Source organism: Nicotiana attenuata, chromosome 7 (genome assembly GCF_001879085.1).
Source record: "Nicotiana attenuata strain UT chromosome 7, NIATTr2, whole genome shotgun sequence".
NCBI lineage: Eukaryota > Viridiplantae > Streptophyta > Magnoliopsida > Solanales > Solanaceae > Nicotiana > Nicotiana attenuata.
This window is the reverse complement of record NC_031995.1, coordinates 80,453,532-80,525,620: the sequence shown is the minus strand read 5'-3', so window position 1 is coordinate 80,525,620 and position 72,089 is coordinate 80,453,532. Positions and strand designations below refer to the sequence as shown.

Genomic DNA, 72,089 nt, shown 5'->3' with positions numbered 1-72,089 from the left:
TGCCATGTGCTAAGAAAAGATCGGGTGCCAAGAGAGGGTATCTTTAGAACGGGTAAAGGCTTGTAGCGTGGTTCTTAAAGAAAAAGGTCTAAGGCTCAAAAGGGCTGACTAGGGATTTTATTATTGGTAGGCTATGGATGTGTTCAAGATAACATTTGGATCAAGGAGAGCCTATAATAATGTCTCAAGTCAAATTACACTTAGGATTTCGCCTAGACAAACATTCAGGGCAAGTTCTAGATCAATGGCTTGGGACTTGGACTTGCAATTCAAATTCTCACCACACAAACTTTAGGGATTGCTAAAGACACGGAGTCGGGGGCCCACAACAACCTTAGATATGATTTGAGCAACACAATGGTCCTGAAAAACCACTTGATGATTATCGGCCTACACAAGAGTCTCAAGGTCACAACTTTCACCATCCTACACACAACGATTTATTTTTGACCATGGGATCAAAGGCAATTGTGTTAGGCCCAAGTGAAGCTTTGCTTGAGTCACCCTTACCACTAACTACTAAAAAGCAAAAATAAAACAGACTCAAACCCTTAAGAAGGTTTTCATGCCATCCATCATCGGGAAGAGCCACCCGGTTCACACAAATTCCATCTTTGGAAAGAACCGTGGCATTAAGAAAACCAGGCTTATTGCAAAAGCTCAAAACAAGAAGCTATGAACATAAAATAAGAAGCTAAGAAAGGAAAAAAAATGCGGAAAGTAAAATGAATATGTACAAGAGGGGATTTAGACGAATATACAATAAGGAAAATAAATATATACATAAGAAGGTAACTTTATATACAGACCCAAAGTAAAAAGTACGAAAAGTGCAATAAAATGCTAAAGTTATATACATACCAAAGATAAAAAAAGGAAAGAAAGCATAAAATATTATCATATGTACAGTCATCCAAATATCCAGATAGGGCTACCCCCTCAAATGAAAGTTGGCATTGTCCTCAATGCCAACTAACCAAAATAAGCACAAAAATAGAGAAAAGAGGAAAAAGAAACTCCCTATGGGTCCTCCGTCTGCATGGGATCCTGAGTCTGTGTCCCTGGGTCCTCTGTCTGCTCGGGAACCTGTGACTGGCTCCCTGTGGCCTGTGGCTCTGCTGGGACCTGTGCATGGACCTTGGCTGAGTCCTGGGCTGACTCCTGGGGCTGGCTGGAAGAATCTCCCTGCGGGTCCTCCAACTGTATGACTGCATCATTTGAATGGGGAATCACCATCCTCCTCTTGGGAGGCCTCTCTAACTCCTACTCTGGCTGGGGCTGGGCTGCTGGTGCTGGGTCATGCAATAACAAATCTAAAGGTAGGTGATCCACCTTCAGCCTATCAACCTCTACCCTGAGCTTCTTCACCGACTCCTTTGAAGCCCGAGTCTTCCTCACTTTCTTTGCCTTCTTTGCAAGCTCCTTGAGTGCCTTCCCATGTGAATCAATAGCCTCTGTGATCAATTTCTGGTTCTCTAGGAGTTTTTTCTGTTTGTCCAGGAGCTCCTTGAGAGTGTCCTCAATGGACTGTGGTACCTGTGGAGGAGGAGGTGCTGACTGGGCTGCCACCGTAGTAGATAGTACATACACCTTACAATAAGCTGTCTGCATCCAGTTGTTGATGCTGGCAAGGGCTTAGCTCAGACGGTGTGCAGTCAATGGGTATGCCGTGCTGGAGGGTATCTCTGGAACTGTAGAAGTAGATGGACCTGGGGCCATGTCTGCTGAGGTGGAAGGAGGCTGAGTAGGAGCCACTACTACTACGGGCTCTTCAGACTGGCCAGTTGAAGTAGTGGATTTGCCCTTGTAGTGCTTGCCCTTAGGGTTGTCATCACCCTGCAGGCTGTACCAGGAGAACGGTGCCTTTGCTTTCACTTTCACATCAAATTTATGCTGCTCTACCTCTAAGTCCTTTAGGTACATGGTCAAGAAGTTGGGGAAGGGATAGTTTCTGTCACCTTCGTTCACCACCCGTGTAATAACCCGAGACATCACATTCCCGACGTTAATCGGGTACCCCGCCCTAATCGATGCTACCAATATAGCCCGGTGAAGAGGGAGTGAGTTGTCGTGGGTAGTGGGGTGTAGTCTGCTGCACACGAATGTCTCCCAACCCTTAACCTCGAAATTCAAAGTTCTCCTCAAGATCTTCACTCCCGCAGTCAACCAATCGGGGGTGGTACCTGGGATTGCCAAGTACTGTGCCAACCAAGGACGAGCTTCCTCACCCAATTCCATCTTCTCAAAATACAATGATTTTTCCTCCTCATTGAAGCCCAAGTAGTCATTTATTACTTTTCCATCAAATAGCACTTTTAAGTTCCGCACCTTGGTCACTTTGGTGCCCTTTTTGATGTGGGCAACATTGGTGTAGAACTCCTTGACTAGGTGCTCGTTTGCATCCTCACAGCTGCTTAAGAAGTACTCCCAGCCCACTCTCTCTCTGAACTGTCTTCTCACATTGGGGTTGTGAGGGAAGAGGTCTCTATCGACAAAACTTCGTTCAAGAATCAATTTCCTCTCAGGCCACCATTCTCTGAACTTATGGTAGACCACCTCACTCAGAAACCGGTCTTGCCATGCCTCCGGATTTCTAGTTCTCTCTACTCCTCCCACCTGAGGCTCACCCCCTTCTACTTCATCTCCTACTTCTGCTACGGGGCTCTCTCCGGAGAGTGAAGCTGTAGGAGAGGTGGAATATTCTTTGCCACTGCCTGCAGCTGAGCCCTTAGACGACTCAAAAGATACATGCACTGATGCTCGGGCAGTAGGAGATCCCTGAGGAGTAGGGTCATCTGTCAGCCTAAACCTGTCCGGGAAGTCATCTATATACTCCGGGACGGAGTCAGAATCAGATGCCTCCCGGGAAGGCTCATACTCACTTCCCGATGAGTGGGAAGCAGCTCTATCAGCGGCCCGGATCGCCTTTCTTGTTGCTTTTATTGCTTCCCGAACTTGGGGGATCAACTTTATCTTTCCACGTCCCCTCTCCCAGGAGGACTCTCCTCGTCCTGGTTGTTTATCACCTTTGCCTCGTCATCTCACCATTGTCTGCAAGCAACATTCAGTTATGCTTTGTTAGTATCAATAGAATCAATGAAATGCAAAGTTGCAGGAAAATTATTGCAGACAGTTACAAATTGCAGAATGCGGACCGCACAAAATGCAGTGCGGCCGCAAAGAGGCTACTACGGACCGCACAAAATCCATTACGGTCTGCACAGAGGTGGGGTTCAGACTACCCACTCTCTGAATCTGTGCACCGCGGACCGCATAAAATGCAATGCGGTCCGCATTGAGGCATCGCGGACCGCAAAAAATCCTTTGCAGCCGCAGTCCTCAAGTTTCACTTTCAAAAGTTATTTCACCGCGGTCCGTACAAAATAGTATTGCGGACCCCACAAAGGCACCGCGGACCGCACAAAATCCACCGCGGTCCGCACTGAGTGCCCAGCAGCAGCATCAACCTAGGGTTCAATGTTTTGTCCATTTTTAGTCCAAATATTTACCTAATAATGATTCCCTAGGTGTTGCTTCAATGTTGTATCTAATTATGCCTAATTAAAACAGGATTAACTAACCTAAACTACTAAATTAAAAGAAAAATGGGAAGAACAGAAGAAAAACTAAGAGAAAAAATAAAAATCAAAAGAAACTAGCAAAATCAAACAACTAAAAAGGAATTAGAGTTACCAGAAATGAGATGCACTGATGATTAATCAAGACTAAGCAGTTGAATTTGTGCAATTTAGAGAGTGAACAGTGGTGAACAGTGATTTTTGGGCTTCTGAGAGTAAAAAGATCGAAAAGCTCAAATGGAGGGCCTCAGGTCCTATTTATAGAAAAAGGTCCTGGGGCCCAGCTCACCTACCCACCGCGGACTGCACAAAATGGCACTGCGGTCCGCATTACTCAGAAACCTGAAGATTCGAGAAGGCAACCAATGCGGACCGCACAAGATGCTCCGCGGCCGCAGGGGTCCGCCGCGGACCGCACAAAATGTGATGCGGCCGCGGTGGCAAACTTCAGAGAGCCAGTTTTCAACATCAATCGTCAGTGCGGTCCGCACTGATTTTGTGCACCCGCACTAAGTCCTTTGCGTCCGCACAAAATGTGGTGCGGTCTGCATTGCAAACTTCAGAGAGTGATCAATTTTTTCTACTTGGTCCTGTACTGCATCAACACAATCCTACAGCATCTCACAACCAGTCAGTCTAAAAATAAATCCTACACTACGAAGAAAATCAAAGAAAAATGAAAAGAAAGACACGTGGGTTGCCTCCCAAGAAGCGCCTGATTTAACGTCGCGGCACGACGCAGGTTACCATCAAATCACTTTAGATGAAGAAGTGCCACCACGTGGCTGTTATCAAATTTTCCCAGGTAGTGCTTGACCCTGTGCCCATTAACTCTGAAAACCTCCCCATTTTTGTTCTTCAAGTCAAGTGCACCAAACGGAGTCACAAACACCACTTCAAAAGGTCCACTCCATTTTGACTTAAGCTTTCCCGGAAACAGACGTAACCGAGAGTTGAACAAGAGAACCAAATCACCCACTTTGAACTCCTTGCCACGAGCATATTTATCATGAAGGTACTTCATCTTGTCCTTGTACAAGGATGAACTGGAGTAGGCATGGAATCGGAATTCATCAAGTTCATTAAGCTGCTCCACACGAAGATTTGCTGCCACATCCCATTCAAGATTCAGCTTCCTCAAGGCCCACATGGCCTTGTGCTCTAACTCAACCAGTAGATGGCAAGCTTTCCCAAACACCAACCGGTACGGTGACATACCAATCAGAGTCTTGTAAGCAGTCCTATACGCCCATAGAGCATCATCCAATTTCTTAGACCAATCGGTCCTATTTGCATTGACCGTTTTGGACAGTATACTCTTGATTTCCCTGTTTGAGACTTCAACTTGGCCACTCGCCTGAGGATGATAAGGAGTAGAAACTTTGTGATTGACACCATACTTTGCAAGCAAAGTGTCAAAAGCTCTATTGCAAAAATGCGACCCCCCATCACTTATGATTGCACGAGGAGTGCCAAACCTTGTAAAAATGCTCTTTTTGAGAAACGCAACCACACTCCTAGCTTCATTGTTGGGCAAAGCCACGGCCTCGACCCATTTTGAAACATAGTCAACCGCCACTAGAATGTAGGTGTTCCCACATGAGCTTACAAATGGGCCCATGAAATCAATACCCCACACATCAAAAATATCCACTTCTAGAATGGTGTTGAGAGGCATCTCATCTTTCTTCGAAATACCACCCGCTCTTTGACATTCGTCACACCTCTTCACAAGATCACTTGCATCTTTATACAAAGTTGGCCAGTAAAACCCACAACTAAGAACCTTCGAAGCTGTCCTCGCCCCGCCATGATGGCCACCATAGGGAGAGGAATGACAAGCCTCTAAGATACTCAACTGCTCCTCCTCAGGGACACACCTCCGGATCACTCCGTCGGTGCAAATCTTGAATAAGTACGGCTCATCCCAATAGAAATCCAAACTATCCCGTTTGAGCTTCTTCCTTTGGTTAGAAGAGAGCTCACACGGGATTATACCAGTCACAAGGTAATTAGCAACATCCGCAAACCATGGCATATCACTCATTGACACAGAAAGTAGCTGCTCATCGGGAAATGCATCATTGATCTCTAGGCCATCACACGGCCTCCCTTCCTCCTCCAAGCGGGACAAGTGGTCCGCCACTTGGTTTTCACTACCTTTCCGGTCCACAATTTCCAAATCAAACTCTTGAAGTAACAAGACCCATCGCATCAGCCTAGCTTTGGAGTCTTTCTTCGTCATCAAATACCTAAGAGCTGCATGATCGGTGTGCACTATGACCTTGGCTCCCATGAGATATGGCCGAAATTTTTCCATTGCGAACACAATAGCCAACAACTCTTTCTCAGTTACCGTGTAGTTCCTTTGAGCCTCATTCATTGTCTTGCTCGCGTAGTACACCGGATGAAACATTTTGTTCACTCTTTGACCCAAAACTGCCCCAACCGCAACATCACTCGCGTCGCACATGAGCTCGAAAGGCAAGCTCCAATTGGGTGCGGTAATGATAGGGGTGGTGGTCAACTTATGCTTGAGAAGTTCACATGCTTGAATACATCCCTTATCGAACACGAACTTGGCATCCTTTTCTAGTAGCTTGCACAAAGGATTCACTACCTTCGAAAAATCCTTGATAAATCTCCGGTAGAACCCCGCATGCCTAAGAAAACTTCTAACCCCCTTGACAGAAGTGGGGGGAGGAAGCCTTGAAATCACCTCTATTTTATCCTTGTCTACCTCTATGCCATGCTTTGAAATTTTATGACCGAGCACTATGCCCTCCTCAACCATGAAGTGGCATTTTTCCCAATTGAGCACAAGATTGGTGTCTTCATAACGGGCCAACACTCTATCCAGATTTTTTAGACATTCATCAAATGAATCACCCACAACACTAAAGTCGTCCATGAACACCTCCAAAATATCTTCCACCATATCAGTAAAAATGGACATCATACACCGTTGGAATGTCGCCGGTGCATTACACAACCTAAAAGTCATCCGAGAAAAGGCAAAGGTGCCATATGGACAAGTAAATGTGGTCTTCTCCTGATCTTCCGGAGCAATTACTTTGGTTGTACCAAAAATATCCATCCAAGAAACAATAGAAGGTACGCCCAGCAAGACGATCAAGCATCTGGTCAAGGAAAGGCAATGAGAAATGATCCTTGCGGGTCACCTTGTTCAGCTTGCGGTAGTCCATGCACACCCTCCATCCGGTAACTGTCCGGGTTGGAATTAGTTCATTCTGAGCATTGGTCACCACGGTCATACCACCCTTCTTCAGTACACACTGCACCGGCGAAGTCCACGAGCTATCAGAAATGGGGTACACAACCCCGGCATCTAACCACTTGATCACCTCATTTTTTACAACTTCTTGCATTGCCTCGTTCAACCTCCTTTGATGTTCCAATGAGGGTTTTGCATCATCTTCAAGAATAATCTTGTGCATACAGAATGCGGGGCTTATTCCCCGAATATCAGCTAAAGTCCATACAATTGCCTTCTTCCGCTTTTTGAGCACCGCCAATGTGGCATCTACCTGCATGTTAGTAAGACAAGAGGAAAGAATAACTGGCAAAGTTGAACTAGGGCCTAAGAATTCATACCTGAGGTGTGGAGGTAATGGCTTCAACTTCAACACCGGAGGCTCCTCAATTGAAGGCTTTGTTGGAGGAGTCTTTCTATTTTCAAGATCCAACGAGAGTTTCCTAGGCTCATAAGAATAAGATCCCATTCCATGTAAAGCATTCACGCACTCCACTTGGCCTGCATCATCATTGACATCAACATTCAACAATACGCCTCCAGAGGGTCCTCCACATTGATCATTGCACTAGTATCATCAATTATCACAGCCGTGACAAGATCCACAAATGAGCACACTTCGGTACAATTGGGCTGCTTCATTGACTTGCACACATGAAAGACCACGTTTTCATCACCCGCCCAGAAAGTGAGTTCCCCTGCTTCCACATCAACTAAGGCCTTCCCCGTAGCAAGGAAAGGTCTCCCCAATATCATCGGAACTTCATAATCTACCTCACAATCCAAGATCACAAAATCAGCTGGCAAGATAAATTTGTCCTCCCGGATGAGAACATCATCTATTATACCCAAAGGCCTCTTCATCGATCTATCTGCCATTTGCAACCTCAAGGAAGTCGGCCTCGGCTGTCCAATCCCCAAAGTCTTGAAAACTGAGTAGGGCATCAAGTTGATACTCGCCCCCAAATCACACAGAGCTTTAGCAAAGTCTGCACTTCCAATAGTGCAAGGAATGGTGAAAGCACCGGGATCCTCCAACTTCGGAGCAATTCAATGCACTATTGCACTAACTTGGTGGGTAGTCTTAATAGTTTCACAGTCCATGGATCTTTTCTTCATCACCAAATATTTCATGAATTTAGCATAGCTAGGCATTTGCTCCAAAGCCTCCACTAAAGGCACATTAATGGATAAGCTCTTCATCATGTCAATGAACTTTTTAAACTGATTCTCATATTTATTGCTTTGCTAGCCTCTGAGGATAAGGTGGAGGTGGCCTAGGCAAGGGTGCCTTGGCTTTTGGCACAACTGGCACCGGCATGTCTATTACGTGTTCCCTAGACGGGTTCACGTCATTCTGCGTTTCCACCTCGGCATCTTGGATATCAATCCTCACTTCTTCATTCACATATTCATCAATCACATTTTTAACCACCAAAGGAACTTCATCTTCTTGCAACTCAATTTCATCACTCAAAATTTGCTTTTATTTGGAGGCATTCACATCACCGCCTCATCCACTCCTTGTAGTTACCGCCATAACATGATTGTTTCCACCCTTTGGGTTAACTACCGTATCACTCGGTAGAGCCCCCTAAGAGCGAGTATTCAAAGACTGTGAGATTTGGCCTAGCTGAACCTCCCAATTTCTGATTCAAGTGTTGTGAGATGCCAACTGCGCATTGGAGTCAGCATTCTTCTTCATCATATGTTAGAACATCATTTCAATTCTCCCCATATCATTGTTGGAAGAACTAGCACCCTGGAATGGAAAAGGCGGTGGATTGCTCGGTTCTTGATACATTGGGGGCATTTGAAAGCCTTGCCCCTGATTTCCCTGGTTGTTGTTCCATCCACCCTGGTTGTTGTTTCCACCCCAATTGTTGTTGTTGCCCCAGTTTCCTTGATTTTTCCGATTGTTGTTTTGATTGCCCCAATTTGGATTTTGATTATTGTTTCCCCAATTGTTTTTCCCTTGTTGTTGATTATTCCAATCATTGTTGCCTTGTTGTTGGTTACCCCAATCGCCTTGGGATCTCCATTGTTGCTGTTGGTTAGAAGAATTGCCCCTTTGGCCTTGATAATTATTCACGTACTGTACCTCATCATTCTACCCATCATAACCATCATCTTGGAATCCACCACAATCATTGTCAAATTGATCCGAACTCCCTTGGTTCTGTTGACCTCTTTGTCTTCTATTGTTCACTAGCATGTTGACACCCTCCATGGCATTCACTTGGCGAGGATTTTGAACTTGTTGCAACTGTGCCTTTGCTAATTGGTTCATTGTTGTTGTAAGTTCTACTATAGCCTGCCCATGGTCATGTAGTTCTTTGTGCAAGTGAGTGACCGTGGGGTCACCCTGTGGCACATTGGCTCTACTTTGCCAAGCGGAGGACGTGTCAGCCATCTCGTCAAGAATGGCACAAGCTTCATCATAAGGCAGCTTAATGAAATTACCCCCAGCCAGTTGATTCACTATGAATTGATTTGTTGTGTTGATGCCTCGGTAGAAGGTCTGTTGAATCATCGCCTCAGTCATATCATTGTTGGGGCATTCCTTCACCATGGTTCTATATCTCTCCCAAATCTCGTGTAATGGTTCGGTGGGCTCCTGCTTGAAAGCTAAGATCTCATCCCGCAATGCTGCCATGTGTCCCGGAGAGAAAAGCTTGGCAATGAACTTATCCGCCAACTCATCCCAAGTAGTGATGGAATGGTTGGGAAGTCGCTCAAGCCAATCCAATGCCTTCCCTCTAAGTGAAAATGGGAAGAGTCTCAACCGAAGTGCATCCTCGGACACATTGGTTTGCTTGCTCCCCCAACAGGTATCCACGAACCCCTTGAGATGTTCGTAAGCATTCTGAGTGGGAGCACTCGTGAAATACCCTCGCTGCTCCAACAATGTCAGCATCACATTAGTGATTTGGAAATTGCCCGCCCGGATCCGGGGCAGGATAATTGCACTAGCATAGCCTTGGTTGGGAAGTACTCGAGAAGCCACTCTTGGAGGTGGCGGAGGAGGGTCTAGAATATTTTCATTTGCATTGGCCTGGCGGCCTCTACGTTGTCCTTAAGGTACAAGAGGCACCTCATCATCTCCGATATCATCTACCTCCTCCCCCGCAACCACATTTCCAAGAGGGTCATTGTTGTTTGCCCATTTTGTACCTGGACTTGTGACACACACCAATTAGTAACGCAGAAGGAAAGAAGAACAATACACAAAACTATTTAGATAGATAGCCAAGACCGTTAGCTCCCCGGCAACGGCGCCAAAAAGTGATCGAAGCCAACCCTGTACTACTATAAAGTAGCAAGAGAGGTCGAAGCAGCTTTTACCCGAGAAGGTCGGGATCGATTTCCACAGGGAGCTAGAGATTGGAATTGAGTTTCTATCTAAATTAGAGTTGCGTAATTGTTCCTAATTGCACTTCTGAACATTTTTGGTATTTATATTACTTATAAATTTATACTACTAAGATGCTAAATTAAGCTAAGTTAAGCTAAGAGAAGACTATTCAAGATTGTCTAATTAGTTAAAAGGCATTAGGGGAGTGACTTTCACCTAGGTGGATTCTTGACGGGTTCTCGTGTCTAAGGCTAGGTTGTCATATTTGGGGATTACGATATAACCATTGCACGATTCTACTCACTCTATACCTCTCGATAGTTCGAGTGATTTTGCCCTAATTGACTTTCTCAAGATCAATTGGGTATGACCATTTGTGCTAGCAATTGAGGTTCAAGTCGGGTATTACGATCTCTCAGTTTAACCCTTTAATTGGGGCTATCAGTTCTCTTGAGTACGCCCCAATTCCTTGTTGGACTAATTTTATAGACTTAGGCTATCTTTCTCAAGAAGAGCCCAAGTCAACTAAGCATAAACTAGTGTTTGCAACCACTAATTCAACAATAAAACCATAAATTAGTCCAAATATCAAACACCCATAGACATTCAAACCTTAAAACACAAGACCCATTAATTACCCACACTAGGGTTGAGCAAAAACCCTAGCTGATGGGTCTAGCTGCTCATTATAATAGAGGAAAACAAAGAAATAGATGAAGATAAAACCCATAAGTTTAAATTACTAACTAAAACTTAAGATTCAATGATAAAACTATTGTAAAATTACTCAAAATGGTAAAAGAACACTATTCACGAGCGCAGCTCAGCTTCAAAATCTAACTGATGACCTAAAAATGGGAAAAGAAACTATTTATACTAGGCCAAAAATTCTGGACAAAAATACCCCGGCGGGACTAGTGCGGACCGCACAAAATCGAGTGCGGCCGCACTAAGGCTCTTGGCTGAAATTCCTGCTCTCTAAACTTGGCAACCGCGGGCCGCACAAAATGCACCGCGGCCGCAATGGCTTCTATTGCGGTCCGTACAAAATAGACCGCGGACCGCATTGGCAATTTTCCTCCAACTTCGCAACTCTCTGAACTTGAGCTTTGCGGACAGCACAAAAACGAGTGCGGTCATAATGAATTCAGTGCGGACCGCACAGAGTGGAGTGCGGCCGCATTACTTGGCTGCCTAAAATGGAAACTCTCTGAACCTCTTCTTTGCGGACCGCACAGAATGGAGTGCGGCCGCATTGCTTTGCTGCCTGAGAAGAGTGCTCTTTGAACCTCTTCTTTGCGGACCGCACAGAATGGAGTGCGGCTGCATTGGTCCTATAACACTGAGCTTGGACTTGTCCTTGGTACTTGTGCATGTTTCACTTCTTTTTGAGCTGGTTTTGACAAATTGTCACCTTGTTGATCAAACCCTGTAATCAAGTACAACACGTAAGCCTTTGGGACTATTTTGTACACATTTCTAATCAAAACTCAAGTAAGACGGAGTGTAGAATGCATCATAATCCCTAGTTATCAGGCACCGCCGTGGTGTGCTCATACTACGCTTCTGTACATTTTTGTGTACAGGTCCAGGTATTTGATCGGTAGTAGTTGTGCGGATCGTCGCGGTGGAGACTCAAGGTAAACCTGCTACTGCGTTCGCAAGCCTCGGAGTCACCTTCGTTTGTATTTGCTTTCATTTGTTCCTTCTTGTTCTGGAACAGTGTTGTATTTATTTTGTATAACTACTCTTAGAAAGGCTTATGACTTGTACTACCGGTTTTGGGAATTGTAAGTGTTCAGAGTTATATAATTTGAAGTTGGTGAATATTCATATTATTTCTGTTAATGTTAGGCTTACCTAGTTTATAGACTAGGTGCCATCACGACTCCTTCAGGGATTTTGGGTCGTGACATACTTGTTCAATATTTCATGATGTTTATTCTTTATATGGATATTCATAACTAAACTATTCTCATTAAGCAAATTATTATGATAAATTACAATAGTTGCTACGTACAAATATCAAATACTATTTCTTCTTATATTTTATACTCTAAAATCGTCTAAATATTTAGATCTTTGCAAAAGACTTTGATGTATTTTATATGCGCTAACATTTGCCAAAGAAAGAGTATAATGAAAAGATGGCATTTCTTATTAATCATTGATAAAAAAAAATCAGAATGGAAGTACTCCAAAACCTAAATGTTGTGATTTTGGACTCAAAATACGTTTCTACTATTAAAAAAAAGTATTTTTCTATATATAACGCGGTATTACACCGCGCTATACTTTAACGGTGTTTCAGCCGTTAAAGTATAGCGCGGGGTGTAATACAGCGTTATATATAGCGCAGTGCAATACAGCTATACATGTTTGTGGGGGGTGGTTAATCAGAGGACGCCAATTGACTGTATTGTCATTAAGTTTATATATATCGCGCCACATTATGGCGCGATATGCTTTTTTTGGGCCCACCAATAAGTCTCCTTCGGTTAACTGACATAACAATAATTTAAATTGGTATAGCGCGGTGTAATACCGCGCTATGCTTAAAAAATTCAGCCCCCCGAGCTAGGCCTTTCCTTATTTAAAGGCGTTAGGATTTTATGAAAATCCATTCAAAAAATATTCTAACTTCCGTTCAAACTTTTCTTCTTCTTATCAAGCATTTTTTATAATGTCTGAGGAGCCAAAAATAAGGGTTTCATTATATTGGGGGGTGAGGTTGTAGCGGAGAATAACTCGGAGAGGCATAGTTTATCTCCACAGTGTCATGTTAAATTACCGCTTACAATGGAGTACGATAAATTGGTATCGTTGTTACGTAAAAAAATGAGTGTGAGGAAACGTTCGGTGAACCTTAAAGTAACCGGTAGATATCCGTATTCTGTGACTCCGTAGGGGTTTGCTTGTTATTCTGAGTTTAACATCGAAGATGATGAAACTCTTAGAGATTTTTTGCGGATTCCGAATGAATACAGGGAATTTACTGTGATAAAATTGTTGGAAATGTACGTCAAGGTTGAAGACGTTCCCAATAATGAGGTTGCGCATAGTAGGGATAACCCCCAGTCATCGGGTGGTTATTCTGGAGCAGTTTTTGCCCGACAGATTCCTGATGAAAGAGTTTGCCTTGATTTAAATTTATCCACAAGACGACTGGTAAACTTCAATTTTCCTTTCTGTTACGATGTTTATTTTTTGTTGCATTGAATTTGTATTAACACTCATATTTTCCACAGGGGGTACCATCCGAATATAAATTTTACAAGTTATGACCCCACGCCCAGTAGGAATATGCGTAGTTCTAGCGTGTTGGATCACGGTGGTCCACCCGGGAGTCATCACCAACAAGAAAATGTTCATCATGGAATGTCAACACAGTACGACTTGTAAGTGAAGTGATATAGCTATGTGTAAAGTATTTATCAATTTGAGTAGCTTATCATTTTGTTCTTTTTGTGCAGTGAAAACGAGCAACTTGATAGTCCTGACCTCACTTAGTTACCCGTAGACGACGTATTTACTCGTGGTTTGGCAGAAGTGTAGAGTCGGGAAGATAATAGTGTTATGACAACAATGTCAATGAGTCTAGAGATGACACACCCTTCCCTGACGAGGGTGATGATGAGGAGGAAGTGAATGTCGAACCTGAGCTGACGAGGGAGCATGCTCCTCCACCTCCCGTTAGACCAAGAGTGTACGAGTCCCGCGTGCCGTTTCATGAGCAGAATATTCCCTACCTTGATAATTTGCCAAGTATGCCGGATGTGGATGCCCTCACAAGGGATCTTGACGAATTTCAGTTAGCAATGTGGGATGAGTCTAGACCAATGGTGCTGGCAAAGGCCATGTATTTTCCCGACCAATGGTGCTGTATGCCGTAGAGACTTTAGGGGTTGTAACTGGATGTTGCGTGCGAGCAAAAAAAAATCAGAGTTGTGGAAAGTGGGTAAATATATTAGCACCCACAGATGTGAAATGGACATATTCAATGAGAATTACTTCAACTTGGATATAGACGTGATTTCTCTTGTCTTGATTCCATACTTGGAAGTGTCCATTAGGTACAAGATCAAAGTGTATTACAGCCGTCCACCAGGAATATGGGTGTACTATAACCAAAAGAAAGGCATATCTCGGGTGCAAACGTGCATTTGAAATTATTTATGGTGACTGGGATAAGTCATTTTTATCTCTACCCAGGTACATGGCCGCACCGAAACACTTTAACCCCGGGACTGTTGTTGAAGGAGGCATGAGCGGAGTCCGGGAATACCAGAATATATATATATATAATACGTGTTCTGGGCATATAAACCAGCAATTGATGGCTTTGTGCGCTGCCGTCCGGTAATTTCCATAGATGGTACTCATGTATATTGAAAGTATGATATTAAGCTGTTGACCGCCGTTGCAGTAGATGCCAATGGACAAATATTTCAACTAGCTTTTGCCATTGTGACAATGAAAGCGAAAAGATGTGGACGCTATTTTTGAACCACTTGAAGCAGCACGTTGTCAAACAGCGTTCAGGTATTTGTCTAATATCTGATCGGCATGGTGGTATTTTAAGTTCTGTACGGCAATTGCCTGAATAGCAGGAACCCTATGCATACCACCGTTCTGTGTGAGGCACCTGAAGGCCAATTTCCAAAAGAAATATCTCAACAAGGACTTGCATGATTTAATGTGGATGGCTGCAACTGAGCACCAGCAGTGCGAATTCAGGAGGCGCATGGAAGCGATCTGGCAGTTAGACGAAAGAGCCTATAATTGGCTGATGGGACATGAACTTCACAAGTGGACATTGCATGCTGATGGTGGCAGACGATGGGGAGCCCTGACTACAAATGTGTCGGAGTCATTCAACATCTTATTGAAGTTTGCATGTGGATTGCCTGTCACTGCCATGGTCCGGATGACATTCAAACAGATGGCGGAGAGGTTTGTTGAAAGGCATAGAGCTTCATCGGAATTGATGGACAGGGGTGTTGCATTTATGCCAATACCAATGAGAAGATTTGAGAAATACAGGAGGCGAGCACATTGGTATTCATATTTACAGTATGATCATGACCGGGGTGTTTTTGAAGTTCGCACCGCTATCCGCAGACACAGGGGGAATAATCTACAAACCATGAATGAAGCCAGCAGGTTGTGTTCTTATGGGAAATGGACCATCTACCACATGTCGTGCGCACATGCCATGAAGTGCTTTCAACAAGTTGGTTTAGGGGCAACCAACTATGTTGATAGGCAATACAGTGTTGCTGCATACGTAAACACATATAGTTGGCAGTTGCAGCCATTGGGTGCTGAGCATTAATGGCCGCCGGAACCATTTAAAATGCTGTGTAACAAGGACTATTTGCGCAAGCTGCAAGTGCAAAAGAGAACGCGTATAGGGAACCAAATGGATGTTGGTGATACCGTTTATGTGCGTAAATGTGGCATATGCTCCCAAACAGGACATGACCGTCGTACATGTCTTTCAGCTGGTTTGGGTGGCAGTGGTAATCCAGCTCCTAGTGCAAGTTCGTCTAATGTACACAACTATCAAGGATACACCTAGTGTTTTGTTTTCGTAATATTTTTTGTAATAAGTGTATGTACTTGTTTATGTTGCATGATTTATCAAATAATATTATGTTCCACAGTCTTGTTACATCTTATTATCTAACATGACCTTTTGAAGTTGGATGATGATATGATAGTTCCAACATTCAACTTATTGGTGTTAGTAAAGAAGACCAATATGAAGATTGAAATTTCATAACATAATACTTCAAGAGAAAAAAGCACAACAACCATACTAAAGCAACATACATGAAAATAAAAAATAATAAAACGATAAATCAAGACAAACACATCCTAGTATCAAGTAAAAAATGAATTAGTACAAACAGGATATCCATCTCCCTTCGCGGTTAAATACTATGTTTTGTGTGAATATATATAGCGCGGTTACTGCATTTTGTGTGTTGTCTTGTCGGTCTGAAAAGTTGACCGTATGCGGAAAAGCTGTTTCGTATGTATAGCGCAGTTGAATACTGCATTTTGTGTGTTGTCCTGTCGGTCTGAAAAGCTGACCGTCTGCGGAAAAGCTGTTTCGTTTCAGAAGAAAGTTAATATGTATAGCACGGTTGAATACTGCATTTTGTGTGTTGTTTTGTCGGTCTAAAAAGTTGACCGTCTACAGAAAAGCTATTTCGTTTCAGAAAAAGTTAATATGTATAGCGCGGTTGAATACTGCATTTTGTGTGTTGTCTTGTCGGTCTGAAAAGCTGACCGTCTGCGGAAAAGCTGTTTCGTTTCAGAAAAATTTAATATGTATAGCGCGGTTGAATACTGTGTTTTGTGTGTTGTCCTATCGGTCTGAAAAGCTGACTGTCTGCGGAAAAGCTATTTCGTTTCAGAAAAATATGTATAGCGCGGTTGAATACTGCATTTTGTGTGTTGTCTTATCGTTCTGAAAAGCTGACCGTCTGGCGGAAAAGCTGTTTCGTTTCAGATAAAGTTAATATGTATAGCGCGGTTGAATATTACGTTTTGTGTGTTGTCTTGTCGGTCTGAAAAGCTGACCGTATGCGGAAAAGCTATTTCACAACATTTAAAATATTAATTACAGAACGTTATATCACAGTTATAAGTAAGAATACCAAATAACATACCAGTGCCTCGTGCCTCCCAGCGTATGGTCTGTATCGACCGCCAGCTTGATAAACGGGATTCCCGATGAAAAGTCGGGTAACGCTCCGGTACCAAGACGTATAGAGTTGAATAGTCGCCATCTGGATCTGTGAAGGTGGGGGCGGAATCAGGTCAGCTCGTTGGTCCCAAGTATGGACCTGCGCCTCTAGCCCTGCTACAAATACGTCGTCCGCCCTCGAACGATCATCCCGCTGATAATGTGTAGCCTCCCATGTAAGCCCCCTCAGTATAGTCTGCGGACGGACAAACTGGCGAAGTACCCACTCTGTGACATGATGCTCCACAATATCGAGGCACATCAGCGGGACGGAAGTTCTCCAAATCAGTCGGTCGGCCGAGCAATAATCGGGCAGGCCACCTATCAAGTCGTCGTTGTATGGAGTCCAGATAAACTATCAAATAAGAACATAAAAGTGAGTATGTGCAACACAAGTGAATTTATACCAAGTAAGTTTAGGTACACATTTACCTGTGCGCCCTCCAGCATATCCAACACATCCCTAACAAGGGGGAGATTATGATGAGCATCAATGGCTCGGTAATTTCCATGCCGGAGAACCACCTCCTAGCTAGAGGGAGAAACGGAGGCGCTACATCCGGAGGTAATGGTGGTAGAGGTAGCTGTAACTGCAGGAACCGCTCCCAGGCCCATACCTAACATACAAGGTTGAAGTAAAATTTAAGATAAATTTTGACTAGATAGAATTGGAAGTAATGAACAGAGTATTCAAATATTTTGTCACCTATAGAAGCAGCAGAAAACCACAAACGTCGCTCTGGGTGTCCATGCTCGCCCGGCACATATGCCTGTACATGTAAGCGAGAACAGCAGCACCCCAGCTGTACTGGGGTAAAGCATCTAGTAGCTGAAGATGATGTAGAAATCCTAAACTCACTAGATTTCCCGAAGTGTTCTGGAACAAGACCCCCCAAAAAGAAGGAGCAGCACCAACCTCGTGTACCGGTGAATATGTAGATCATCTATCTCGCCGGTGATGTCGGGGTGCAATATCTCTAAATGCTGTCTAATAGCTGTCAAACCCATGCGACTGGCCCCTGAATGTGCAGTCTCATCCTGTGGCCTGAAACCAGTGAGCTGCTGCAACAAGTCCAAATACTGGGCACGCGACATATATCTCATACCCTGAGGCAGTGCAACTGCCAGTCCATCAGCAGTCAGCCCATATTAACACCTTAACATCCTACGGCGTGATGGTGGCCTCGCCAATGGGCAGGTGGAAAGTGTGCGTCCCCGATAGCCACGGCTCTATCAAGGCCGTGATCTGAGACCAGTCGAGCTGCATCCGCCCAATCTCAAAAATCCTATAGAAGCCGGTATCCCTCAGGTGCTGGACTACACGGGGATGGAAAGGTCTGTTCCTCATAAAGTCCCACAAGTCGTCCACTCTCCTGGCGCCGAGAGTCTGGTCTAGTAGCTCTCCCTCCCATACGTAGGGGGACCTATGATCTCCCTGTAACACTAACAGCTCATCGGAGAAAGGTCCAGGATGCATAGGCGGCACATCCATGTCGTCTGTGTATTTAGTTTTGTAAATTAAATAATTAATTTTAATTGGACAGAGTATATATCTATGGGTTCCAGGCTCGATATTTGAGGCCCAGTAGCACCAAGCTATCCTGAATTCTTATGTGTGTCAATTTTAATATTTTCATAATTTTGTGTGTTTGATTTATAAATTTAATTTTTAATTGGACAGAGTATATATCTATGGGTTGTGATGATAGGCTATAATTACATATTTTAGTCGCTTATTACACTCAAATTTACTGCACTTTAGTTGAGTTTGCGTTTTAATCGTTAGTGTTTTGCACTAATTGTGTGTTTTATGCCTTGTAGGAGTGATTCCGAGCTATATAGATGTTATGGAATGAATTCAAGTGATTTGAAGCATTTAAGTCTGAGTAAAAGCCCAAGGAATTAATCCGGGATCGTTTTCGGGGATCAACAGATGATAGAGCAACAAAACGAAGAACGAGTAGGCATATTGCGTACTGTCTAGTAAAATGCGCATAACTTTTCGCTCAGAACTCCATTTGTGCTCCACAATATATGGTTGGAAAGCTAACTCAAAGGGCTACAACTTTTATATTTTACATTTTTCCAAACGGAACAGGGTGAAAAACACGGTCGAAACCGCGACCGCGGACCTGGACGTGGACTGAGGCAGTACACTGGGTAAATACCGCGCCCAGACCCCGACCGCGGCGTCCAGACATGAAAAGCTATCCTTTTTCGCGTAGGAGAAGGTATAATTATTTGGGCCCGACCCTACTTGGTATATATACATGGAAAAATGGTATTTTAACCTAAGGAGGCAGAGACACAATAGGAGCAAGGCGGGGAATTCTTCAACGAGTTTTTCCTTCCTCTTCCTATTTTTCGTTGTTGGTGATGACTTTTAGTATTGTAGTTTTACATACTATTATGAATAACTAATTTGTTATCTAGGGTTTTGATAGAACCTTTTGTAGGATAAATTCTTGTTATGTTTTTATATAATTGAGCCGTTGGATTTATCTACTTGTTCAACTACGTGTTTATTGTTGTTGATTGAATGGCCATCGATTGACTGTGCCTATTTATTATGTGTTGCTTGAGAAAGGATACATATTTAGGTGGTTGTTGAACAACGTCACTCCTAACGTATGTGAGAAATCAATATAGCGGGTTTAAAGGTAGGTTTAGAAATAACAAAGTCTTGACGTGGTCATAATGAGCGGTTAGATAAAGCCAACTAGTATAGTTCGAAAGAATATGTCTAGTAAATTGTTGTAGTTGCTCGAGAGAGAATTACGGTATCTAAAGTGCTCACCATCAGTAGAGAATACATTGGCAAAATTGTAGGGAACATAGCTAGAAGGATTCCGACAATTGGGAAAATCATAATTCTAGACCTCCTTAGTTTAGTCTCCAGCCCTTTGTCTCGTTAGTTGATAATTTTACCGCTTTGTAGTATTTGCTAGTTAGTTAGTTAGAAATATAAATCCCCATCTTTATAATTTAGAAAATTGTTCAATCTTGTCTTCTTAGTGATATTAAACAGATACAGCTAAGCCTTAGTTCTCTGTGGGATTCGACTCCGGACTTTTAGACTGGATTATATTTGCATCGACCGCTTATCCTTTTTAGGACTAGAGTTGGGCGTGATCAGGTTGCAGGCTCGATATTTGAGGCCCAGTAGCACCAAGCTACCCTGAATACTTATGTGTGTCAATTTTAATTTTTTTCATAATTTTGTGTGTTTGATTTATAAATTAAATAATTAATTTTTAATTGGACAGAGTATATACCTATGGGTTCCAGGCTCGATATTTGAGGCCGAGTAGCACCAAGCTTTCCTGAATTCTTATGTGTGTCAATTTTAATATTTTTATAATTTTGTGTGTTTGTTTTGTAAATCAAATAATTAATTTTTCATTGGACATCGTATATATCTATGGGTTCCAGGCTCGATATTTGAGACCCAGTAGCACCAAGCTATCCTGAATTCCTATTTGTGTCAATTTTAATATTTTTATAATTTTGTGTGTTTGTTTTGTAAATTAAATAATTAATTTTTAATTGGACAGCATATATATCTATGGGTTCCTGGCTCGATATTTGAGGCCCAGTACTACCAAGCTATCCTGAATTCTTGTGTGTGTCAATTTAATATTTTCATAATTTTGTGTGTTTGTTTTGTAAATTAAATAAGTATTCTTTAATTGGACAGCGTATATATGTTAAAATAGCACGGTATAGCCAGTTTTCGGACTGGTCATTCAAAAATAGCCAGCGTTTACCAAGTCAATGAAAAATAGCCACTATTTTGCTGCAGCAGAGACCGGTCCAGCATAATATACTGGAGTTTGGTGCACCTGTGTATGAACTCCAGCATATTATGCTGGACCGGTATACTTTGCTGGCTCCAGTATAATATACTGGAGACTAGAGCACCGGTGCTCCAAACTCCAGTATATTATGCTGGACCGGTATACTTGCTGGAACTCCAGTATATTATGCTGGAGTTCTAGTGTACTTATGCTGGAACTCCATCATATTATGCTGGAGTTCCAGCATACTTATCTTGGAACTCCAGTATAAAATGCTGGAGTTCAAGTATAGTTATGCTGGAACTCCAGCATAATATACTGGCGTATTTTTTCGGGTTTTGAACAGTATTTTCGCTCAGATTAATCTTTACATAAAAAGTGGCTAAATTTCAATTACTTTTGAAACTGGGCTATTTTTGAACGACCAATTGTAAATCTGGCTATTTTTGAATTTCTCCCCGTATATATCTATGGGTTCCAGGCTCGATATTTGAGGCCCAGTAGCACCAAGCTATCATGAATTCTTATGTGTGTCAATTTTAATATTTTCATAATTTTGTGTTTTTTGTTTTATAAATTAAATAATTAATTTTTATAAATTATAATTGGACAGAATTTGTGTTTGATCTATCAATATAGTAGATACTTAAACTACAGGAATTCTACTCTAAAAGGCTCTATATTTTACTACGCTAAAAGGCTCTATATTTTACTATGCTAAAATGGCGCTAGTCTTTAAGCAAATAAACAATCTAAACTAAATAAAAGCAACAAATATATTTTAATAACAGAACATTCACGAAATTACATATAAAACAGCAAAAGAAATTTATGAACATTTTTATTAACAAAAAAAATGATTTCTCAACTTTTAAATATTTTTTAAAATACTAATATCTTAATCCGGATAAAAATAACATACTAGTTTAATCGCAAACAAAACACAAAACAACATGAAAACAAATTCAAGACAACTAATATGCATTATTATACGAGTTTCGACATAAACTAAATCGGAATACCTCGATTTATCTTTTTAGAAAGTCGATAAATTGAAATTTTGAGCGCGAAACGAGGAAACCACAACAATAGAAGGCTTGGGTAGGATGTGTGACCTACAATCTTTTCTTTTTGAGTGACGGATGGGGTCCACTCGGATTTTTTTTTGGAGAAAAAGAGGGGGGTGGGGAGGGCGGCGCTATTTTCTTTGTTTTCAAAATGGAGGGAAGCTTATGTTTCTGTCGTGGGAAGAAGAAGGGCTTATTAATGAAGAGGTATAGCGCGGTATTACACAGCGCTATATATAACGTGGTATTACACCGCGCTATACTTTAACGGTTGAAACACCGTTAAAGTATAGCGCGGTGTAACACCGCGTAATATATAGAAAAGTAACTTTTTTTTTTAGCAGTAGAAACGTATTTTGAGTCCAAAAACCCAACATTTACGTTTCGGACTCTCATTTATCATCTATTAGCGATAACAAAGAAGCGTACGCATTATGTTTAATTTTCGAGGATTTAATGGCGTTAGGTTTAATTATTCTATTCCCATTGCATTATGCTTGAATTTCTCTATCATTTTTTTAATTGTATTATGACGAACTGGATTATGTAAACACAATTCAATTACTATTGGATTGTTTGGGAAAAAAATTCTATTAGATTGATCTTCATCTTGTAGGAACTCGTTATTAATTCTTGAATTTAAATAGGAAGATATGAGAAAAGTTTAATGGACTGAAATATTCTTTTAGTAATATAAATTTATATTTAACATAATACGGAGTAATAATTTTAAATATATTGAAAACTAAAAAAAATTAAGAAAAAAGGAAAATAAGAAAATTATTTGAAGCGACTTTACTAAATAAGAAAGTTTAAGTAACTAACCAAGTGACTTAATTACTTGGTGACTCGAACTCGCAACGTCAAGATTGAAGGCAGAGCGCTTAACACTTAAGCAACCCTCCCTTGTCTCCAATAACCAACTAATATATACCTATCCTTGGCAGTTCTCCAAAAACAAATATTCCTCTAGAGACTAAAATAATTAGAATAATTTTTTGTCATTCTTATTTGTTGCTTGCAATTCATCCATTCGCTTCTTCCTGTTGGGTTGCATTCTTGTGGTCAAAAGAATTAATTAAGAAGTGTAACTTTGATGTCAATAATCAGAGTTATGATAATGACAGAGCAACCACATTGGCAATATACACCGAGAACATTGTATATTTTGATATATTATATATGTTACAACTATATTTAATATTTGTACCTTATATGACAAATTAATATAATTACGAAAGAAAATATTTAACTAACTTAACTAAAATGTTCTATATTGAAGATCGAGATGACATTTAACAATTAAGAATTCATATATCACATTACATTGATATAATAGAAATAGAAATTGCAACTTAAAGGAATTTTACATGTTACGCCAATATCTATTCTAATCTTTTGCCGATAAACGTGATGTATACATTTAATTAATTTTTGTCAGTATTGCATTAGTACTAAATTTATTGTTTTGACATTACAAATGTAACACACGTGAGAAGAGACTAAAATAGAGCAAATGATCTGTTATAATAGGCTAAATTACAATGGTATCATCAAAATTCTTTACGGTATAATGTAAAACCATTATTTGTTTATTTATTTGGTTCTTAGTTTTCGGTTTAAGGAAGGTCACTTCCTCTTTCTTGAAGCATCAATTTTGGAACTTCAAGACCACGTTGGTGAACTCTATTAAAATATCTTGATAAATTTACAGTTGTAAAGGATGTGTAAAAGCAACGTCTAAGCTAGTAATCACCAAAGGTACTAACACAAAGTAAATAGAATGTATACCAGAACTGAAAAACACAAAGAAAGTGCTGAAAAAAATTGAATTAAATGTTGGAAAAATCTTGAATCCTGTCAAGTTGCAAGGGACATAATTGAATTACCAGATGATGCTAAAAACATTTCCAGATACTGATCACTATACCAATATTTGGATGATACTTCCAACATGTATGCATTTATGTTTTATTGAGCCAATGATTAGTCAAGGTTAAAGAAGGCACAATTGAATCATCATATGTTCAAAAATATAACCAGCAAGTTGTACCTAAGTAAGCAAGTCAGCATATGAATTAGTGTTTTAAGTGCTGCGAGAAATGATTATACACTATGTATTTCTTAATACTTGGGTGAATAGTTTTTGTATAACCTAAAGCACGTAATGATTCTACGACAATGGTCTAGTTGGAGCTCCCAATGGCAATGGCGCCTCTGTGTTCTCTAACAAGGGCTCAACAACTCCTGCCAACCTCTCTCTTATTTCCAATAATCTATACTTTTTTACAATAACAACCAATATTCCCGAGAGAGCACATATTATAGATAGCGATGAAATAGTCCACATTTTGGAGTTGAACTTTTGATGATTATGATCATCGGCAGTAGGAGAAGGACTTGGGGCAATTCCACCAGCTGTGGGAGAAGAACTCGGAGCAATTCCACCAGCTGTGGGAGAAGGACTCGGGGCAATTCCATCAGCTGTAGGAGGGGGACTCGGGGCTATTCCATCAGCTGTAGGAGAGGGACTCGGGGCTATTTTATCAGGTGTAAAAGGACTCGGGGCAATATTATCAGTTGTGGGAGAAGGACTCGGAGCAATATTATCAGTTGTGGGAGAAGGACTTGGAGCAGGAGGAGGAGGACTTGGAGCAACTTTCACCACAGCAACTATAGCAAAATGGCCTTGTATTCTGGTCTCGCAAATATTTCCATCTATGACATCGCGAAATTCGACCAAATTATTGGAGTAGAAATAAACACATTTGGGCAAAGATCCCTCTGGTGCAGGCTGCACATAAGGAAACCTGATGGTGATAGGATCTTTGAGTGCTAGTATATCCAATTCGGGTACATTTTTGGCATACAAATCATAAGCATCATAAGCCAAGATACCCAAAAGCGGAGTTAGATAAGTGTAACCAGGCAAAGGATAATAAAAAGAGGACCAATTAGCCAAGTTTTGGTAAACCAGAACAAGTTTCCTTGCATATGGTTCCTCAATGACCCCATAAGGGATAAGGAATTCTTTATAATACCCATACGATCTCCATTTTAAGCTGTATCTTGTAAGCATCAATGCTGAAATTTTAATTCCTGTCAAGTTGCAAGGGACATATGCATCATAAGGAACACCAGTTCTGGTTCTTGGCCTCCTCAATTCCCTGAATGCATATTGCTCAAGTAAGGAATCAAGTGAATTTTTTGCAGATGAGTCTGAAGTAATTGATTCAGATCCAATCACAACAATAACAAGAAACCAGAATATTATGTAGAAATAACCTGTTGAATTCATCAGAAATTTGGACAAAAGGGAGCTAAAAAAGGAATATAATTCGGAATAGGATGTTTGGAAATGGAATACATTTGAGCTGCAGCACTCAAGAAAGTCAACTTTTAACGTGCTAGGCTGTTTATTTGTTTGGTTCTTTATTTTCGGTTTAAGTAAGGTCACTTCCCTTTTCTTCAAGCATCAATTTTGGAACTTCCAAACCACGTTGGATCAACTCAATTTTGATAAATTTACCATTATTTAAAACAAAATAAAAAAGGGATGGGGGAGGAGGAGTTGGCCAACGGAGCAGAGCACTCTTTCTTATTACTCCCTCCGGTCCAAAATAAGTGATTTTTTGGCCTTTTTTTTTGTGGTCCAAAATAAGTAATTTTTCCAGATTTCAAAAATGAATTAATAATTTTTTTCCTACATTGTCCTTGGAGTAAATAGTATTGGAATATGTGTTAGGAGTGTTTATGTGAGATAGTAAAGGTTAATATGGTCAATTCCATTGCTAATTAATGCTAAAAGGTGAATTTCTTAATTTGTGTGAAAACATCCAAAAATTCACTTATTTTGGACCGGAGGGAGTATCCCTTGCTCTCGAAAAGCTAAGCCACTAATGTCGGTCATGTTGAAGATTGGCCCTCATCATAAAATCAGCAAAGCTAAGGTTGATTTTGATTAAATTTACAATTGTATAGCATTTGTGGTAGGCTGATAGCAAAGTCTAAGATGGTATTCATCAAAGGTGGTAAAACAAAGAAAATAGAATGTACACCAGAATTCAAAGATACAAAATCAAAGTGCAGAAAAGAATTGAATTAAATGAGTATGATCTATGGCAGATATTCATTCTCTAATAAAGGTCTTGTACGAGTCTGTGAAGCCACTGGTGCTTTTGTATTCCCAACTCTTGTCATCAGCAATGGCACACCTCTTTCTGCTGCCTCTTCCATTTTCCCAATCCTTTTCTGCTTATCACACTTGTTTACACAAGCAATCAATAAAACCAAGAAAACCAAAGCCACAAATCCGCCAACCACTGATCCAAATATTACCCATTTTTTTCTATCATCACTTTTGCCATTACTACTACTACCACTACCTCCACTGTCAGGTTCTGGCTCAGCAGCAGTGAACTCAACCACTATAGCAAAATGACCTTGTTTGGTAGTCTTGCAAATATTTCCACTAATCACATTGTCAAATTCCACTGCACCATCCAAATTAAAGTAGACACACTTAGCCATTGGCATTGGCTTTACACTAGAAAAATTGACCAAAATGGGCTTCTCTGATGCTCTGATATCCAACTCTGGCAGGTTTTTAGCTGATAAATTGGAAGCATCATAAGATAAAATACCCAAAACTGGTGTTAGATAAGTGTAACCAGGTAAAGGGTAGTACAAACTGGACCAATTGGCTAAATTGTGATATACTAAAACAAGTCTCTCCACATAAGGCTGCTCCAAAACACCAATTGGGATATGAAATTCTTCGTATCTGCTAACACCCCTTCTCCTCATGCTTCCACTTCTCAGCCTCAGAGCACCAACTTTTATACCACTGAAATTGGAAGGCACATTACCATTGTAAGGAATCCCAGTTCTTGGCCTAACAAATGCTCTGAAAGCATAATCTTGAAGTACTGAATCAAGCAAACGTGCTGAAAATTCTGCATTTGTTGATTCAGCATTCAGCACTGGCAGAAGAAGGATAATGTAGAGAAGAAATGCAACAAAAAACATTAGAGAGAGAAGATCTGCCTGAAATTTCTCTCGATGAACTGCAATTTGGAAGCTGCAGGAAATATTTCCATCCTTGTGAGACATACAAAAATGATTTTTCTAGGACAGGAGAGAGATTACAACAATCTTGTATGCACCCATATTCACAAGTGTGGATTATTTTCTATAGAAACGTAGTTGTCATTAGGATATTAAGGAGGAAAACCACAAGCACAAAATTTTGGAAAGGTAAAAAAAAAAGATCTGGTGGTGATTAATTATAACGGGTAATGGAGTAAATGGTATGCAAGTAATTAATATATGAAAAAGGAAAGCAAATAAATGGGGAGCAACAACCATACAAATATAATACAGCTGTATCTAGAGAAGAGTCCACCGCATTTCATGTGCATTTACTCGAAAGTAAAGCCAGTCATATTCAGACAATTCAGCAATAGATATTATAAATTAGACCATCAAGGTGAAAATGGGGACCTCAACTCTTACCTGTTGAGACATGGGAGCTTCTGCACACGTGACACTACCAATGCTTCACTACAGAAAATATGGACTCTTGACTCTCAACTTGACTTCTGGACGACCATTTTTGAATCCTACTTATATATTCACAAATCAAGTATAAATGGATCTAGATATACATTTCAGAACTTAGTCTTTCAACTGGAAACCTGTTTGATCAAAAAGTGTTAAGCTTTTTGTTAAACTAATTAACGAGGAAATTGGAGGTGAATCCTAGTAAGATATAATAAATTCTAGATAAAAAACCTAGACAGATCCCTGAGATGAGATCGTGTTTAAGAATAATAAAGATCAGGTACGTATTCAGTGATTGTCAATGAATGTTATAATAAGAACATGCGATAAATTTAGATAATGGCAATAAAGGTAATAAAGAGGAATTTATCACCCAAAGGTTAGATGGTTTGGGTGATTCTTCTTCCTGACAGCAACGTGGGATAATGAAAAATGAAGATGGATAAGGAATCTTTGGATCTTGTAAACAAAGAATGAACGACGTGTGTTTGAGCAATAGAATCAGTGAACAAGACAAGCCTTTTTGTATATTTCCTGTAGTCAACTCTTGATGTGATTCTTCGAGTTAACAAAGAACCAACCGACCAGGATCAAGATCTTGAAACGAAAACGTGGTTTGTAGTCCGATTTCAAGAAACAGCGTATCTCAAGCTTTAGGGCTCGGAATCTGATGATTCAAAGACGTGATGAAAGGTGACGATCTGAACTATAAGAAAGACTATTTACTCGTTCAAAACAAGTAAATATTGATGATGTACCTGTTCAAGGAAAGTTATGATCCTATGATAAAAAAAAAATGAATTTAGATCAAGAAACATGTTCTTGAATGATCAAGAACTATAAGATTCCTAAAGTCACTACTTGGAATCAATTAACGTGATAAAGAAATACCACACGCAATTGAAAACAAGATAAAGACTATCGCCACCTTGCTTGGAACCAAAAACAAGTATAAAGAAGACAAAATAGAGAAAAACACTTTATTGCAAATCAGGGTAAAGCTCAAAAACGTGAATTTTTCTTCTACAAGGCAAGAGAACCCTTTATATAGGCCTAGAGTCTCTTCTTTGATGACTATAATTCCTATTCTAATAAGGAAATAAAATAACTAAAGACAAGGAAAGTAAAATCCTATTCTACAAGGAAAAGAACTAGAATCCTACCAAAAGAAAAATCCTTATTCTAAAAGGAATAAAATAAATCCTATTTTAAGAAGGAAAGAATCTTGGCTTCTTGATATCAATCTTAAGCTTCTTGGACTTCTTGTGCTTCTTGAAAATAATTCCATATGTTTGGACTTGAGCTTGAAAACATTATCTAGGCTAAATTTAATAAACTTTAACATAGATTCTTCTTTTACATCAACTCTTTACAAGTGCTCTTATCAAAAAGTGAAAATCCTCTTTTTGTTCTTTATCTCTTCCTATTTATAAGGGTTATCCCCAAGAAACCCTAAAAAGTACAACATAGAGAATATCCAATAGAATATTCCATATATCTATTGCTAAACTATACTATTGTTGCTTCCTACCCCTATTTGCTTGACCTAGACAATAATCCTTCTTAAGGCGACTCCTCGCCATTGTGCCATGGTCGGCTCTATCCTTGACCATGTTTATTTGCAGTTATCAAGCTATCCAAATTTAGACCAATACAGTTAGTCTCTCCGCTTGTTGAGTTCGTGATCTTGCACATCCTCGATGAGCGGATTCAGTCTGCAACCGTTGAGAAGAAATTTGGTTGTGTTGATGGAACAAAATTGGCCGAGGTCAAAAAAATAGCATGGCCAGTAGGGCTGCGGTTGGAGTGGCTAACGTGGGGTGACGTCATGACCACGCGCGTCTTCCCCATGCAGTGTCTGTGCTTCTGTCGCTTCGATTTTGGTGCCATTGATGGTCCTTTGCTTCGATTCTGGTTCCACCCAACCCTATAAATAGATGCGGGGGGTTTCACTTTCAAAAAATTTCATCGTTTCTCATTCTGCATGTGTATTGTTTTCTTTGATCTTCTTCTTCGATCTCCGCTTTCAATCTCTTGCAGCCTCTTCAATTCCAGTCCCTTACTTCTTACCCAATTGATATCTTCTTCTTCAGATTTTGTTGCATTCATTTTACTGCAAAAATATGTCAACATCCCCTCATATTCACGACGAAGTTTCCGATGCCACTCCTTTATCGGTGGCCCTTCCTCCCGGCGGTGAGGAATTCATGGTTGAAGAGGAGGAAAGCTTCCCCACCGTGGAGGAGGTGGTCCCCAAGAACCCTTTGGCTAGACATGATTTCCCAAAGGAACCCGCTCCCGCTCCTGCTCAGAAGCTTTCTGAGACGGGACCGCCTCAAATAGATGACCTCCGGTCTAAGTATCGCATTCCTCCTCACGTCGAAATTGTTCCGGCCGAAAGCGACATCGTAGAGATTCACCGACCCTGATAATGTGCTTTCTATGCCTATTTGTTCTTAATCGGTTATTCTCTTCCTCTCCCCCATTAGAGGAGGACTTTTGCCGATTTTACAATGTCTGCCCGGCGCAACTCTCCCCTTATTTGTACAAAGTTGTTCTGATGCTGGCGAAGTATGCCAAGTTGGCCGGTTGTGAGGTCAACATCCGCCACTTGTTGCATCTATTTTCGCCTAGCTTTTATAGAGGTACATTGATACACCTGCGGCATCGTGGGATCAAATGGTTGGTGGCCGGGATGGATGATAAGACGAACCGGCAGTTCTGGCATAAGTACTTTTTCGTCAAGAGCGAGCACCTGGTGGCGGATCCTACTGGGATTCCTGAACAATGGAACTATAATCGTAAGTATCTCGCCGTATGCCCGTTATTTTCTTTCATCATTTTTTTTATCTTCGACTCACTCGTGGCTTCCTTATTTTCAGCTGAGAGGCGTGCACCTTCTCCCGTCTTCGATATTGAAGATTGGGTGGCTTGCGTGTTACCCCATACCCTGGGAATTCGCGATTGGGAGTCCCTTCACAAGCGTTTTGGACCCAAGGCTCCGTCCGGTAAGTGTTATTTCTACCTCAGCTTATAGTTGTTTACCATCGCTTTTTGATGCGACCTCCCTTTGGCGCAGGTCGGCGAGTTTCCAAGAAGACGAAGTCTCCAGTTCCTGCATTTTGCCAAGCTATCGCATCGGCCAGAATGCAATTTGCCTTGGCCGAGTCAGCTCGAGGAGGTCGGATTCAAGCTCCGCCAATAAGGGACTCCGCCCTCAAACTGTTGCCGTGCGGGGTAAGATCTCTTCTCAGCCCATCTTTCACCTCGTAAATGAACCGTCTAATGGCGAGGAGACATTGTCGAGAAAAAGGCGAAGGATGGAGACCGGGAAGGCCATTGTCGCTGATGTTGAGCCAGAAAAATTCGTTGCTTTGGAGGCGGAACCTGCGGTCACACCAGACGTTGAGGCCGTTTCTACGACAGGTGTCATCATGGAGAGGAGACCCTCTGGGGTTGAGGTGGTTTGTGGTAGCGGAGATCTTACACGGGCCATAGAAGGTGGCTCATCATCAGTGGCCGGGGGGAGCAGGGTTGTTCCTGCGGGGGACGACGACTCTAGCTCGGACATCGACCCTGAGGAGATTCGGACCTTCATGGAGAGGACTACTCATGTGGAGATAAGGATGGAGGGTCCTAATCGGCACATAGTCATCACTGTGGACTACGACCTTTTGGCCAACTCAGAATGGGCGGTGCCGGCTTTTGCTCCCATGTGCGCGGCTTCTGAGAATACGGCGCTACAGACGATGAAAGATGCGGACCTGTCATTAGGCATGTCTGGCATGGCCCTTCGGGTGAGTGCTTTTCCATGTTATTTAGGTTTGTTTCGTACGTGTAATATGCTTACACTAACTTCCCTTTGTTATTTTGCATTAGACTCTTATCATGGGGATCGAGCGCGACCGGCGGGAGGAGCAGAGGACGACCATCTTTAAGAAGATGACCTCCAAGTACAAGGACTAAGCACCCAACGTTGGCCGACTTCCTTATCCAGGATGGCGAGTTTCAGTCGCTTCGTGATGGGCTCAAACAGAAAGATAATGAGCTGACGAGGAAAGATGAAGAGCTAAGGGAGAGGGACGATGAGCATATGAGGGCCATCAGTAGGTGCAGCGAGCTTGAGGTAGTGCTAAAAGCCAAAGAGGACGAGCTCGAGGTGTGCAGGGGGGTGATGGCTGAGAACGCTGACCTTCAGACGTAGGTGGCATCCTTAACGGATGAACTCGGGCAGAGGGAGGCAAGGGTTGTCGATCTGAGGGGTGAGCTGAGTGTCAAGATCGAAGAATTAGGTCGGGCCGAGAAAGGCAGAATGGCTGCTATGGCCGAAGTGGCGGCCCGAGATGACGCCCTCCGTGTTTGCAGGTCTGAGCGGGCTAATAAGGTGGAGACATCGGCGCTTAAGGTGGCGAGATTGGAAGAACGGATCAGGGTTTAGAGGTGGAGTTGTCCGGGTTAACGAGCAAGTCGTTGTCTTGAGGGATGAGGATACGCGACGGCAGTCACAGCCGTCTACATCTACTTCTGCTGATCCCGGTGTGCCGTGGGAGTTGTATGAGATGTGGGTCCATGTCGAGGCTCAACTTGACGTGTACAAATATTTGAAGGTTGCCGGGAATGTTTCTGAAGCAGAGCTTGAGGGCGTCAGTGTCAAGGCACGTGCAGCCCGTGAAGATTGTGGTTACGACCCTAGTACGCCTGGCGGGGATGAGGATAAGGACGCCGCGGGTAGGCTTGCCTCTGATCCTTGGTATGATGATGAGTACGCCGATGGGGATGATGTCGCGTGAAGCTATTGTATTTAGTTTTTTTTTTGCTTTGTTATTTTTGTGAGGGTGACCTCGAGCCCTTTGTAAGAAGTATTGTAATCCAATAATTGGAATGGAACAATTCCTTTTTTGCTATGTATTTCTGGACTCCCGTTCTCTTTTCCTCTTCTTCTTCTTTTTATGCTATGTGAGGAAGCCCCTAATTTTACGGCTGTTTGTATATGGTTGATATATAGTCGAACATAGATTGACTTGAGGTCGAGTATTAATTTGCTCGAATGAGATTGGGGTTTGATGAGGTCGAAAATCAAATAATTCGAGCGAGGTCGAATGTAAAGTAATTCGAGCGAGGTCGAGTGTAAAGTAATTCGAGCGAGGTCGAGTGTAAAGTAATTCGAGCGAGGTCGAAGGTAAAGTAATTCGAGCAAGGTCGAATGTAAAGTAATTCGAGCGAGGTCGAACGTAAAGTAATTCGAGCGAGGTCGAACGTAAAGTAATTCGTGCTAGGTCGAATGTAAAGTAATCGAGCGAGGTCCAATGTAAAGTAATTCGAGCGAGGTCGAATGTAAGGTAATTCGAGCGAGGTCGAATGTAAGGTAATTCGAGCGAGGTCGAATGTAAAGTAATTCAAGCAAGGTCGAATGTAAAGTAATTCGAGCGAGGTCGAACATAAAGTAATTCGAGCGATGTCGAATGTAAAATGTAAAATGACTTGGTGGAGTTGTGCAAAGATGCTACTTTATTTCATTCATTGGAGAATATTACATGTTTCTGTTTGTTCCATACATATATTGGAGAAGTTCTAGTGTACCTAGTCCCTTCATCGTCCGGCCTGGAGAAATAGTCGGCAGGAGGGGCGATGAATTATACTTGAACTTCGAGACGTCCCCTCCGTCGCCTCGTTAAAAACCTCCCCGAGAAAATCCAATTAGGATAAAACCCGGGCGAGGGAAAAAGAGTACGACTTGGAGGGCGTCCGTTTTCAGAAGTTGAAGTATTTGAGGTGGGCGACGTTCCAATTGTTTTGTAGTAGCCATCCTTCCATTGTTTCTAGTTGGAATGATCCTTTGTTTGCTGCTGCCGTGATTTTGTATGGCCCGTCCCAGTTGGTTCCTAGTTTACCTTCTCTTGAATCATTGCTCGCCTGTGTTTTGGCCTTGAGTACATAGTCTCCGACTTTGAGTGGTCGTACTTTGGCCTTTTTGTTGTAGTACCGTTCTGCTTGCTGTTTTTGGGCTATCATTCTTATGTAAGCCATGTCTCTTCGATCCTCTGCTTCATCGAGGTCTTATTTCCTGTTCTCGTCATTGCTTGATCCGCTTTCATTGGAGTATCTCAAACTTGGTTCCCCGACCTCGACTGGTATCATGGCGTCAGTCCCATAGACTAGTGAATATGGCGTTTCTTCTGTGCTTGTTTTTGGCATGGTGCGGTATGCCCACAGTACTTCTGGTAGCAATTTCGGCCATAGTCCCTTGGCGTCCTCAAGTTTTTTCTTCAAGATATTTAATATTATTTTGTTGGAGGATTCGGCCTGGCCGTTACCGACAGGGTGATATGGCGTGGAGAGTATACGCTTGATGTGCCATTTCTCGAAGAATTCAATGGTCTTTTTTCCGGTGAATTGGGGCCCGTTGTCACAGCTAATTTCTTTGGGGATGCCGAAGCGGCATATGATATTTCTCCATATGAATGTGATAACTTCCTGTTCGCATATTTGGGCGAATGCACCTGCTTCTACCCACTTGGAAAACTAGTAAGTTAAAACCAAAAGAAATCGTATATTACCTCGTCCTACTGGAAGGGGTCCGACAATGTCCATTCCCCACTTGATGAACGGCCATGGCGATGTAACCGAGTAGAGGTGCTCGCCTGCTTGGTGTATCATAGGAGCGTATTTCTGGCACTGCTCGCACTTCTTGACGTAGTCGGCGGCTTCCTTCTTCATTGTAGGCCAATAATAACCTACTCAAATGAGGCATCTGACGAGGGCTCGGTTGCCGGTATGGGCACCGCAGTGGCCTTCGTGTACTTCCTCGAGGACGCATCTTGTTTGGTTCGGCCCTAGGCATTTCGCCGAGGGGCCTCCAAACGTTCTTTTGTATAGGTCGTGGTTTATGATGTTGTACCTGGCCGCCTGCATTCGAAGCTTTTTGGTTTCCTTTTTGTCTGATGGGAGTACTCCCTCCTGCAAATATGTTATAATACGGTTGCGCCACTCCCAAGTCAAGTTTACTGAGTGTACCTCAAGTTGGTCTATTGACGAGTGGAGGAGGGTGACTACGTTTTCTTTTGCAATATTTTTGGTGGCCGATGCTAACATGGCGAGGCCATCTGTCTCGATGTTTTGTGCTCGAGGTATCTGGTCGAGTCGACATTCGTCGAATTCTGGTAACAGTTTATGAATTTCTGCCTGGTACTTTTGTAGCCTCTGCTCTTTGATTTGGAAAGTCCCTATGACTTGGTTGACCACGAGTTGTGAGTCGCATCTGAGGATGACTCGTCGTGCTCTGTATTTGAGAGCTAGCCTTAGCCTTGCAATTACGGCCTCGTACTCGGCCTCATTATTAGTATATCGCGGCACCGTATGGATTGGCGGATGACTTCGCCTGTTGGGACCTCGAGTACGAGTCCCAGTCCATATCCTAACGCGTTGGATGCATCATCGGTGTATAGGACCCATAGGTCGGGTAACCTGGGAGAGGTATGAGAAGTTTCCTGCTCGACCTCGGGCATTAATTTGGCACTAAAATTGGTGATGAAGTCGGCTAGTACCTATGATTTTATCGATGTTCGCAGCTGATATGTTATATCGTGCTCGCTCAATTTTATGGCCCACTTGGCCAATCTCCCCGGCAGTTCGGGTTTATGTAGGATGCTCCGTAGGGGGAAGGTCGTCACCACCGATATGGGGTGGCATTGAAAATAGGGTCTAAGTTTTCGTGAAGCTATAACCAATGCCAAGGCCAATTTTTCGAGGTGGGGGTACCTCGTTTCAGCGTCGACCAGGGTTTTGCTAATGTAATGGATTGGAGATTGCGTACCTTTTTTTTCACGGACCAATATTGTGCTTACTGCGACCTCTGATACGGCTAAGTATACCAGGAGCCGTTCGCCGGCTTCTGCTTTGGCGAGTAGCGAGGACGAGGACAAGTATGCCTTTAGTTCTCTTAAGGCCTCGATACATTCTAAATTCCACTGGATCCCGTTGTCCTTTTTGAGCACGTTGAAGAATTTGTGGCATCTGTCGGAGGATCGCGAGATCCTCGACAAGGGAGCTATACGGCCTGTCAATTTTTGTACGTGTTTCTTGCTGGTCAATACTTCAGGTATTCCCTCGATGGCTTTGATTTGGTCGGGGTTGACCTCGATGCCTCTTTGTGATACCAGAAAACCGAGGAACTTGCCCGAAATTACGCCGAAGGTACACTTCTCGGGGTTTAGCTTCATACCGTATTGCCTTAGTATACCGAAGGCTTCCTTCAGGTGGTCGACGTGGTCTTCCTTCCTTTTTGATTTGACCAACATGTTGTCTATGTACACTTCCATTATTTTGTCGAGTTGGTCCTTGAACATCTTGGTGACCACCCTTTGATAAGTTGCCCCTGCGTTCTTCAACCCGAATGGCATGACTCTTTAGCAGTACGTTCCCTGATGGGTGATGAAAGTAGTCTTCTCCTGGTCTTCCTCCTCCATGAGGATTTGGTTGTAACCTAAGTAGGTATCTAAAAAGCTCAACAACTCGTGCCCTGCCGTTGCGTCTATGAGTTGGTCGATGTGAGGTAACGGAAATGAGTCTTTCGGGCTAGCTTTGTTTAGGTCTATGAAATCCACGCACATCCACCACTTTCCGTTTTTCTTTTTCACTATGACTACATTGGCGACCCATTGGGGGTATTTCGATTCTCGGATGGATCCGTTAGCGAGTAGTTTATCCACTTCATCGCTGACGGCTTCGTCAATTGCGGCATTGAATTTTCTTCTTACTTGTCATACTAGAGGGTAGAGGGGATCGACATTCAACTTGTGTGTGGCAACGTCTTTCGGGATACCTGGAATATCTGTGTGGGAAAAAACAAATAGATCGGCGTTGTTAATTAAAAAATTATGAAATTTACCTGGCTCGGAGAGTTTATGGCCTATGTAAGCCCTTTTGCTATTGTCGCTGCTGTCTAATTGGAAGGGGTCGAGATCTTCTACCGTGACCCTGCGGCTTCGACGACGTCGGGGTCCTTGATAACGTCTTTTTGTTCGTTGAGTTCGGACCCCGACTTTGGTAATTGCTATGCTTCTAAGTCTGTTCCTTTTAGCTGTTGAGTGTATGTACAATCTTGGGCGATGCGATAGCATTCTTGGGTTGTGGGATATTCGCCTCGGATGCTGAATATCCCCCACGGATGTAGGGAATGATTACTTGATACAGGCTGGACGGGATGGCCCTCATGGCGTGTATCCATGGTCGTCCTATGATGGCGTTGTAAGTTGTGTCCTGGTTCATGACATGGAATGTTGTTTCTAGGGTGACGCCCCTGGCCAGAACGGGCAGCGTTATTTCTCCCGAGGTTCGCTCGACTGCATTGTTAAAACTTGTTAGTGTTATGCAGCGTGGTACTATCTTGTCCTCCAGTCGCATTTGTGTGAGAAATCGAGGGTGAATAATACACGCGTCGCTTCCATCGTCTACCATTGTTCTTTTGACATCAGTATCTGAAATACGTAATGTAATGACAAGAGCATCAAAGTGAGGAAAAGTCAAACCGTTGGTATCTGATTCGAAGATGATACTTTCTCCGAGGTCATCATACCGTTCGTGGGTGATTGATCGCTTCAGTTTATGCGTGGTGGTAAATATTACGTGGTTGATTGCTGCTTCATCGCCTCCACCGATGATCATTTGAATGGTGCGGGCGGGGGAGGGTGGTTTTGGAGGGCCTTGGTGTTGTTCTCGTCCGCGACCGAAATTAGCTCTTCCCCGGTCTCTCATCAGCTCCCTTAGGTGCGCTTGGTGGAGCGTGTTCACTACTTCTTGCCGTAGGGCTATGCAGTCCTCGGTTTTGTGACCTCGCTCCTGATGAAATTCACAAAGGACGTTCGACTTTCGGGTACTTGGGTCGGACTTCATTTTTTGTGACCACTTCACCTTCGGGCCGAGCTTCTCTAGTGCGTACACTATTTCTGAAGGGGAAACACAAAAATTCTGAGCAGATAAGAGTGGAGGCATACCTCTTTCGTTTCGCTGAGTCCTTGTATGCGGCCTGGATGGTCCTTCCGCATGGCGAGGAGATGGTAGGATGGCTGTTCTGACATAGGGTTGATGCCTATCTCGGTTGAGGTGTGGACCTTACTGGTCTCTTCGACCGTTATTACGACGGTCTTTTCTCGGCTCTGTTTGGACCGATGTCAACCGTTGGATTGGACCGTTAAGGTCATCCTCGTCTGCGCTCACCTCGGCGCAGTAGGCGTTGTGAATTTCTTCCCAAGTGGTGGGGGGTTATTTCATGAGCCTGCTTAATAATTTTCTTGTCTCTCTCGGCCCATTCCTGTTCAACCCATTTTGGAAAGCTGCCACCGCCATCCCTTCTGATACATTTGGTAAGCTCATTCTTACTCTGTTAAACCGAATGAGGAAGTCCCTGAGTCCCTCGCCAGGCGATTGCCTAACGGCGAATATATCATTCACCCTGGCCTCCGCTTTCTTAGCCCCAGTTGACGAACTAGTCGGTCATTTCTTCGAACGTTGTTATTGGTCGTGCCGGTAATTGTGAGTACCATGTTAAGGCTCCCCCTGTTAGGGTTCACCGAGATCTTCGGGATCTGTTGTGCCGTCGTATATCTTCAAATATGGTGGCATCTTCAAGGTTTTGGGTATGGCATGTGGGGCTGCCTCTTCGCTGTACGGTTGTTCGACGAATCGGCCGACGTCCCGTTTTGGTAGCAGTTTCGGGGCGCTCGGTATCTTATCAACCCTTTCTTGATTCTCCCTCATTTGGTCGCGGAGCGATTTATTCTCGTTCTCCATTTCTTCCATTTTCTTTAGGATGGCGGCAATGCGTCGTTACCTGCATCAACAGTGGTGTGAGTGTTACCTGTTGGGGGAGCGGGTTGCTCGTCGACGGTTGCTGTGGTATCCGCTTGTATGACATTTCTATTCGCCCGTTGAACGAGTTTGTCGAGTATGTCGCTTAGAGTGCTTGTCAGCCACGTCTCCAGTAGTTTTTTTATTGCTGGCGGCGCTTCCTCAGTTGTGGATGTGGAGGCTCCCCTTTCACGTAAAGCGGTTACGCTTCCATGAGGGGGGGGTGAGTCGCTCCGCCTGGGGGTAGCACTCGGCATCGCGTTCTCCTCACCTTCTCTGTCAACCTCGTTGATGGTGTTCAAGAGGTTGGCAGTGATGTCTACTACTGCTTTCAGTCTTTCATCTCCTTTTCCTGCCATTGTTAGTTCGTGAAAACGAGAAAAAGATGGATGACGTTGTTGTTGTTGTTGTTGTTTTATCTAGAAAGAACTAAAATTTTAACTAGAACCTCCCCACAGACGGCGCCAAATTGTTTGATCAAAAAGTATTAAGCTTTTTGTTAAACTAATTAAAGAGAAAATAGGAGGTGAATCCTAGTAAGATATAATAAATTCTAGATAAAAAACTTAGACAGATCCGTGAGATGAGATCGTGTTTAAGAATAATAAAGATCAGGTACGTGTTCAATGATTGTCAATTAATGTTATAATAAGAACATGCAATAAATGTAGATAATGGCAGTAAAGGTAATAAAGAGGAATTTATCACCCAAATGTTAGATGGTTTGGGTGATTCTTCTTCCTAACAGCAACGTGGGATAATGATAAATGAAGATGTATAAGGAATCTTTGGATCTTGTAAACAAAGAATGAACGACGTGTGTTTGAGCAATAGAATCAGTGAACAAGACAAGTCTTTTTGTATATTTCCTGTAGCCAACTCTTTACAAGTGCTCTTATCAAAAAGTGAGAATCCCCCTTTTGTTCTTTATCTCTTCCTATTTATAAGGGTTATCCCCAAGAAACCCTAAAAAGTACAACATAGAGAGTATCCAATGGAATATTCCTTATATCTATTGCTAAACCATACTACCGTTGCTTTCTCCCCCCCTTTGCTTGACCTCGGCAATAATCCTTCTTAAGGCGACTCCTCGCCATTGTGCCGTGGTCGGCTCTATCCTTGACCATGTTTATTTGCAGTTATCAAGCCGCCCAAGTTTAGACCAATACAAAACCCACAGCCGTTTAAATCTCAATGAGTTTGCAGATTCAGCAGGACTTAATTTGTCGGATCAAATCCTACATATATGTGAATATATACCGTGAGAACGTATATAACTTAAGTTTATATCTTGGATCCGTCATTGTTAATTACCTTGAGAACATATGTGACTAAGTACATATGCTCTGAGTAACTTCGTATCTCTAAAAGATATTTGTTAATGGACTTTAGGACATTGTTCTGAACAAACGAAATATAGAAGAAAGTTCAAGTGAGGGGGGAAAAGTGTTGGGATCGAAATAACATGGTGCATGCGAAAACTAACAATACAAAGCTTGGTGGACGATAAATCAGACGACAAAAGAAAAATATACTAAACTAAGCATAATAGTTTATAATGGTTTGGTCAATTGACCTACATATGATAAAACTAATCTAAAAGAAGAAAAACTATCGAGAGAAAAATCTCCCCCTAAACAAAATTCTTTAATGACTACATTGTGGATATTGTTTGTGCTCTTGTGAGAAGTAGAGTTCCTTAATTTATAGATGTGCAAAACTGTCTTCCAAGAAAAGGATAAGACATATTAAGGAGATCTAATCCTTTTAGGAGTCTTTTTCCATTCCTTCAAGAAAGAGAGTCCTAATAGATGAGAAATTCAGGGCAAATCCTAACAATCTCCCCTTGGCTTGAATTTTCTTGACATAATTGATTCACCTTCTTCACATAATCTTCATCACTGCTGCTTGCCATGATTAAAAATCGGTATAGGTTGAAAATCTTGGTATTGGTTAAAAGAAGCCCAAGTATGGGTTGAAAAGAGCCCACGTGTTAAGAATAAACATGGGGTAAAAGAAGCTCATGCTAAAAAGAAGCGCGAGTTAAAACTGGCATTGGAACTCATGCGTTACAAGTAGGCATGACTTAAAAACGGCATTGGTTAAAAGTGGCCAAAATATGGGTTAAAAAGAGAGATGCAGCAGCAGGCGTTTTGAATACAATTGTGATTGTAAATTTATCTCCACATGTAGCATCATATTCAAACCTTTTTTTTTTTGAATAAATCTTCATTATCGTCTTGATCTAAACACGCATTGAATCTGCCTTCAACCTCGTTCAACCGTTGACTCTGAATCATTGGCTCTGATAGCACTTGTTGGGATCGAAATAACATGGTGCATGCGAAAACTAACAATACAAAGCTTGGTGGACGATAAATCAGACGACAAAAGAAAAATATACTAAACTACGCATAATAGTTTATAATGGTTTGTTCAATTGACCTACATATGATAAAACTAATCTAAAAGAAAAAAAACTATCGAGAGAAAAATCTCCCCCTAAACAAAATTCTTTAATGACTACATTATGGATATTTTTTGTGCTCTTGTGAGAAGTATAGATCCTTAATTTATAGATGTGCAAAACTTGTCTTCCGAGAAAAGGATAAGACATATTAAGGAAAATTTAATCCTTTTAGGAGTCTTTTTCCATTCCTTCAAGAAAGAGAGTTCTAATAGATTAGAAATTCAGGGCAAATCCTAACAAAAAGGACACTCTCAAGTAGAACCTTCTCCATTTCCTTGTTGCCTATGTACAATTGTTTAGTTATTTTGTGTTTTTCTTGAAATGGAACAGCAAGATAAAGAGCTACCATCCAACGCCACCGACCCTAGGGGGGGACTGTTGTTACCATTTTGTCATTCACCAGAGTCCCGCCCCCACTCCCCGAAAGTTGAAGAGAGGAAAAGTAATTCATGGGGTTGGAAGAAAAGGACTCAACGAAGCAACAATTTTCATTCACATCCTGACAACAAGTCGCTACATTACAATGGTTTGTGCCTTGTGAAGTAGGGAGGGCATTTTCACTTCCAAGATAACGTTATGCACTTTCAGTGCTCATGAAAACGCATCACATTATGTGTTAGACTAAACGAACTTCACATGCCTAACTCGTGTCAAGCAAGACTTCCACTAAAAAGGATAATAATCATTATGCACAAGGAACTGCTAATTTTTTTCAAAATTAAACTAGTACTACTCAAAATTCAACTCTAATTTCAGTAGTTCGCCAACCATTTTCTAACCAATTTGGACAACATAAAGAGTAGAATACACTAACGTCAATTACAGAAGCATTATATTAATTCTCCATGTTAATATACATTTGCAAAACGACCTCCCTCCATCTCGTTGCAGAGAGAACCAGCAAGCTTACAGCATAACTTAACAAGCCACCTTTCACCTTTCCCCCATCCCCAGTGCATTCTTCCTTTCCAACCCCAAAAATAGTCTAAAAAAGAAAAGATGAGAAATGATACCAAAAGGTTAATAGTTATACATATTTCAGTTTCAGGATGGCCGGGTTCAACCAACATAAATCACACTGTAACACCCATTCACACTTTGTTTTGGAGATCAGACGCACACGCAATACATTCCAAGAACGGAAAATCAATGTCTTCCTGAATCATCTTCAGCAGGAATTTGGATAAAAGAGCTCAAAGAGGTGACATCACACGAAACCTCCTTGGGCTCCGAGGATGACACAGGATGAGATGATATATCCTTGGTCACTTGTGGACTCACAACCTGGGGTGAGAGGAGCTAATTAACTTGAAGAAGATAGAAAATATGCAGCGATAATAGCATATCAAGGTAAGTCTGTACCTTTATGGGGTACACTTCAGTCACCTCTTCACTATTTTCATCGAGGTAGACGACATCCTGCATTGTGAGCTGGTGGTATTCAACAATCTCTCTCAAGAAACGGTTCTCCCGTGTTAGGACTGAGTTCTCTTGAGCCAACCTAGCCTTCTCTGCCAAAAGTGTCTCGAGCTGGAGCCTTATCTGTATGTGCATATCACAACCACAAGTATTTCCATAAATACAAACTTTTCGAAAAGAACAGAAATCTGCAAGAAGTGCACAAGAAAAAGCAGGCACGACTGCTTATTACTGCCATGAATTATGGGCACAAAGCGAAATGGTCCACCCTAACAAACCCCATAAAAGCAGGTCCAGTAAATCCCCGTGCCATTGGACACAAAGATCAACATATATTGAAAGTTTAGCTGCCAACATATGCAGCTAGGAAACATAAAATTGCAAAAGTCAATTGCCTTAACCATCAAATGAAATGAACAAAGATATTGAATTGGTTTATTTCAAACTTCCTGTTCTTGTTTTGTGTTTTTACTTATTCTGTAAATTATTCTCCTTTGACATAAAGAAGGGAGAGTGGGAATACCAAATCATCATCTTCAGGATTGCCGCCCTTTTCACGACTCACTCGAAGAATCCTATTTTCTTCTTCCAGCTGCGCGCAACGTTCTTTAGCAAAAGCTAGGTCAGCTTTCACAGTCTTCAGCTCCCGAAGAAGCAGCTTTGCTTTTGCAGCCATTGCCATTGCAACCTGTAACCCAAAACAGACATATCATGCATCTCACAACTAAAACATGTAATTTCCAAGGCATAAAACCAGCATTCAGGAACATCAATAGAAACTTCCTTCTCTAGGATCTTCACTGATCTTAAGGCCAGCACAGTCAGAGAGATCAAATTGTTTAAAAAAAAACTCAGTACAAGTTCCTGGATCAACAATATCTTGGGGTAGCTAATACAATGAGATGCCAGCATATTATCTATTCTATATTTCCATAATGATGGTGAACAGTATGTTTCGCATTCTAATGTTGATAAAGAAAGTATGAAACCTGAATAATGAAAGAACACCTTAATCCACAAGATCCAGAGAAAATATCGAAAGCTGGGAATCTTCTGGATCCAATCAGTTAACAAAAAGAAACAATAAAGAATAAAAGCAGGTAACATCTCTAGGTCTGACAAATTCATGCACTTGCACAGATAAGCACATAAGCACATCAAAGCCACCAAGTGACTTCCAGTGACATATATTAAATCTGTTGGACTATTTGCTTCTTAGTAGCAAAGCGACGAAATCAATAAAATTAGAATCGAGCATGGTAATTTATTGCTAAACCAGTGTCACACAGTTGCCACCTTACGTCGCGAGATGCCTTGAGTTGAGTTTCTAAATCTGTCTGCGTCTGGGGTTGCATGTGGGTCCGCGTCAGAGGTTGCTGACGTGTACCACTAATATTTGATGCATTATTCTGCGGAACAGAGCTGCCATCTTTTTTCCTTATTTGTAGCTTTCGAGTTTCCTGAATGATATCTGCAGTACGATTCTCCACAACTGCAAGACCCTCCTGTAAAAGTAAATCCAGATATTCAGTTTTAATAAGAAAATCGGCACCGTCCAAACTGATATTAAGCAAAGCGAGGCAGGAGGTGGGTGCTGAAGCCAATATTGATCGTTACGAGGTAGCACAATATACTTGAGTGCACATAAAGAATAATAATAACATCATAACCTTAACCCAAAGAAGAGCATGCATTGGAAAATGTTCTATCTGTTGCTGCTATTAATATATTTAAACAATTAGGTGATGACAATATCAAAAAAGAAAAACTCTGATGGAATAAAAGTAATAGAAGTGTAGCAGCAAACCATGCTATTGGATAACAGTTGAGCAAAAATATTTGCACACATTGCTTTGGAGTCCAAACTTAGTAGTCCATCCTCAGTAAGGCAAAAATTATAAGTACTAAGTGTTCTTAAAATAGCACTTAGCAGTAAATGATGCCCACTACCAGATTAAAAATAACATATCCAAAGTCCTTTTTTGATAAATATATGGTAAGAAAGCACGTTTCCCTAGCTAGTACAGTGCAATATAAGTATTAAAGCATATTGATGATGAAAAGCACGTTTTAGCAGTTTCTTGTCTTGCAAAATGGCAAATGAAGATGCTCAACACATTGACTATGCCTCACGCAAACATTTAATACATATGCAACAACATAAATCCAGAGGAATTTTTTCTAAGCACAAAAATTCAGATTCAGCACAACTAAAGTTTGTCTCACTTATTATGAATTTGTGTATATCTTTTAGTTTTTTTTTAGTGTCAGAAAATAGCTGCTTGCATCAACAGAAGTTGGAAAAAAGCATTATCATTGAGCCATTTGCAGCTCGTAATCCATTTATATGCAATTCAGTCAATACTGAAGCTTGTACTCCATTTCTTTTCCTCAAGAACTTTAATGCTATCACTAGAAATTACCATCTCCTGTCAAAACCTATTGGGTGCTAGCTTTAAGATCACCCCCATTGCCTGATACCACTACTTGCATCCCTCAAATGCAATAATTTTAAATTCACAACCCAGCTCCCTCACACCACCCACCCACCACCCTTTTATCAACAGCAGATAAATGACTTAGTACTGATGAATCTGTCTACAAGGTATTCTACTGTCACATAAGAAAAACATTTATCAGGCTTTTAAATTGGCTAGTCGCATTTATGAATGAAAGAACTAATGCCTTATATTGCAACATAATGTGCAATTTTCTTCCTAACAAAACTGAGCTACTTAACTTCTGACGTTGTTGAAAATAGAAGTTATTCTAAAATACCTAAAATCTATTGGAATAAATACGAGCATAGGAAAAAGACAAACACAATGGAAGCAAAGGATTCATATAGGTGATAACAACTAGTTAAATTAGGGTTTAGTTGTCGTTGTTACACTTATGATAGGTCCAATGTCTGTCAAGCTATGTTGCACGGACTCTTCAAAATCCCTGCTTCATCCGCGTCGACACGGATGGGTGTGGGTTCCGTATCGAATATGGTTAACCGATTTTGGGTACTTTGACCAAAGCTATGGAAAAATTATTTTTAACTGCATATTGATTTACAACATTAAAACAAAAGCAAAGGTAAATTTGAAGCAGGTATGCCACCGTTGGGGAAAGCCATGAATGGATCATGCAATTCTTGCGTCTTTTTTTTCTTTTTGAAGGAGAGAAGTAGAGAGCTTCAAAGAGGGATTTGCAAAAGACAAGCATTCGAGGGGAATTGGGGAAAGTGCAGGGGGTAATAAAGTTCTTAAATGAGACTTTATATTGGAGTTTATCTGCTAAAAAATATTATACCATTTGTTCTCCCCTATAAGCAAATGAATGTAGTGAAAGCATGACACGTTTGCTAAACCATCAACAGTTTTATTTCTATAAGAATTAGAGTGCCAATCCAAAACTATAAAAATCAATATATAATTGTAAATGAAGATAACTGTGCAATTCTTATAGCATTGATAAGTTTTATAAATAAACCTATTTTATAACTCTAGTTTTAGATATTTGAATTATTTTTAGCCGTATCTGTATCCGTACCCCCGAATCTTGAAATTTTCATCATGAAGGATCTCACTTCTAGATCCGCCCCCATATCAGACACCCGCACCCGAGCCGAGCAACTTAGTTGTCAAGAGCCGTTCTATTGCGGTTAAAGAGTTGTATGTACATACAAGGATAAGCGTGAAATTTAAGAACCTCTACCTTTATATGCAATAATATATTAACTATTTATTACTGGAATGAAATTGACCTGAATGGAGCATGACAGTAACAATCCACATACACCACTAAATTAATTTGGGTTTCAGGCGTCATGATTGATAAAAGTTTTTATTTACTTCTCATATCCACTCAACTATTACATTAAAAAGGTAAAAAAAAATAAGTGGTATGTCTTGATGGAAAATATTGGAAGAAACTTAATATAAAAGCATACCTCAAAAGCATTCCCGATGGTCCCACCAATATAATTAAGGGAAGATGTAAGAGCATCTAGTCCCTTCTGCAATTTATGGCCCTCAGCTTTTTTACGGCTTCCGGGCAATTGTTTTCTGTCATATTGCTGCAATGTATGAAATAAAGGTGCAAGTTTTAGAATCTGTAATCCCAAAAGCTAACTCATAGACTATTAACACACACACAAAGACAAGATTTTGCAACACTGAATCATAAAATTTTCAATATCAACAAAAATTACTTACCTGACCAATGGTCGCACTATCAGGCATATGCTGCATCCTTGTTCTTACTTCGCTTACATGCGGTTGATCTGTATTATTATCATCAATGATCGATTTAGCTTTCCTAGCCAATACTCCCCAAATCCCTTGTTTTGATTCACCCAAGTTTTTCATTGACGTATACTCATAGTTGGACGAATCCTGCATTTAAGAAGAGTAATCTTACAGCAACAAGACATCCATTTCAATGGTAAAAGACACAATGCGAAAGTCAAACAACGGATAGCAAGATCAGTTAACTTCTGTGAATCACTTTCTGCCCAACCCTTTACCCTTTCTCACCATCCCCCCAGCTGGTGGCATGATCCTTTCTCATTCCCCATTCCTCTCCATTTTTTTCCTCCCAAGAAAGTGGACGCATGATCCTTTTTTCATGTAATCTAAGGCTAGGACTTGAAATTGCAGATGGAGAAAAGAAAATCTGTATTACTGGACTTATAATCCCCAAACCCCCCCCCCCCCCCTCCCCAAATCCCCCAACCCCAAGAGAAAAAAGAAGAACACCGAACTCTATAACAGACATATCGTTACTGTATTCCTATTGACATGTAGCAATAGGAAATTGAATGTCAACTTTAATTTTCATATCAGAGATGACATATCTAGTTATAGACCCATAACAACCAAAAGAAACCGGACGATCAATTTTACAGTTTACAGAGGAAATGCTAAAAGTCCTCCTTCCATATTTTCCTATAAAACCACTCCTAGACCTTCAGACGTACAATTACGTAACATTACAATTATATACTTGCATAGGGATAAGGAAAAGCAAGATAAAAAAACAACACTTATCACTATTACTTGTATCACCAATATAAAAGTATATCTCAACATCATAAAAGTGAGTTCTTTTCTTAGAAACAGATTAAGGTTCTTTTGTTTTTAATGACTGTGGTGTCCGAGCCAGCATGCTCTCATCTCGACTATTGCACTGGGTACCTGCCACCTCTCTCTAGCACAAGTACTGCTAACTCTGTCCATCAAGGCTAGGCAAATGGGACCACTTTATTGACCACTAGGCCACACCCTTCAGACCTCATGGTTATTTTCCTCCTCCTACTTCATAGACCACTAGGTCACATCCTTGGTGGCGGCAGATTAAGGTTCATCTTAACAGGTATTTCTACTATGAAAACAAAAGCAACATATAGCTGCCTAAATTCTCCAAAAAGATACTAAGTGTCTGAAATGAGGCAAATGCCAACAACAGCAATCATACCAAGCATGTGAAACCGAGCAAGTAAAATGCCAAGAAAAAACTCTATCGTATTTATGCTTAATAATTCTAAGGGCAAAATAGAGCTAACCTTAGCTGTCGAAACCGGAACAGAGGATCGTAACGGATTTGAGTCGCGAGGAGATGAACGAGCTGATTGACTATACGCGGAGGAGAGAGGAGAGGAGTCTTTGTATGCTGATGATGGTGGTGTTGAAACCGGAGCAGAAGATCGTAACGGATTCGAGTCGCCGCGAGGAGACGAAAGAGCTGACTGACCATAAGCGGAGGAAAGAGAAGAGTCTTTGTAAGCTGATGATGCTCTTATGGCTTTAGCAGCCAATGAAGAAGCAGACGACGAAGATGAACTCTCATCGGGAAGTGGTGGTGGTGGTGGTGCCGCACTCTCAAAATCGCCCGTAAATGTAGAAACCTTAGGGACCTGCTGCTTTCTCCTGTAAGCCATATATATTATATCAGCTCAATTCGAGTCCTTTTTCTTGTTTGCCACTATTACACCGCCACCGACACCGACACCAAACTGATAAGATAATTTTGACAGTTTTATAATTCAAGGAATCGGCATCTATCGGACTGAAATCCTAGAGAGGAAAAAGGAAATTTGATTGTATTCACAGAGTTGAATTTTGAATAGCGCCGGTGAAAATTCCTCCGCCGATCTCCGTCGCCGGCTCCGACGAGCATAAATTATAAAAAAAAAATATATATATATGTCAATGTGTCCTTCTGCTAAGCTGGTATCCCAAGTAGGCCATGAGATCTGATTCGTTAAAACAAGTGCTCTTTACTCCATTGAGGACTTCCGGGCCTAGTGGGCCGAAATGAAATATATACTGAACTTTTGGATTATGGCCCTTTGGTGAAAGTCCCACTAGATAGCATGAAGGGAAATGAGATTTTTTCCTTTTTATACAATATTTGAAATTTATTTCCTGAAATTATTCTAATTTTGTATATTACCGGTCCTAAATAAGGATTACTTATAATTTATCTACAATCCACTATTAGTGCCTTAAATTAGGAGATTCAATTACACCATTTTTTTTTCTCTCTCCTTTCCTCTTTACATATTCTCTGTTACCTCTCTCCATGTACAAGTCATTATTAGTGTTTTAAATTAAGAGATTCAACTACACCATTTTCCTTTTTTTTCTCTCTCCTTTTCTCTTTCCCTATTATCTGTCAGCTCTCTCCATATAAAATTTATTATTAAAATCTGATGTTCCACTTAATAAGACTCCTCCGAGTTCTGTGTTGCCTTAGCCTAAGATTTTTTTTATAATCCGTTGCATGTATTCTATTGTTCATTGACCGCACAACATGCTTTGAGACATTTGAACTTGGAAATGTGGAATTTGTGCTATATATTGGAAAATATTCGACGTGTTCTACTTCCAGCTTTTATGGGTGAGGACTTTGTTGTGGCGAATCTTTACATCTAAAACTGGAAAACTTTAGTTATTATTCTTTCATGGCTGAACACATAGACAGACATCTAAATTTGTCCCTTTTTTTCACCTGGACACTTAAACTCACCCCATGACCTATTGAGCACTCAATCTCTATTTAAATTGTGCCAATTAGACACAAGAAGCTGACATGGCACAAAAGGTGAATCTCACCTATTTTGAGCGTGTGTATATTAAAAAGAGAGAGCTAAGAAAAATACATATTAGAAATACATTAAACTTGCTTAAGCTCCTTTCATTCACCAAAACAAATACATAATAGAAACCCAGAACAAAGTTTTATAGAGAACTTTACGAATACCCAGCAATCAAGAAAGAAGGTATGCTTCAGGAAGAAAAGAAAAATGCATACCCAGCTTCTGGAAGAAGAATTTTCAGTTCATCGCACTATTTTAATTTTCGTTTTACTTTTATAATTATTGAAGAATTTTTTGTTATTCTCTTTGGGGCTAGTGAGGTGAGGTCGTTGGTTTATTATAAAATATTCTTACTTTCATTATAATAGACCCAGAAGCTCTTTATCTTAATTAGCTGTTAGATATTCCATAACAGATTCGGTGTTGTTCATCGAGTAAAAAATTAGATTTTTTCCAGAAATCTATAGAACTTGACCATAACAGAGGAATGAGATCGGCGAGGATGACCTCCGATCTGGTCTAACAGAGGAAGGACTTAAAAAAGAAAGAAGCTCATGTGGTGAAGAAGACCAACAAAGAGAGAAAAAAAAGTACTGTAAACTAACAGAAGAAAGCCATAAATTAATGGAGATAATTTTTGGTGCAAGAAGAAGGTGTACTTGTGGAGTATATTGTTTTTCTATTTTAATGCTCAAAAGTTAAAAAAGAGCCACGTGTTCAATTTTCATTGGGCTGTTGCCACATCAGCCGAGAGTGAGCTACACGCATCTTGTTTTCTCAGTTGTTCCAGCTTGTCGTGTCTAATTGGCACAATCTAAATAGAGATTGAGTGCTCAATAGGTCATGGTGTGAGTTTAAGTGTCTAGGCGGAAAAAAGGGACAAGTTTAGGGGTCTGTCTATGTATTCAGCCTTCTTTCATCTATCAGCATGGTATGTGATTGATATAAGCCACGGTTTTAAGGAAAGAATAATGTATGGTACAATAGCATGCAAATTAAAAACAAATTTCATACAAACTTAATAAAAAATTTGATACATCTACAATAACATACATACTAAAAACAAATATTATACTATTAATTATATAGTATGCAACTTATTTACAACTTATCTACAACTTTCATATATTATTTTTACCCAATTAAATTCAACAAAAACATCATACAACTTAAATATAATTTTCATTCAAATTTTATAATATGCCTTTTGTATGTATTTTGTAAATGATTTGTATATATTTTGTACGTGATGTGTTCTTCTAACTCTCTAAAATTACAATCAAAACTTTCTCTCTTAATACAATTTTGATACATATGGACAACTTTATGTGATAGTATTTTTAACGTAAATATAAATTTTTTACAACGATTCACACATTATACAACTATTTTTCACTTTCATATAACATTCAAATAAAAATATATATAACTACAACATAATATAACTTAAATACGATTTACATACAACTATAATACAATTTTAATACAATTTCGTAAGTATATTATACGTCATTTCTTCTTTTTCTTCGAGTTTCAATCTGAAATTCGGCCAAAATCAAGTCTAATCTTCACCAAAGACCCTCAAAATTGAGATATAAACTCCAAAGATTCTCAATTATTTGCAACAACACCCTATCCAAACAAATAATAGTTTTTGAAAATCCAAATTCGAATTCAAAGCTTCGAAGCTTTTTAATTTTTGTCAATGGTCGAGAATCAAACACCTTCAAAATTTATTGATTGACAATTTTAAGTCGAACATCAATTGTGCAACGTGAAAGGAAATTTCTAAGTTAAAACTCTATAGTACAACGATTGAAATCCATTGATGAATTCCATTAAAACTCTATACAATAAGAAAGCATAAAAAACAGAGAACATCAAAGGAAGAAAAATTTGAAAAAAACAGAGAAGGAGTATAATAGGTATAATATATAATATAGTATATATATATATATATAATATATATATATATATATACAAGAGAAAGAGAGAGAGAGATAGAGAGAGAGAGAGAGAGAGAGAGGGAGGGAGGGGCGGGTACAAAGGGATAGGAAAATAACCGATATTCCTTATTCAATTCCTAATATAAAGGGATACTCATTTAAAACTAATTTATATATAATTGATAAATTGTATATGACCATGTAATTAAGTTAAAACTTGATTAGGGAGGGTAATAAAGTTTCATGTGTAGTATAGGAAGGTAAAAAGTATAAGTGAAAAAAAAACCATTTTTACGACTGGTCTTTGATAATAAGCCACAGATTCAAAAGAAAATGATTTTGGCTAGCGTTTGGCCATAGATTCCCAAATTATTCTAAAAAAAATCTTATTTGGGTGAAGTTTGGTTTGAAGATGAAAATATGTTTTGACATAATTTTTCAAAAAACATTTCACTTTTTTTTTTTGAGAAAAAAACTTGAAATGTGACTTATACCCATAAGTTTTAAAAACTATCAAAAATACCCAACAACTCTGAAGAAAATTAATACAAAACAAGCGAAACAAATCTGAAGAAAATTTATAAAAACATTAGCAGATTTTAGCAAATTACCTAAAAATTTTATCTTTGCGGTGGATTGCCATAGATTGGCCCAACAACTTTCACTGCTAGAAATTCGGCAAAAAACGACCACAAACCGGCCAAAAAACCGACCTAGGTTGATTGGTTTTTCAAAATATTTTATTTTTTAATTTTTTTTACCAAACCAACCAACTCTGGTCGGTTTTCTTTGGCACAAAAATGCGGGAAACTATTTTTGACTCCCGCAAAATTTATCTTTAAGAAACCGACCAACTTTGGTCGGTTTTTCATTTAAAATAAATTAAAATTAATATTAAAAAACCAACCAAAATCGGTCGGTTAATTCAGCCGGTCATTTTAAAAAACCGACTGAATTCAGTTGGTAATTTTATTTTTTAATAAAATCGACCAACTTTGATCGGTTATTTTCATGTGAAATTACAATTAAAGAGTATAAATGAAATAAAAGACAGTTTTAAAACAAAATGTACCAATGTTCTAGTGGTAGAATAGTATCTTGCCACCATACAAACCCCGATTCGATTCCCAGATGGTGTATTTTTTAATTACATAATTAAAATACCGACCAACTTTGGTCGATTTTTTTGACAATTGTTTTTTTAATTTAATTGACCGACCAAAGTTGGTTGGTAAACTTGGGTTTGTCAACCAACCTGGCATGTTCAGACCGGGGCGCCTCGACGATGATGTAGTCGTAGTAGTGCTCAATTTCCGATCAACTTTGGTTGATTTTTTTGGATGGTTTTCCCGAATTTCTAGTAGTATTTGGCTAATGTTTTCTGTTTATAGATAAGGGCAATGCCGCGGGAGTCTAATGAGGGAAAAGTGGGTAGATATGGATAGTTGGGTCATAATAACAAAAAGTGAGATTTTTTTATAAAAGACAAAAGTTTAGGACATTTTTTGAAATTTTTTCAAAAACCAAACGGTAATAGTTTGGGCCTTGAGCTGTTTTTTGGGATTTGAAAATTTGCCAAAATATGTATTAAATCAGTAAACAAACAGATATTTGCCAAAATATTTTTAAAAAAAAATTGGCAAAATCTATGGCCAAACGGGGGCTTAGCCACTACTTTTAGAAAAAAAATAATTTGGGACAAAAATACTTGTAGTTCGTCTATTAACCTTACGCTCGCTTCTACATTGTCAAACCTACAGATTTTTGCATCGTCTTCCTACAGATTTCTGCTTCATCTACCTACAAATTTCTCATTGTGTACGCACAGATTTCAGATCCGATATTAAAGTAAGTTCTTATTTTTCAATTTTTGTCGTAAGTATTGTAGCAATTTCAGTTTGTGTTGTAATTGAGTTCTAACTGATTAAAAATACCATAGTTAAATTTTTGAGATTAAACAGTTGAAGATTGAATCTCGAGCAATTTATGTTTGTGATTGAGATCGTAACTAAAAAATAGTATCAGAGTTAAATGATAAGAGACTGGAGCACACTATGAATTCTAGATCATTATGCTAGAATTTCATATGAAAAAATTTAAACTCCAAAATGTTATGTTGGGTTATTCCGTGGTTCTCACCAGAGCGAAACACTAAAGCTTAATCATATGCTGGTTTAAATATTCATTATGTGATTGAGTTTTTAATTTATAAACTGCTATTTATTTTTGTAATGACCCGACCATCCATTTTGAGCATTTACATTTCATTCGATTGTTGAGGTATGAATAGCTTCGTATGATGTATTATGACTTCTGTTCATGGATGGTTTTGATTTTCGTGACTTTCAGGATTGATTCGGAAGAGTAGTTCTCAATTTGGAAGTTTTAAGTTGGAAGAGTTGATCAAGGTTTGACTTATGAGTTAACGACCTCGAATTTATATTTTGATGATTTCAATGGGTTCGTATGGTGATTTGGACGTAAGTATATGCCCGAATTTGATTTGGAGGTTCCTAAGATGTTTTGGCTCTTTTTGTCTAAAATTGGCAATTTAAAGGTTTAGAAATTTCATAAGTTTGACCATGAGTTGACTTTGAAGCTATCTAGTTGGAATTGTGATTTCCGGAATTGAAATAGTTAAATTTTGTCATTTGGAGCTTGTGTGCAAAGTTTGATTGTCACGACCAAATTCCCGAACCCGGTCGTGATGACGCCTCTCGTGAAGACAAGGCCAGCCAGACCAATACAGAATACCTCTTTTAAGCAGTTATTTACCATTAAGCAATTATGAAGCATGATTAAATAACAATAAATTCGCGGAAACATAGATAATAATAGTAGAACCCTCCCGACACAACCCAAACCGGGGTGTCACAAGTCACGAGCATCTATTAAAGTATGAATACAACTGTGAAGTCTGAAATATACGAAATAGGACTGATAAACAAAAGGAAGATATGCGGTGCTGCGAACGCTGGCAGTCACTTCGCTAAACTCCGATAACTAAGCCTCCGATCAGCTCAAAACCCGCTACCGGGGAAACAAATACCTGCATCTGCACGCGAGGTGCAGGGAGTAAAGTGAGTACTCCAACCCAGTAAGTAATAAGAGTAAATAAAGACTGAGCAGTAGGAAATAATGAATCCACATTCACGTTAGGCTCAATAATCACAACATGCTTTCAAATCATAATACGAGCCAACCTTCCCTTTTAAAATTCAACTTTTAGTAAAAATCATTTTGAAATACCTTCCAACAGTTTCAGTAGGGGTTCAATACCATTTAAAAGAATAATCGCGATTAAAGCCATAATCAGCCCCTCGGGCAAAACAAAGTTCGTAAAACAGCCCCTCGGGCAAAACAGTAATCATAAACACTTCATAATTTAAAAATCTCGGTGGAAATAACCAAATGCCAAATCAGTGATTATTTCTGAACATCTCATAAACCCCAGTTTAAATGAAGGTTGTTTTAGAACATTTGTTCAACTTCCCGACCGAGGTCAATATAAAGATGAGTGAAAACAGTCGATAAATCAACATATTCGATAGAAACTCACTTTAAAGGGGAGTGAAATCAATAAGTGCATAAACAGGCCTCTCAGGCAAACATCACTCATATGCATGTATATAGAAAATAGTCGATAAATCAACATATTCGATAGAAACTCACTTTAAAGGGGAGTGAAATCAATAAGTGCATAAACAGGCCTCTCAGGCAAACATCACTCATATGCATGTATATAATTATCTCTGTCACTCGTGACTCAACTCTTACCAGTAAGAACTCGTACTCAGCATTCACGCTCAATAGGTACCAAATAGTAACCGCTGCGGCATGCAGCCCGATCCATATATCGCTGCGGCGTGCAGCCCGATCCATATATCGCTGCGGCGTGCAGCCCGATCCATATATCGCTGCGGCGTGCAGCCCGATCCATATATCGCTGCGGCGTGCAGCCCGATCCGTATATCGCTGCGGCGTGCAGCCCGATCCATATATTTCATTGAAAGCGCTCACTGGGGGTGTGCAGACTCTGGGAGGGGCCCCTTACGGCCCAAGCGCAATATTGCTGCGGCGTGCAGCCCGATCCATATATATTGCTGCGGCGTGCAGCCCGATCCATATACATACATACATATATATATATATATATATATATATATATATATATATATATATATATATATATATATATATATATATATATATATATATATATATATATATACACACACATTGCTGCGGCGTGCAGACCGATCCATAGATATATAATCCTCACAACTAGGCCATCGGCCTCTCTCAGTCATTAACCTCACCATCAGACTCTCAGTCTATCTAAATCATCAATCTCACAATCAGACCCTTGGTCTATCTCAGTCATCATCTCACGATCACTCGGACCATCAGTAAAACAGGGAGCTCAGCCCAAAACAGTTTCCACATGTTTAAGAACATAGCGATAAAGCCAGATTTGAGTAATAAACAAGTAAAACATGACTGAGTATATGCTTTCAAACAAGTAGAATGAGAAAAGATAGTACAAATGCCCCTAAGGGTCTCAACAAGTCGGCACAAGGCTCCAAACATGGTATACAGCCCAAGATATAATAGTATCAAACAATTAACTATCAAGTGCGCATTAAAATAATCGTTCGGGATGGACTAGGTCACAATCCCCAGCGGTGCTCTGTAAGTCACCTCAAAGTAACACAACGATATATAATCCGGGGTTTCAAACCCTTAGCACAGTATTTACAATCATTACTTACCTCACGCCGGCCAAACTGTAGCTTGCTATGCCCTTGCCTCTCAAATCGGCCTCCTCGTGCGTCGAATCTGATCAAAACCACAACGAATACGTTACAATAGGCTAAGGGAACATAACCCAATCGAAAAGACTCGAAAAATATCGAAATTCACGAAATTTGCAAACCCCGAGCCCCGGGCCCACATCTCGAAAATCAGAAAATTTAACATCATCGGATTCCTTATCTCGCCACGAGTCTATACATACCAAAAACTCCCAAATCCGAGCCCAAATGACCCATCAAATCCCATTTTAAAATACCAATTTCCAAGCCCTAGCTTTTCTCCCTTTTTGATGAATTTCCGTGAATTTCTAGGTTAATTCTTCCATTAAATCATGAATTTAGGTTATAGAACTCACCTCCAATCACACCTAGTCGAAATCCCCTTCAATTTCCGTCCAAAGCTCTCAAGGTCGATCAAAAAATGGTGGAAATAGCCCTTAGCTCGCGGAACAAAATGAGCTTTAAAACCCCTTATCTGAACAGACATTTTCGCATCTGCGGTTGCCCTACCGCATTTGCGACTACCGCTTCTGCGGTTCTACCTCCGCTTCTGCGGATCTTCACTAAGCCCACGACCGCTTCTGCGGTTAGCTATCCGTATTTGCGGACACCGCTTCTGCGGATCGTTGTCCGCTTCTGCGGAAAATACCAATGGCCACACCTTTCGCTTCTGCGACTCTTCTACCGCATCTGCGGACTCATCCATCCAAGCCAAATAACCGCACCTGCGAACCTCCCTTCCGCACCTGCGCAACCGTATCTGCGGTTCCTTTTCCGCAGATGCGGAAATACCAGAAACCAGATACACCAGCAATCTCATAAGTCCAAAATTCATCCGATGGCCATCCGAAATCACTCCGAGCCCCAGGGACCCTCAACCAACAGTGCCAACCCATCCTAAAACATCATTCAAACTCGCTCCAATCATCAAAACCCCACAACCAACACCAAAACTATCAAGTTACATCGAATTCAAGCCTAAGTTTTCCAAAAACTTCTGAAACACGCATTCGATCAAAAAACCAAAACACCTCCGAATGACCTGAATTTTGCCACAACCACATCCAAATCACATGACAGAGCTACGGAAAACTCTCGGAATTCCATTCCGACCCTCAGATCAAAATTCACCTAATCACCGGAATCGTCAAAATACTAACTTCGCCAATTCAAGCCTAATTCTATAACCGGACTTCCAAAACAAATTCCCGATCACGCTCCTAAGTCACAAATCACCTAACGAAGCTAACCCAATCATAAAAACTCGATCCGAGCTCATATACAAATAAGTCAACTCTTGGTCAAACCTTTCAAATTCAAAGCTTTCCTATACAACACTGTTCTTTCCAATTCATTCCAAATTTTCCTGAAACCCAAAACCAACGATCTAACACTAGTCATAATACATAACACGGGGCAAGTCATGGCCCGAGAACTGGCGATTCAAAGTTCAAAAGCTCAAAACGACGTATGCCGTGTTGTCGTACATCCTCCCCACTTAAACACACGTTCGTCCTCGAACGTTCCCAGAGATGTTCAAATAGCCAACCAACCGGTGAATAACCTTACCAAGCATATACCCGGGGGTGATCCCACGTCACCCTATCTCACATAGGTCCGACAACACATTTTAACTAAAATCACACAATCCAGCCTAGACCATAAATCATAGAACCACGTTGCCCTTTTCCGAAATCATACACAAGAAGAACCTCACATCTATATTCAGAATAAGCCCGAACGCAGCTGTAATAACCCATACATGTAACCTCAGGTGCAATCATATGATGTACCACATAACTCAAACACTCGAAACGATAATTTCTATTCACAACAGCTGCACACAACACCCGAATACCGCGGTAGATCAAAACCTCTTATCAACTAAGGTCTTATTCCAACACTTCTATATGCTGCTAATGATAAATGAAACATGCAATAAACCGTAACCATCTCTCAGGTCAACCATCCATGAAGTCACTTCCCTTTTGGCTAATACCACAACAGATTTCTGCGCCGAACCTCGATATTATCCTTCCAACAAGCTGAAATCAAATTCATTCGCATTCATTAATGACCCCAATGATCACCTCGAATCCAACGCACCTCTCTGGTGACATGACACATCAATACACGCCTAAGCCACAACTTAAATAATTCGCGCACCAATAAGAAACGGTCTGAACATCCTCAAATCATGAAAATGACCCCAGACGAAAGAGTTGTACCTCAAGTTCATCAGTACCACCATAACACAAAGTTGAGACCCGGTCTCACACCATAGAAATAGAACCCATGAATCTACCCTGAAAGGTCATATCTTCACATAGCTTCGCTGCAATGCGCGATCCTATCCAAACGCTGCTACACATGGAACACCTCAAGTCACTATGCTCAAAATCGACAGCCACGCACAATTTGACGTCTGGAACCAAAGCAAGTCATTACACCCACGGTGAAAACAAATAGCATAAACCACGCAACCAGATAGGACACAACCGATACGCCGTTCACTAAGCATCGCTCAATTACTCTTTCCGCTCTAATTCCACTAAGAGACCCCAATTGAATCGCACCATATGTGCCTATAACCAACAAATCCTAGCATCTCACAACACAGAAAGGTAACTCATGATCTCACCAGATTACTAATAAGCTAAATAACAGTCGAATCCATACCTCCCTCAACAATGCCATTCAGAGCCAACCAAGCTGACTCAAGGTAGAACACTCACTCACAAGACCCCAAATAAGAAAGGCAATCCTTCCCAGCCGTCCGCTAGGTCTTCGAAATATAAAACCACTCTACCAGGGTATACTCCGACACACCTCGCCACTCAACCCGTGGCATTCCGGCATAGCCCATAGCGCAATGGTCCTGAATAACCCAACACGGAGACAACCAGTCTAAACCCAACGAGAAAGTGCCGCAATACTATCGAAGTACTATCAACTTAATCACATTACCCTCTTTGTGAAACATATACTCCCGGCCAATCACTTCCAATTAGCAGTACCATTTCCTTGATTATCCGAGGCTACCCGCTGCCTAAGAGTGTTATGAACTTCCTTTCAGGACTGAACTGAAACCCCATACACACAAATCTCGATCCTCTACAACATACCGCCTATACCATACCATCTAAGGATAACAAGAAAACTTTCATCTCCCTACCAAGCCACAGACATCTACGCACTCAACTAGTCAAGAACTTCCATTGATCCCATCTAGAAGAAAATCATTACACATCCCATACCTCTCATATCCGTAGCAAATGCACCGCTCCAGCCACGGTAGAAATCAACAAGAACTCTCCCAAAAACATCATGCTCCCGAATACTTTAATCTGAAGAACTTCCTGCGAATCCGAATCCGTTACCTTTACTTTCCTAATACTGATACATAGAACCCCATAATTAACATAGAAATACCTCAAATCTGAACCTCTTCCAATGAAAACATAGTTTCTAACCACACATGCAACTTTAAAATACCCGATTGTTTCCTGCAGAATTTTGAACACATTAGAACCATTCTCGAAAGTCACTCACTCTTATTCAAACTGCAAATTACCTGACCCAACGAACAGAACCACCCGTGCCTCATTGGCACTCCGATACCGCAAAATGAAATCCTCGTCCTAATATGACCATGCAACTTCCTGCTCTATGCGCCGAGCATACTTTACCAACAACAACATTAAACATCCCGTGATTCTCTTTCCCCATGAAGCATAATGTAACCTTTGTCAAAATTTTCCTTTACTCTAGCCATAGCTATTTCACTCGCATGCCCCAAACTGGAACTAACATAGCACCTAACCGTGCAATCAACTACTCATAGCAGACTCCCCCACTTGGATCGAAGCCATAGATCAAAATACCCTCAATAACTCATAACACTTTTACTCTATTGATGCCACAACAACATAGTGAGATTAAACTCAAGTCATTTATAAGTTGTGAAAACACAGATCATCTCGTACTACAACTCTTCTGCAATTCTCGCATTCATTCCCACAACAGTTAAGCCCACTCTCTTAAGCGACCCAAAATTCAACACATACTTTTCACTTGCACATGAAATCTCCTAATATACACATAAGGATCACACCACTTCAGAGCACTTCGCAGGAGATACCCACATGCTTCGCTTCAGTATAACCTTTCTGTATACCTTCCACCGTCATACACATTAGCAGCCACTTAATCTTCCTGAGTCTGAGCTCGTACCGCAACATAAAATCTACTTCACTCCAACTTGGAGACACGGAAGATTTCTTCACGCGCCCATAACTCGGAGCTACACATCCGAACACAATGGAAATCATACACTTAATAGTTCATGTACCATCCAGCAGACCTTCCTCGTCACTTCCAAGTCACATAGATACATCTCGCAGTACTAATACACTCTTTACATAGCTACCCAGCCATCACTTCCACTAATAAGGACAATACCGAACATATAAGTTCAAAACACTTATTCACACAATCAGCACGTCGGTGCTCAAGCCATAGGCAAAGGTCCGGCCTCAAGTCCTCCAGACTGGCCCAACATCAAGCTCACAGAGATCATATCTCGCCCCTTGATCGGGGAATCACAAGCCATCAAGGCACATCTGATACTGAGCGCTCATGCGCGCATACAAACGCGTGGAAGGAATTTCAAGAGTTACTTTTCAAGCTGAATCAAGAACGCACGATAAGAATTCGAGAATATGAAGTTTTCCTAAAGGTTCTGCAGCCTCTCGAGGATAAATACAGACGTCTCCGTACCGATCCGCGAGACTCTACTAAACCTGCTCATGACTCGTGAGACCTAGTAACCTAGGCTCTGATACCAACTTGTCATGACCCAATTCCCGAACAGGCTTTCAAATCATAATACGAGCCAACCTTTCCTTTTAAAATTTAACTTTTAGTAAAAATCATTTCGAAATACCTTCCAGCAGTTTCAGTAGGGGTTCAATATCATTTAAAAGAATAATCGCGATTAAAGCCATAATCGGCCTCTCGGGCAAAACAAAGTTCGTAAAACAGCCCCTCGGGCAAAACAGTAATCATAAACACTTCATAATTTAAAAATCTCGGTGGAAATAACCAAATGCCAAATCAGTGATAAATTTCTGAACATCTCATAAACCCCAGTTTAAATGAAGGTTGTTTTAGAATATTTGTTCAACTTTCCGACAGAGGCTCAATATAAAGATGAGTGAAAACAGTCGATAAATCAACATATTCGATAGAAACTCACTTTAAAGGGGAGTGAAATCAATAAGTGCATAAACAGGCCTCTCAAGCAAACATCACTCATATGCATGTATATAATTATCGCCCCTCGGGCTAGCCTCTCTGTCACTCGTGACTCAACTCTTACCAGTAAGAACTCGTACTCAGCATTCACGCTCAATAGGTACCACATAGTAACCGCTGCAGCGTGCAGCCCGATCCATATATTTTTGTGTGTTTAGTTTGCATAATTGTAATTAATATGGCATTTTCTTTGAAAAAAAATTTTGGTGGTAAGGGAAAAGCTAAAATTGGCGAAAGTATCTCCAACCTACTACCCTTCCCCCGGCTCCCCGACCCAGACCTGTTACCCGTCCTGCTGCTCCTATTATTCTTGATAGTGATAACCCTTGTTTTCAATTTTCCGATAGTGAATTTTGCCATAATGTTGCACCAGGTGAAAAATTAAATGAAGAAGTTATGAATGCTCTTTATCCTAATCAAACTATCTTAGAAAATGATGAGGAAAATGAGGATGTAGATGAAACCCAACCGGATTTAGATGATACACCTACTAGTCCTGTTAATAACCCAACTGATGCCCCGCCCGACCCACCTGTAGAAACCCCTACTTTTAATAGACAACCTTCTAAACGCCTAGAAACATCAATAGTTTGGAATTTTTTTACTCAAGTAAGAGAACAAAATAAGGCTAAGTGTAAAACTTGTGGGAAATTGCTGGCGCATAAATATACTGGAGACCGTAGCGGTACAGGTAGTTTGGCTAGGCACATACAAAGACACCCTAGAGATAAAGTTAAATATTTACAAATGAAAGCGCAGCAAGAGGGGACAAGTGTAGATACTGCGGTTAACCCTAGTATAGCTTCAAATCTAGTTCAACCAGGAATTAACACTGTGACCGGTGGTATTTTATATTACGATCCTAATAATGATCGTGAAGAATTAGCAAAGATGGTTACCGTTATGTGCTTACCCTATACTTTTCCTTCTAACCCTAATTTTGTGCATTATATTAGAAAAGTTTTTAATCCTACTTATAAAGGTTGGCCTCGCGCAACAGCTAAAAGCGATATTTATAAATATAAACATGAATATGAACAATATTTGCGGTATTTATTTACTTATATAACTAATCAGATTTCTATTACTACTGATATTGGTAGAAGTAATAATGACTGTGATTATCTAACTGTTACAAGTCATTGGATAGACGAGGAGTGGATAATGCAAAAACGCGTTATTGCTTATAGGATAATTAATTCACGTCACACAGGTAAGTTTATTGCTAACACTGTTGCAGATATTTGTAGATATTTTTGCATTAGAGATAAAATAATGGCAATTTCTATGGATAATGCTTCTAGTAACACTAGTGCTATAGGCATACTTACAACAACACTAAATCTTGCATTTAGTAATTGTTTCCATGTGAGATGTATTTGTCATATTTACCATTTAATCGTCGGTGATGGTATAAGAATTTTAAATTTAGAAATTGAAAAGGTTAGAATGGCTCTTAATTGGCTTTTTTATTCAAACCGTAGAAGTAGACTTAGAGAGTATTTTAAAAAATGTGATAAATTTGGCCTTAGAGAAAGAAAGGTTCCTAAACCTTGTCCAACTAGATGGAATTATATGTACGAAAGTTTAGTAGTTGCATATGAATATAGAAACCCAATTAATGCAACGTTTAATGCTCGTGTTGGTGGTGAGGATGATGATGAAATCCTTACAAATCAAGATTGGACGAATGTTAAAATTCTTATAGATTTTTTAGAACATTTTTAAATTGCTACAAATGCATTTTCTGGGCAATATTATCCTACTATTTCAAATTGTTTAGTTTATATTGCAGCACTATGTGATTTGTTTGTTGAATTTTCGGAGGGTGGGGAAATTTATAAACTTGCTATAAATGCAATGAAAGAAAAGTTTAAAAAATATTTTTTCCCTATCCCCCCTATTTATGGTGTTGCTGCAATGTTAAATCCTACAATGAAATTAGGAGGTCCTCACTTTTGGTACTCAAATATTTATAAAGCTTTAGATCTTTCAGTTGAGGAATTTTCTACACTTGCAGAGGCAAAAGCCTCAATTAAAATAAATGCTCAAACAATTTATAATGCTTATCAACTTGCGTTAGATAATGCTAGGCCAAATGTTCCAACCCCTACTTCGTCTAGTTCACAATCATCTAAAAGAGTTGCGGGCCTAAAAGCACTTAAATCTTGGACGGAGTTTAGGGGTTCTCAAGGTGATAATTTTGATGAGAATTCACATCTAAATGAGCTTCAAGTTTATTTGTCGCAGGGACTTGAAAAGGAGAATCCAGACGGCACCTTTGATCTTTTGGAATGGTGGAAGGCAAGGGAAAACATTTTTCGGTTCTTGCAAGGATGGCTCGGGATATTTTATCTATTCAAGCTTCAACAGTTGCATCAGAGAGCGCTTTCAGTCAAGCAAGACTTCAAATAGGTGATCATAGAGCGTCTATGAGGGAGAGCTTGGAAAAATCAGTACTATTCAGAGATTGGATCCGCTCGGAAAGAAGAAACTTTGGACTTGCAGAATCACAACCGGAGATAGACGAAGCTTATGAAGAAATGATAGCGGAACTTGCGGAGGATGCTGCTTCGCCCGGAAGCGGTGATGAACAAGCTTCTTTTCCGCCACCACCAACGGAACCTCCTCCGAACCTTGAAGGATTTATGAGATTTGTTAGAGATACAATGTAGGTTATGGTGTAACTTGTACTTTGGCATATCTTCTTTAGTATTTTTTTTCCTTTTAATGGTGGTATTAGTACCTTGTTGTGCTCATTCCATTGGGGGGAAGAAGACTAAGAAAGATATGCCATTTTTGGTAATAAAAATTATAAGACATGCCCTTGAATATCTCTTTGCAATATTTTTTTGTCTTTAACTTGCAATTATTTATAAGCTATAATATATATACATAACATACAATATATACTACAAGAAAATATATAAGGGAATATATATACATAACATACAATATATACTACAAGAAAATATATAAGGGAATATATATACATAACATACAATATATACTACAAGAAAATATATAAGGGAATATATATAAATAACATACAATATATACTACAAGAAAATATATAAGGGAATATATATACATAACATAAAATATATAGTATACTATACTAGTATACTATACTAGTATACTATATATATTATATATACATGAAGAAGTAGTACTATATATACTACAAAACAAGATTTTTCAAAATGAGGGCCCCACCCCCAATGACCACCAACGGTCATATTGCACAAATAGCCGTTTTTTTTTTCAATTTACAAAACTAACCTTCTCTAACACTATAAGTACCCCCCTCCCTCTTCTTCATTTCAATACTCAATACTCATTTCTCAATCTAAATTTCTCTCAATCTCTCAATCTCCAATTTTCAAGACTTCAAGTCTCAATCTCAATTTTAAAGTTAAATCATGCCTCGTTCGGAAAGAGTGCGCTTATTTGTTTCGCAATACTATAAAGTGCTTGAAGAAAATGAAGAAGGCCAAATATTAAAGTGCAAGAACTGTGGAAGAGTCTTAAATTTTCGTTCAAGGTGTACCACAGGCATTTTAAGGAGGCATATAAAGTATTGTGTTGAGGGTATTTATCCGCAAATTCGTCTTTAAGATTTTCCAACAATTTGTGTTATTTTAAAATTATTAGACGTATTTATGCTTCATGTTGTACTTTGTTATTAATTTATCATGCATGCCAATTTAGTTTTACTATTGTTTTGTTATTTTACTTTTTCGTCAAGCACTTTAATAATTAGATTTCTATATTATATATACTACATATATTTATATAGCCATGCACAAGAGCAATTTATATATATACATACATATATGGTTTACAAGAAATTGCCTTAAATAAAAAAAATTAAAAAAAAAAGCCCGGAAATAAAAAAGCCCGTTAGGCCCGCTAAGCCCACGAGCCCGGCCCATTTAGCGCAGGACCATATGGGCTTAGGCCCGTCACGGGCTGGTCCCACCCGTTGAGCCCACGAAGCCCGGGACCGCTAAGCCCAGGCCCGTTTAGCCCGGCCCGTTTAGCCCATTTAGGCCCGGGCCCGGCCCACCATACACCCTTAAGCCAACACTGAATAGTTAATTAACTTCTCATTTTAATATTTTTAAAATCATAAATTTCCTTCAATTTAACTAGTAAAAGATGAACATTACAAAATAATTAATAACATTTCCAAAATTTTAATACTGAGTATCCCATAATCATCCCAGAACCCGGTGTCACAAGTGCATGAGCATTTACTAGGAATTAAAATACAATCCAATAACTGTCCGGAATACAAATCCGGATAGAAATGAAAATACAAGTACTATGAAGGAGACTCTGCTGGCTGTGGATCGTCTCATAAGATGCAACTCACCTAAGTCTCCGTATCAACCACGTTGCTGCGCCCACAAGGCCATTAGACATCCATGAGCATGTACAACAAAATGTACAACAAGTGTAGTATGAGTGCGAAAATAACGCGTACCCAGTAAATATCCAGTCTAATCTCGAAGAAGTAGTGACGAGAGGTCGATTCCGACACTTAATATGGCCACCGATAATATGATAAATTATGGATTTTATAAGGCGACTGTAAACTCAATAACATGAAGCAGGTAAACAATTCTTTTGTTAATAGGAGATTTCCAAATTTATTTTTATCTTTTAATAATTATATTTCTGGCTAATGAGGCCACATCAATTATCAATAATTTCAAAGCAATCAATTAAGTCATGTGCAAATCATACCGAGGTCGTACGGCCCGATCCAACATAATATTTAAACTGTGCACTGCTGAGGGTTGAATGGCGCGAACCATAGATGCATCTAATTACCCCGCTCGCAAATAATACATGCGACACGGTCAAATATAAATTTAAGAAAGAAATTACCTCGCTCGCGGATCATACTTGCGACACGGTCAAATATAAATTTATCATTAAATTATAACCCTTTCTTGATTCTTTTCAAAATAAAGACAATTCAACTTGAATCTTTTAAATCCTTAAAAATCCTCAGCTTAGTTCCATTTGATACAATTAACAAATATAATAAAGTAACGGTGTCCACAAAGCATGGTGTAAACCTAGATCTACCCGGACATAAACAGGAATAGTAGCTATGTACGGACTCCGTCACCTCGTGCGTACGTAGTCCCCACAAATAGAAGCACATATTGAATTATTTCACCTATGGGGTAAATTTCCTCTTACAAGGTTAGAAAGGAGACTTACCTCGTCTTAAAGCCCACTTTCCGATCACAATTTCGCTCTGTAGCCCCAACTTGGTGCCGTTCAATCCGAAACTAGTCAAACAATATGCAAATTAATCAAAAATATGCTCAAATGATTGAGATTTAAAAATTTATAAAAATTCCCAACTCCGCTCGAAAAGTGGACAGTGGGGCCCACATCTCGGAACCAGACAATACTCACAAAATTCGACAACCCATTCCGATACGAGTTCAACCATACCAACCAATTCGATTTTAATTACAGAATAATTAATAACATTTTCTAATTTTTAATACTGAGTATCCCATAATCATCGTACAACCTGGTGTCACAAGTGCATGAGCATTTACTAGGAATTAAAATACAATCCAATAACTGTCCGGAATACATATTTGGACAGAAAAGAAAATACAAGTACTCTGAAGCAGACTCTGGTGGCTGCGGATCGTCCCATAAGATGCAACTCACCTTAGTCCCCGTATCAACCACAGCGCTGCACCCACAAGGCCACTAGACATACATGTGCATGTACAAAAAAATCTACAGCAAGTGTAGTATGAGTACAAAAACCACGCATACCCAGTAAGTATCCAGTCTAATCTCGAAGAAGTAGTGACGAGAGGTCAACTCTGACACTTACTATGGCCAATGATAATATACCAATAATATGATAATTATGGATTTTATAAAGTGACTGTAAACTCAAAAACATGAAGCAGGTAAACAATTCTTTTGTTAATAGGAGATTTCCAAATTTATTTTCATCTTTTAATAACTTATATCTCCGGCCAATGAGGCCACATCAATTATCAATAATTCCAAAGCAATCAACTAAGTCATGCGCAAGTCATGCAGAGGTCGTACAGCCCGATCCAACATAATATTTAAATTGTGCACTGTCGAGAGTCGAACAGTGTGAACCATAGATGCATCTAATTGTCCCGCTCGTGAATCATACATGAGACATGGTCAAATATAAATTTAAGGAAGGAATTACCCCGCTCACGGATCATACTTGCGACACGGTCAAATATAAATTTATCATTAAATCATAACCCTTTCTTGATTCTTTTCAGAATAAAGATACTGCAACTTGAAGCTTTTATATCCTTAAAAATCCTCAGCTTAGTTCCATTTGATACAATTAACGAATATAATCAAGTAACGGTGTCCACAAAGCATGGTGTAAACCTAGAACTACCCGGACATAAACACGAATAGTAGCTACGCACGGACTCTCGTCACCATGGCGTACGTAGTCCCCACAAATAGAAGCACATATTGAAATATTTCACCTATGGGGTATATTCCCTCTGACAAGGTTAGAAAAGGGACTTACCTCATCTTAAAGCCCACTTTCCGGTCACAATTTTTCTCTAAAGCCCCAGCTTGGTGCCGTTCAATCCGAAACTAGTCAAACAACATGCAAATTAATCAAAAATATACTCCAATGCTTGAAATTTAACAATTTATAAAAATTCTCAACTCTGCTGGAAAGTTGGCAGTGGGGCCCACATCTCGGAATCAGACGATACTCACAAAATTCGACAACCCATTCCGATACGAGTTCAACCATATCAATTTTATCAAATTCCGATAACAACTTGACCTCCAAATCTTAAATTTTCGTTCTTAAAAAGTTTTGCAAAAATCTTGATTCCTTCCATTTAAATCCGAAATAAATGATGAATATAACCATAGAATCATGAAGTATATTTACTCTCAGATAAAGAACACTTACCCCAAGCCATATGGTGAAAATCGCCTCAAAAATTGCTTCAATCCGAGCTCCATAGCTCCAAATATGTTAAAAATGGCCGAAACCTCGAAATATAGCATCTGCCCAGGTATTTACTCTTTGTGATTGCGGAAAATGCATCGCGATCGTGAAGCACAACTTTTCTCATCCCAAAATTTGCCCTTCGCGATCGCAGAAAATGCTTTGCTATCGCGAAGAACAAGTGCCCAGCTCTTCCGCACAGACACTAGTATAATGTTCATATCTTTTTGTACAAAACATCAAATTGCAAATGGTTTATCTTTTTGAAAATTGGACACCAAGGGATAAAACTTTCATGCGTTTCTTATCTCTCAGTTCCTTATAGATTACGAGATATAAGCTTCCAAAGTCAGCCCAGTGCAACACAAATTTCTTCTTCGCGATTTCCAAACTCTTCCCGGATAGGCTGTAGTGCACCAATTATAACTTTTTGTACACAAATCCAAATGACAAATGGTTTGATGTTCGGAGAAATACACACAAGGGGCTACAACATTCATTTTTGGATCATCTCCAAATTCCTTATAGATTGCGAGATATAAGCTTTCAAATTCCGGACAGTGCAACAAAAACTTTCCTCTACGTGATCGTGTGAGGTCTTCCGCAATCGCGAATCACTGGCCAATTTCTCCCATTTTACTCATCTCAATCACGACTGATTCCGCGCGATCGTGTAGTACACTGCTGTAGCTAAAAACCAGCAGCTAAAAATGGCATAAAAATGGTCCGAAATCACCCGGAAACTCACCCGAGCCCCTCAGGACCCCGTCCGAACATACCAACAAGTCTCAAAACATATCACGGACTTAGTCGAGGCCTCAAATCACATCAGACAATGCTAAAATCATGATTCACACCCCAATTCAAGTCTAATGAAAATAAGAAATTCCAATTTCCACATTAGATGCCGAAACCTATCAAATCAATTCCAATTGACCTCAAATTTTGCACAAAAGTCATAATTGACATTACGGACCTACTCAAACTTCCGTAATCAAAATTCGACCCCGATATCTAAAATTTCACTCTCGGTCAAACTTCTCAAAAACCTTCAAATTTCTGACTTTCGCCAAATGACCCCGAAATGACCTATGGACCTCCAAATCCACATTCGGAAGCGCTCCCAATTCCAGAATCACCATACAGAGCTATTCCCAGACTCGTAATCCCAAATGGACATCGATAACATTGAAATACACCTCAACCAAATTTATGAAATTCTTCCAAAATGCAAACTTTCACAATAGTTACCGAAATGCTCTCGGGTCATCCAAAACCTGATCCAGACATACGCCCAAGTCCAAAATCATCACATGAACCTGTTCGAAGCTTCAAATCTCGATTCCAAGGTCGTTTACTCAAAAATTAAACCTTAGTCAATTCCTCCAACTTAAAGCTTCTGAAATCAGAATTTTCTTTCTGAATCAACTCCGAACGTCCCGAAATTCAATTCCAACCATGCGTACAAGTTATAATCCATGAAGTGAAGCTACTCATGGCATCAAACTGCCGAACGACGCACTAAAGCTCAAATCAACCGGTCGGGTCGTTACATCGCTTTGTGATAATTATGACATATGTGGACATGTTTGGCAGATTGATAGAGTATTAGCACGATGTATTTTCTATGCAATTGTGATTATTATTATGCACATGGGGTGAAAGAAGGGTGGCATGTCTTGGTTTGCCCATGTAGCAAAATAAGGGTGGCGCTATGCGCATTTGTCAAAATAAAGGTGGTATTTATTGATATTGCCCATGCGGCAAAATAAGGGTGACATTATTGATGATGTAATGTGATGGTTTGAGAATGATTTTCTTGATGATATTTATGTGGTGGTACAAGGGTGACATTTTTGATTATGCATGTGAATTCTTTATGTTTGTCATGCATTGTTTTTTCATGATTTTCTTTGCATCTAACGTGCTAATTTATGCCTTTGTTGCTATTTAATGATTTGATTGTCAAGATGGATTTACCTATGTTGAGTTGATATCTTATGTTTCCTTGAGTTTCTGATAGCGTATCAGATTGATATAAAAAGAAGGTTGTTAGCATACATCGATATATTGAATTCTTGAAAAGTTTTGTTGAACGTGTTATTTGGTAATTGATACAGAATCTGTAAGGCCCCATAAAATTTCACCAAAAACCCGGGGTTTCATGGTGCCGAGGTAGCGTAATGTGATTGAAGGTTGCAGTACGGACTTTTTTGGGTTGAACAATGTGTTGGGGAGTTGAAGAAAATTTTTTGGCAGAGTAGGGCATTTCTGCAGTCCACTATGCGACCACAGAATCACTATGCGGGCTGCAGAATCACCGCAGAGTGAAGCAGAAAAATGGTAAATTTTAGGAGGTTGTTTTGCGATCTATTATGTGGCCGCATACCCATTTCGTGGGCCGCACATCCCATCGTAGATCTAGCATGAGAAACTTGGTAAGGAGGTTCTACAGTCCATTATGGACCGCAGATCTGTCGCAGACTTGTCCAGCCCAGCCCAGTTTTGGGACCCTTTTCTGCGGTCCCCTTTGCGGGTCGCATACCTATTTTGTGGTCTGGTCTGTGACCGCAGACCCAGCTTCGTAGAGTTTAAGTTTGGAAAATTTCACTCGAGCCCATTTTTATAAAAATAACTTGGGGTTTATTTTGGCTAGTCCTAAGTTGTGTTTTAGGAGAAGAAAGTGGTGTAGAGTGAGAAGGGGATTCCTAAGCTAATTATTTACCAATATTTGCTTAAGTCTTGAAGAATTCTCAAGAAAGAGTCACAAGGTCTTCATCCAAGAGGTAAGGTTCCATATCCTAGTCTTCAATTTCGAGTTTGGGGTAGAAGATGGATAATAAGGAGTGTGATTCTTAGGTATGGGGGTGTTATCTATGTATACATGTACCACAATGTTGTAGGAAGGTTGTTGAGCTAAAAAGGGTAGATATTGGGTTGTGGGATGAAGGAATCCACCATGGGAGGACCTTGGAGCCTTAATGCACACATAGTGTTTGATAAAATGCTCAAATGAGCTAGAACTATGAACTCCTTCCTAATTTGTGTTCAATAAATAGATCGAAGTGGCTAAGATTTTTGGAACATTATAGTATTTTAAGGAGCTCAAGGTGAGGTATGTTGGTTAAACTCCTCTCTTAGAATTGAACCCCGCAATGTCCTTGTAAGTCACGAGTTATTTATTATAAGTTAATTATTCCGAATAATCCTTGTGTCCAAAGATATATGTTAAACATGTGTTTCAAATGTTCTTGTTATGTTATGTTACTATTTGAGAATGTGTTCAAAGTATGGGGTGCATATCTAAATGCTATAACTTGAAGTCGTGTTCCAATTGAAAGCTATTATGCCAAATTGTGTAAGAAACCTCAACATGCTTAAGACTCTTATTTGATCACATATTTACTTAAAGTCTAGAATAGAAATGCTTTGTTATTGATGATCCGTGATGATGTTTGAATGTGAATGAGGTGAACAATAAATATGAAATACAGCCAACGTGCCAACAATGATATCACATTTGGGGCCATTAGTGCCAACAAAATTAAGAGACGTGTAAAACATATTGTAATGAGTTGTAAATCGTTTAGATGAATAAACACTTTGGGAGTATCGATAGTCACCGAGGAAGGGCAGGTTAAATAACCTAACCCCAAAACTACACGTGCCAGTGTAGGAGTGAGTTGTGATTATACCACTTATTAGGGATGAGATTGATGTGATGTGGATATTACTCTTTATTGGGATGAGATGATTGACGGAAAAGGGTGATGTCGATCCA

The 72,089-nt window shown here is 40.2% G+C and overlaps 1 protein-coding gene across 1 annotated transcript; it reads right to left on the bottom strand.

Moving 5' to 3' along the window:
• On the bottom strand, positions 41,456–48,397 carry LOC109229364. The gene is made up of 7 exons (XM_019394785.1): positions 47,679–48,397; positions 46,330–46,509; positions 46,065–46,190; positions 43,426–43,629; positions 42,648–42,812; positions 42,068–42,247; positions 41,456–41,989 (listed from the first exon to the last, which is right to left on the bottom strand). The coding sequence occupies exons 1-7, from the start codon at positions 48,051–48,053 to the stop codon at positions 41,852–41,854; spliced, it is 1,368 nt and encodes a 455-aa protein (XP_019250330.1). The 5' UTR covers positions 48,054–48,397; the 3' UTR covers positions 41,456–41,851.

What these genes read in the sequence shown, in the direction of transcription:
- LOC109229364 (XM_019394785.1), bottom strand. Translation starts at nt 48,053, where the DNA reads ATGGCTTACAGGAGAAAGCAGCAGGTCCCTAAGGTTTCTACATTTACG. An exon ending in ATAGTGCGACCATTGGTCAG is followed by an intron (nt 46,191 to 46,329) that starts GTAAGTAATTTT and finishes CATACATTGCAG; the next exon opens with CAATATGACAGAAAACAATT. An exon ending in ATCCTGAAGATGATGATTTG is followed by an intron (nt 42,248 to 42,647) that starts GTATTCCCACTC and finishes ATGCACATACAG; the next exon opens with ATAAGGCTCCAGCTCGAGAC.